The following is a 72089-nucleotide window of genomic DNA, read 5'->3' as shown; positions in this document are numbered from 1 at the left end:
CAATCTCACGTCAAACTGACAACACGATATCATCAACTCATCAACTGAGCAACTACTCTAAATTGAGCAATTTCAATCACTCAGAGCTTATCGTATTCAGAATTCACACACCCACAATCTTTGATTACCATTGATTCCACACAACCCATCCTCTCTTGTGACCGAATTTACTCTGGAACGGTCATTATCTTGATTTAGGCCGGAGTACTACAGATTGATCTCTCGAATCTAAAGAACCCCCTTTGCAGCGGTGCATCTGTGTGAGGTTTAACATTTCGCTCGGTTCGAGGAGTCTCCTCTATACGGTCGTCTCCTCAATTCCTTAAAAACCAGCAAATCGTTTTTCCCCATCTACAGATTGGCGACCACAGTGGGAGATTATTCTCTCGGTTGCAAGCTCACAATTTCACAAGATGGTTGATCTCAGGTCAGAATCCTAACACAAACCGTGCTAGCACTAGCAACAACAACAATCAGAATATCCCAGAGACAATTCCGACCTCCAATACTGATGGTGGTGACACTACTCCTCCTCACGCCGAAGGTCATCCACTGGCCGGACGACACCTCGAATAAGTCAGAGGAGATCCAACGCCTACCATTGCTGATCTTATCAAAGCGCAGGAGACTCTTGCAAAGAACCAAACTGACATGGCTTCTACACAGAAGGAGCTGTGTAATTATCTCAAAACTCTTACTGACAAGATGTCAGAGAAGACTCAAGAGAAGGGAAAGGAGAAGGAGAAATCCTCGGACGACGGTCCTGAAGTAATTCCAATCCATACAGTAGAAGACGACGAAGTCCACAAAACTGCTGCAGACAACTCATCAGCGAAGGGATCACCGAATTTCATCACTCGCGAGGATCTGGAGCACCTCTTAGAGAACCATGGAAAAGGCAAGACATCGCATGACCATCGTCATCAACCTCCTTATCCTGCCGCTACGCAGAGGATTCCACTCCCCAAAGGTTACGTTTCTCCAACTTTCACCTTGTATGATGGAACTGGCAATGCTCGGGAACATGTCTCTCTTTTCTCGAAGCCTTGGGAGAACATGAACATAATCATGTCGTCCGTCTCAAGGAATTCTCAAAATCTCTGAAAGGCAGGGCATACACCTGGTATAACAACATCACACCAGGGACCATCAACAATTGGGGAGAAATGGTTAACGCATTTTACAGGAAATACTTCTTCGTGTCAGAACAAGTCACCCTCTCCGACCTTGGAAGAATGTTTCAGAGGGTCAGTGAAAATCCCAATGATTATGTGAAAAGGTTCAGAGTCCAAGCCCTGGATTGTCATGACCCAAACGTCACGGAGCAACAACTGGTGGACTTGTGCATCAATGGCATGCTCCCGGTCTACAGGGCCTTGCTAGAAAACCTTCGATTCCAGACTTTCTCAGAGCTTCACGAAGCTGCGAAGAGGTCGGCAACCACTGCACCCGCTCTTTTGGAAAGAGCAAAGTCTACAAAGACTGAAGATTCAAAAGACACTCGAGGAAGCAGGCGTCTGATCAACAAGCAGTATAACCTGCAACCTTCAACAAATGTGTCGCGGAAGGGAGTAAGCGAAAAGAGAACCACAACACAAGCAGACTTCCTCCACCCCTTCAAAGACACAAGAAGGAGAATTCGAAAATCCCTCCTCAGCATACGGAAGATCCAGAAGCACCTGATTTTCCCTGTTCAATGGAAGAAGTTAATGAACTACTCGATGCCTGGATTCAAGACGGCGCAATCAAATTCCTTATGTCAAGAAGGAACCAACTGAAGAGGCCATGGAAAATCCTCGGTATTGTCGCTTCCATAGATACGTCAGCCATCCCACGAGTGATTGCAAAATTTTGAAGCGCATATTCAAAGAAAAGGTCGAATCAGGAGAGCTCAACCTGGGGACTGAGGGGGTGCACAAAAAACCCCTCCCAGTCAGAACTTTTACCATCTCGAACCTCCTGTCAAGGAAACGGTCCAATCTCTGATCGAACATGTCTGCGAGTTGTTGTATCTTTCGAAAGCTCAAAGGAAAGACATGTTTGCTGCACTGAACCACATCGTGTCCGGAAGACGTCCGCTGATCCAAGAGACTACCACCGGACCTTCAGCCACGACACAGAAATGTATGACTGGGGACTGCTCACCACAGTGCACATTAAAGGAAATGAGTTCAAGAGGGCGTTCATCGATGTTGGTACCGCCGTCAACATCATCCCTTTGAAAACTCTCAGAGCTGCTGGTATTACTCGACGGGAAGCCACCCACGCTCCCATAGCAATCAGGGACCACGAAGGAATCTCCAGAAACATACGGCTTCATCACTCTCAAAGTTACGGAAAGATGATCTGCACTGAGGCCAAGTTTTTCATAATCCGGGAAGACCCTGGATACGACATGGTCCTTGGGAGAACTTGGATTCATGCTGAAAGGACAACGATGCCTTCAACACATCCTGTCATCGACAAGGATTCCGAGTCGGAAGACGAAGCAGAGGACGCACCACCGTTTGAGCATCTGGAAGAAGTAAAAACTCTGATGGGACTTACACAGGAACTTGGAGATAATCCGCACACCTTTGTCAGAAGGTTTCGAGCTCAGGCAAGTCTTATTCCTCTCTTGCTCCAATATTACCAATGTTCAAATACTACTATGGTCCAGGACTTTCCCCATGAATAATTTAGCAGTCATCAAAAGCTACGAGTGGGTAACTTCACCTCAGCAATATTACACTCAATGGTTGGGTTCAGAACTTCTTCAAATCGGTCACTCCATCGAGAGGTTTATTGCTGAAGACTTGGCTAAGCATGATCAACACTATGCTGGATACTCTCTTCCGCGCGAGTGTCCATACGGGCCACAATCGAGGAATTCCATCAAACAGGGAATTCCGAATCAGCGGAAGATATTCAAGGCACGATCGACCAAGCCTAACAAGTTTCATGAAGGGGACCTGGTTCTCAAAGCAGTTCAGCGCGGTCTTCATTCTACAAGGAACTCCAATTGGGAAGGACCATTCATGGTCGCTGAATCCGTGGCCGGAGGATACTACAAATTGACCAACACAGATGGCAGAACCCTACCAGTAATTCACGAAAATTGGCTCAAGGCGTTTATCTGAAATTATTGGACATTTAAGGTATTGGGCGTTTGAAGCACTCATGGCGTTGGGATTTAACATTTAGGATTTTCTTTCATTTGTATTTCAATTCCTCCAAAACATTTGCAATACTTGCAATCAGTATTTGAATTCAGCAATTTATCAAAATTCAGTTCATATTTCGTAAAAGAAAATCTCTATCAAATCTACAAGAAAATCCTCAACCATCAGTCAATCCAAAACCATCTAAATATCAAAAACCCAAGTATAAACCTCACATCTCTCAGAAGTTCAGAAGTTCAAGAGATCAGCAAGAAAAGGCTTTCGCTCATCAGCATCCTTCAAGATTTGCAAAGCCGCCCTCTCCCTATTCAACTCCTCGGTCAGCTTGGCAATCTTGTCCTCCTTCTCCTTCACAGCATCGTTCGGAAAGGGTATGTTCTTCTCACATGAATCCATGATAACGTTTATTTGCTTACGAATCCATTTCACGTTGAGGCCAAGTCTTTCTGAATTCTCCAAGTTAAACTCCCAATCAAAGAGTATATCTGGAGTCACGGTATTCCTGGGTCTCGTATGCATATCACTCACGACACGCAAGACAACGCCTACTTGCATGGTTAAAGCATAAGCATGCCCAGGGTTCCTGTCAACGATCATATGGCCGAACTTCTTCCATATCGTCTCATACAAGCGTGCATATCCAATGGGAACGCTGAATCCACCGACCATTTCATGATACGGGAGTGAAGTGTTAAAGGGAGGATCTAAAGTGATCCCTGCAGATGGATATTCATACACTGTTATACGGTTCTCGGTCACTGGAGTGGCTCCCACGACTAAATCAACAGTTCCTTCGGTATTCTCCGCTGCTGTCTCGGTTTCTTCTATCACTGAGGCAACAACCACCTGGGTTTCCATAACAGCAATAACCACCTTCTCATGACCTTGAAATACATGGATGGTTGTCTCTTCATCAATAACTCCGGAATGGTTAGAGTTATCATCGTTGGCTTCAGTATCCTCAACTTCGGTATTTAGCACCTAATACGAAGATTACATGAGGTTAGAGTCACGAATCCAAAGAAGATTATGAAACACAGTATACCATAAAGGCAACATCATCAAGGTTCATCATACTACATTCAAGGCACGAGCAAATAACATGAAAGTCATGAAAACACATTTTACGATGAGTCCGTCTGAAGAAACTGAACTCTTCCATGTACTAGGAGACGAACTGGGAGCAATCTACAAGGAATCCGAGTATGGGTCATATGCCATTCTCTTCGTATGGATGTCTTTTATGACATGTAAACATTTCATCGCAATCCGATGAACGAGCAAGTAGATGTGGCCAAAATATTAAGTGATGCGCAACCTGAAAAAGTTCTGAAAGTCTCCTGGAAGTTTACTATTTCGCCTTTTTCAGGCTCTGAACGTGCTCAAAACTTAAAAAGCTTCTTCTGTAAAGCTTGGAAATTTTCCGGGCTTGAATTTGCACATGCAGATCATCAAAATCCGACTCCGGACGAAGATTCTACAACGTTTCTATTAAAAGGCTGGGTTCTGAATTTTCTGACGACGAAATTCGACTAAGTTTTCATATATTCACATGTTTTCTCATTCATCCATTCACAAGTCAGAACTTTTATACTTCTATGAAGAATATACAGGATATATACTTACTTGAGGAGTCTCCAAAGTGTCCAAGGGGTTGGAGTTGTCCACATCAACGACAAGAGGAACATCACTTCCATCCGGCTCTGAATCTTGGGAATTACCTCCATTCCCATTCCCAGAGGATGATTGAATTCCAGAATTCTCCATCTCCATGGCGACATCCTCCTGTACACGTCCTCTGCAATCAATATTTTCATCTATGAAGCACCACATTTGAACATGTGAAGAAATACTTACAGTTTCTTCGTCACTCAAATCAGCGATTGCTTGTTCAGTAGCAGAAAATTGAAGACCTTCAAGACTCGATGGAGTAAAATTCTGCAACAAAATTAACAACTTTGGCTTCATGATTCTAATGTTAATAGCAATGAAAGTCACGGTGAGAAATATTGGGAACTCGCCAAAGCACCAACTGGGGACTTTACGGTATTGGGTAACAACTTATAACCTTTATGCCTGCCTTCCCCGCCATGAATAACCGCCTCAGTCTCTGAGAAATCTACACCGATTCGAGGTCGTATATTACGACCTCCTGTGGTGGAATCCAGTAATGTAATCAGAATGTAGTTCTTATAATTTCGTCAAGATCAGATGAAGAAACATACATGAGAGCTGCTCTATCAATATTATACTCCTCCACTGAAATCTCTCCAAACGTGACTGATAGCAAATGACCAGGAGTGCAACTCAACATGAAAGATCTTTCGCCATCACTCAGATGCGCACCAGACGTCAAACTCGTGCCTTCTCCAGTATTGAAAGTCATCGGATGAGAAACATAATCAGGGACTGACACTCACGGGCGAAAATTGAACTCAGATTCTTCATCTAACACATCAATAAAACGTATTTTAGAACGAGGCTGCTTGGTGGACCAACGCATGATCCTAGCATTATCTTTCTCAGGGAAAGTATGGCGCGCATCAGTATTCGGTTCTTGCAGAACATTACGTGGAATAGGTGCATAATTCTTAAAATGCTCCCACATCAAAGCTTGAAGAAACATCGTGTTGGCATAACACTCAATCTTCATAGAGACGTTCGACACACTGGAGTCTATAATCAAGGAGTCCAGGTTGTAATACAAGGAGCCTAAGAATAAACTACCTATCGGAAGTTGCTCACCTTGAGCCATCTTAATAGCAAAGGGAATCACAAAAGGATTCAACAAGTTTCCACTGTCGATGGATTTATCAGAAACCTCGTCTTTGGGCCACCAGTGTGTCAATCAGGAAGCATAGAATTCTTTACTACCAGCCTTATTCGCTTTCTCCATCAGAGCCGCCACGTCTTCCAAGGTAATGGTAAATTCTCCCCATCTACATATGAAAGTGTGGGTGGGAATGCACCAGCGAGCAAACAGAGCTACAATACCACTTGCGTCATGATAAATGAACAACTCTCCAGAAGCTTGAATATCTCTCGTCACCTGCGCCTGGTCGAGCATAGTCCTCACATGAGGAAAACCCAACATATGCCTCGCCCAGCTGGAAAATTTCTCCAAAGGTCGTCGAGAAAGCTTAAACTCTATGATTGATGGGGTGAAGACCCCTCGTTCAAGACAAAATCGAATCACTGTCTTAGGAGTCATCAATTTCTTCTGAGTAACAATTCTGGGATTTATCAAAAGACGATACACTGGGGATTTCAAATGTTGCTCAGCTCCTGGGATATCTTTTTCAAAGAATGCATCATCTATGTTCGGGACATTCTTAATCCCAGGGATTTCATCTTCGTCTCCCCCAACGGGAGTTTCATCCATGCATGTCTCATCTCTGGAGATGCCATCATCAACGCACATCTCTTCCCTCGAGGCGTCGTCAGCTTGGGAATTGGACATCTTTGCTAAGTAGCTGAAAAGGTTCACACTACATTCTACTTCAGTATGCCGTCCAGATGTAAATCAAGGAAATACGAGCAAAAATGGTAACACTTAACTCTTACCTTTTATACTTCCACTAACAATAGTGATAGTAATGCTAGAGTTAACACCCCAAAATCGTTCGTCTCTTCGAAAACTGCGAAAACGAACGAAACTTTATTTAATTTCCGAAACTGATTTTTCATGAAATCACGGACACAATTTTCATAATGTGAACATTCACACAACTGAACTATTAAGTTTACAACAATAAAATATTTCATCATAAATATATTGTCTATCTTTGAAGGTTCCTCAAAACCCACGTTTCTGTTTTTTTATTCGAAAAAGCAGCAATTAATGCAACTTGCATACATAAACTCTCAAGGATTTTATTTAATGAAAACAAACTCATGAAAATAAAATATATCATCATATTTTGCACAATATATGTCACGGCTGCATATACATATATATATATATATATATAAAAAATTATTTTTCCTTCGTATCGTCGCTATTTGTCTTTAAAACGAAGGTTTATTTCAAAAAATATTGTGAAAGCTCACATCTCATACATATGATAAAGTTTTGTATTTACATGAAAGCTCATAAGCAAAATTTTCTCACTGGACACAAGTTCATCATACATATTTTCCTTCGTGTCATCGTTATTTGTCTTTAAAACGAAAGATTTTTCCAATTTCATGAAAATTCACTTCTTTTATGATGAAACCTTGGTATACATGAAAACTCATACACTAAGTTTTATTACTGGACCTAGGTTCATATTAAAAAAATCTCTCCTAAATCAGGGATTATAGTTAGTTTTCAAAACTAACGATAGAACGAACATACGTTTTCAAAAAACGAGGGTTTTTCATAAAACTCACACTAATATACACACATGTATATAACTTCATCATGAAAAACTCATGAGGATCATAAACATCAACAAACAAAAAAAAAATGCACCCGGGTGAATCGGCCGGAAGTTGGCCGGCGACGGCGGCGAAGCTCCGACAAAAAAATATTTCCTCCACTCGCTGCTGACGTGAAGGTGATGGAGAGGTGACGAAGGTGCTGGGTGTGTGAAGGAAAAAAAAAGGATTAATCCCTTTTATATCAATTTTATTTCCAAAACCTAATTTTCTAAGGATTTCCTTATTGGGCCCGACCCGCGAATCCTAACCGACCACGGACTCGTCATCCAAACCAGCGGTTCAACGCCAATTTATGCTCATCAAACGATGCTCCAATCATGAAATTGAAGCCGTCATCAAGTCGTGGTTTGCTCATGCTCTCTAAATCCGGTAACGTCTCAACTTACGACTAAGTTCAATTACTGGTATTATTGTTTATGGCCGGAAAATCACCATTTAATGCTGACTAAGGAACACAACTTTCCTTAGTAAGCAGGGGACTTAATGTAGATGGTGGATTTTCGACAAAGGATAAATTCGTAAACTCATAATTATACGAAACTCTGATTCAGCAATCGGACGTGAGTATCGAGACACGAGTCTCTCATCGAATTCTCGACGGAGAGTACTTTCTCTCAGAGTAGATGTAGATATGTAGTCTCACGACTGGACAACGACATATCTCATGAATACTGAATACTTTTAGTGATTATTTCTATATAGCATCACGATATGGACAGCTCCTAGACATCTTGCTCTACTAGTATAGAGCGATAACATCTTCCGGAAAAAACAACGAATTTACCCTGACTATATAAAGGATATGACTTACCGACAAGCTCATATCGGGATAATTAATGCTCATAGACAGCTTGCTCTGCTAGTATAGAGCCACAAAGTTAATTATTCCTAATTAAGATTGATTCTGCCTTGACATTCACTACTGAATTCTCGGAATAATCTATTATTGCTCCTATTCCATGGTCGAGTCCACAACTGGTCCCATGGAATGACCATAACAATTGTTCTGATTCTATGATCGAATCCACAGCTTGATCTCATAGAATAACAATAATTATATTATCTCATTACTCCGATTTCATGATCGAATCCACAACTGGTCTCATAAATGGTAATAGATAAACCTTAATTACTTCGATTCTATGGTCGAATCTACGATCCCATGGAATGGTAATGTTCACTTTATTATTCTGAATATGTAGTTGAATCCTCAGATGATCCTATGAATTAATAATAAACATCTTATTACTCAGTTTTGTGAATTATTCTCCACTGAATTCCATAATTAGTAATATATAATCAACAACCGGGCGTCTAAGCTACCTCTAAGTAAGCCCCGATTCGAATGGTGAAGGTGTATTCAACGATAATACACTAACAGTCACCGCACGAACGAGTATTTCAAAAATACAACGAAACGATGAACCTATGCAAAATAGAGAAGAAAATAATAAATAATTAAAAATATTGACCAGGGTGCTGGGAGCACGGACACACGACCGACCGACCATGTCGCGGTCAATCCCACGCCAGTTTTATATTTTAATGCATTTTTATTATTTTCCATGATTTGATGAAAATCCTCTCATTTTATCAAATCTCCTTCGTCTCGAGGAAACTCCTCGGTTTCATGGTACTTCCATAAATCCATAAAAAAATAATATAAAATTAAGGAAAGGAGTGTGGGGCGTGACCATTGGCCAACCGGCCATGCCTTGGTCCCAACCTGCCTCACACCCACGGTTCCTTATTATTTTATTATTATTATTATTATTATTTCTCCAATTTCATGAAAAAACTCCTTGATTTCATGGTATTTTTGCACAAATCATCAAATAATAATAAAACAATAATAAAATAATATAAATTATGAAAACTTGTGGGACCGGGCCTTGGCCGTGCCATGCCCTAGCCGGTCCCACACGCCCCTTTGTTTTATTTATTTTATTATTAGTTTTCCTTGAATTCATCAAATTCCTTGATTTCATGGTATTTCTCTCAAATTAGGAAAAATTCCCTCAAATCATCAAAATACCTAAAAAATATTAAAAAATTATGAAAACTCGTGGGACCGGGCCCAAGCCGGCCGGCCATGCCTCCACGGTCCCACACGCCCTTGTTTTTATTATTTTAATATTTTTTGCTTCCCTGAACTCATGAAAACTCCTTCAGTTCATGGAAACTCCCTAAATTCATCAAATTTCTCAAAATTCATGAATTTTTCATAAAATCATTATAAAATTAGGGAAACTCGTGGGACCGGGCCCTAGCCGGCCGGCCATGCCTTCCACGGTCCCACACTCCCTTTTTTATTATTTTAATATTTTTTGCTTCCTTGAACTCATGAAAACTCTTTCAATTCATGGAAACTCCCAAAATTCATCAAATTTCTCAAAATTCATGAATTTTTCATAAAATCATCAAAATATTATAAAATTAAGGAAAAGGCACCACGGGACCGTGGTCATGACCGGCAAACCACGCCTTGACCACGGCGGTCCCACGCCTCCTCATTCCTTATTTTATAATTATTTTTCATCATCTCATGGTGTTTTCCTCAGTTTCGTCAAAACCCTAATTTTGGCATATTTTCCCGAATGGATGCTCAATTGCACGCCAGAAAATATCAAAATTCTCAGGACTGAGACCCGGACGCCTTGGGGACACGAGCACGCTATCTTGACCGACCAAGATTGGCTCTTTGGCTCACGGAAGCGGGTCCCATCAATTTTCACAGTTTTGACCTATTTTGCACAATTGCTCGTATTAGGTCCAAAAATCTTCCGAACACTTTGGATTTTCATGAAGTGATCGTCAGGAGGTCACGTGACAACCCAGGTCCGGTTTCATGACTCCATGGTCGGTCCCTCGCCTCATCATAATTAATTAGGTTTTCTCACCTAAGGCTCAGACGAGCATTTTTGAATAAATGATTAAGCCAACATTTAATCATTCTTCCACCAACAAATCGTCAAAACTCTTCAGGAGTTCTTCGTATTTGCTCACGTGAGCATATGGACACTACATGGTTGATCCATGGTCCCATGTAGTCGCTCCCTCCTTCGTCCCATGGTTAAAATTCTGACGAACCATGAATTGATCATCAATTGATCAAATTAGGGTTTCTGAATCCTAGGATCATCATTCCAGATTCCAGCATTAATAATTTTACGACGACCTCATGGTCATTAATTTTATTAATTATGCTCGGTTCGACGACCAGTATTCTAATTAATATTTTTGGTACGCTGCCAATAATCCATCAGATGAGCAACACATACTCAGACGATCAAACATTCAAACAATTCATCACATGAGCAACACTTGCTCAGATGATAAATATTTGCTCAAACCAAGGAATATTGGTTCAACAATCAATATTCAACGATCCATCGAATGAGCAATACTTGCTCACTTCATCGTAAGAACTATACCTCTGTCTCACGACATGCTAAACTCATGAGTTTCGGAATATCATGTTCAACTCAGCAACTACATGGACTCATCATCTTATCAAACCACGAAGTCATCAATCGACTAACATACCACGAGACGTCAATCGTGTCACTTTGGGGGGATATCACTTAGGGTTTTGGTCTGGAGGTCTACGTCACGTGTGTTCAAACACACGATGGAATGTGAGCAAGTCGTGCAATCAGTTGAAGGAATTCACGAGGTAGTGGGTGGAAAATCGACCAAGTCTCCACACGTTGAGCAACTGGTTTCAAACACGATCTCCACTTCCCCACTCATTGATTCCATCAACTGTCACACTTCATGGGATCATGGTGTCTAAAATTCCAGCAGTATAAATAAGTCTCTAAATCATGATTGAAGCATCATCAATATCATCAATCTCACGTCAAACTGACAACACGAGATCATCAACTCATCAATTGAGAAACTAATCTCAATTGAGCAATTTCAATCACTCAGAGCTTATCGTATTCAGAATTTACACACCCACAATCTTTGATTACCATTGATTCCACACATTTCTCAGCTTCCCTTCTACAGATCAACCCATCCTCTCTTGTGACCGAATTTACTCTGGAACGGTCATTATCTTGATTTAGGCCAGAGTACTACATATTGATATCTCGAATCTAAAGCACCCCCTTTGCAGTGATGCATCTGTGTGAGGTTTAACATTTCGCTCGGTTCGAGGAGTCTCCTCCGTACGGTCGTCTCCTTAATTCCTTAAAAAACAGCAAATCGTTTTTCCCCATCTACAACTTCCATTTGCAAGCTTCTCATAATCATAATTAATTAAATCAAAAAATCTCCTTTGATTGATGAGAACCCAAAAAAAATTCTTTAGCGGCAGGGAAAAGCTCGTGCTTGATAACGTAGTGCAGCGGAAAATATGGGAGAAAGTAAAGAGGCAAAGAGAGGTTTCTATTGATCAGGATAATGGGTTACATGGATACAATTTCCTTTATATACATGTATAGGTAAACTCTAAGTAACTAGATGGACCACAAATCCATGGGTCATAGGCCCTGTAATAGTTTTAACATTTTATATATGTTACAAAATAAAAAGGAGAAGACGAAACTATTGCATGAACCTGCATTTATTCATCTTTCTTACTTAAGACTACATTAGAAAAATCATCCACGCTTTTGCAATCTCTGAACAATATATGAAAATAAATATGTAGATCTAAAGGTGGAATCCAGATAAGTGGATAAGATAAGATACAATAGTATTTAACAGCCTACGGTCAATTTTGGTCGTCGATATCTTGACTTTGTTAAGGTTCTTTATCTTCCTTCCTGGTTGTGTTTTTCTCTTCCCCTCTGGATGTGTTAAAATCCCCATTCCTGGGTGCTTTTTCTAACACCTGTTGTTGTGTGTTGTTTCTTGTCTCTTCCTGTTTTACCCGGTATTTTTAGTTGTCTTGTTTTTTCTGGTTTGTTCTTGCTATCATGTCTTCAGGTTCTAGTGTAAACATGAAGAATAGAGGTTGATCTATGAAGTTGTTAATAATATAGAAGAACCTCAAACCCTTGTCTATGAGGATGATGAGGAGACAGATGAAACAATTCATGGGCACAATAAAAGCTTGGTTTTCAAGTTCAACTCTGGTAGAGAATACAGTTTGGCCATATTGAATAAAGTGCTTACAAAAGCTTGGACACCCTCTGGATCTCTGTCTATTTCATATCTTGGTAGTGGTATATACAATGTTATGTTTCTTTTTCTGTGTGACATGGAAGCTGTTGTGCAAGGATCTCCATGGTCAGTGAAAAAAGACTTGATGATTCTGGAGAAATGTCAAGAAGATTTCTTAATTGAGGAGTATGAGTTTAAATATGTATATTTCTGGATCCATATCTATGGGTTACCATTGAGCATGATGAATGAAACTAAAGTTTTCAACATTGCTAAAAATATAGGTAATCCATACCCTATTAACTCTCAGCTAGCTGCAAAATGCGGTAAGTATGCTAAAGTAAGGGTTTGAATTAATATTACCATACCTCTCCCAAAGGATATGGTAATAACTTTGAAAACTAAGAAGCAGATAAAGGTACAGTTCAGGTATGAAAACTTCCGAGGTTATGTTTTTATTGTGGTTTCTTTGGTCATCTACTGAAACAATGTCCTCACCTCTCGAGTAAATTAGAAGAATATAAATAATTAAGTGCAGAGGAGGTAGCTTTGAAAATGAATGATAAAACCATGGCTAGATATGGGGATGAAATTCGTGCTTTTCACAAATCAGGGGAACCAGGCATAATCAAAACTGGCCATTACTGCAATAACATGAAAAAACAAAGAGATGAAGTTCAAGGGTCGTTGATTGTTGAGAGTAGATCACTGGATGTGAATGATTGTACGCGTCATCTTCAGATAGATTTTGTTAGAGCATAGATCGGTTGAACCCACCAAGCGTTTGTATGTCAAGTTTGGTTGTCATATTTTAGTGAACCAAAACTCATTTAAGAGTCGTTTGATTAAATGTACTAGAGTCAACTTTGTATAGGTTAGCTTGAAAGTATTAGGATATGAGACATTACAAGTATTGTGAAGACTTGAAGAAGTGAAGAAGTAAGGAGCTACAACCACAACATCATCCTTCCACTTGAGGTTAGTGATATTTGACTTGAACTGTTTCATTCCCTAACGTATCTTTCAAGTCGTGCATATTGAAAACAAAACTGCGAATCATGAACACTCTAGATAGACATAGTATTAAGGAATAAAATACGAGGTTTATTGCTTAACCATTGAACTTTGTAGATAAGACATCGACATAATCGTTTGAATGCTATTGTGATTATGTATGGGTATGAGGTAAGGATTTCATCCTAGGAAACAATGTTTTACATGTGTTTTAAGGAAGTAAGTTCATGAACTTGGTTTGTGAATCGAAAAGGAAATCGCCAGGCGTTATTGGGATTGTTATTCATTGCATATCTTATGAACATATGTGTGATTAGTACAACCGCTCATGACTTGTTTGTGTTCTTGGTAAAACTATTCACATAAGGCCTGACTTATGTATTGGTATGGCTTTTATTAGTGAAACCGATCTTAAGTAATCAGCTGATGGTATGATCGAGTTTGTGTAGTTTGTAAGACCTAACTCTGGGTAAAGGGGAACCGTTCCTAGTAAGAGGTGCAACACATCACAAAGGGGAATCGATCCTTGTATGAGGTGCAACAAGGTTTATAGCAGAAAGGTAAATGATCCTATGGACATGTGCAACACGTTTTTAGGCAAAGGGGAACCGATCCTATGGATATGTGCAACACATATAAGTTAGATACCATGTATATGTGGGGAACCTATCCTAGTACCTAGTCAACCGAATTTTGGGAAGCTAGTGTGACTATGCACAGTACTCACATGGAGGTAGAACCGAAACTTGTTTGGTAGAACCGTTAAACCCATGATTTGTGATTGAGTGTTCTTGATCAATCACATAGCTCTTTAAAGTCGGATGAACCAATTCTAAACTTGTTTGGAAGTGTAGTAAATCGGTTTCAAGTGTGTAAGTATGAAAGAGGACTTACAAAAGTAAGGATGTCGACACACTTTGAATACGTGCATTTATGCGTATCTTTTATTGTTCAAAGATATTCCTTAACAGCTAGAAGGAAGAAAATCCCAGGATCGAAATTAAATAAGTTAAGAATCTTTTAATTAAGGTTTTTAAATATATATATGGAAAAATAAGAATTAATAATGTGCATTTACTAGTTAAATATTTTCCAATGAGATTTTCGATCAATATTTTGGATAGAGCATTCTCAGGAATTATGAAAACCGAATTTGGAATTTATTACCAAATATCTTGAGAATATTTTCGGTTTTGGAAATTCCTTGGTGTCCAAACTTCCTTGTCTATAAATACTTGAAGTTTGCATTTCTAGCAAACTAATCCTTCGTGACAATAAACTTCCTCTATTGTACTGTTACTGGTGAAGCCGCCTATTCGGAGAGGAGAGTAACCTAATTAGGCTAAATGTCTTACGGCCGCTCAGTTTAAAGTCTTCTTTGGGATTGAGAAGCTCTATTAGTACCTCTGGTGGGAAACTAGATAATTGCGGTTTATCTTTTGTTTTCGATTGATTTGGGTGGTTGAACTTTGATTGCACCTAGTTTGTTTATTCTTGAGAATTTTCTCTTCTGATATAAGATTTACTCAAACTAGTTCAAAGTTTCGACAGAGATCTTTAGACTGTTGTTACTTCTAAAGACGATCTTGTGATAATCCATTGTTAACAGACTGCGTTCTGTGTGTGATTGATCACAAGAGATTCAAGTAGTTGTGTGCAGGTGTTTATTGAAGATCTAAGAAGATTTGAAGACAAAGAAGAGATAGAAGATTTCTGACTTGGTTATATAAATCTTTGGTGTGCACAATACTTGTTTCGGTAAAAAGAGGATCCAACTATAATCGGTTTATCCTTGTGGTAGATTGGATTGATTAGTTGAGTAGATCGGCATCAATACGGTTCTTTATGATTAAAAGTATTGATTGCAAAATCTTACGATTACCTTGGGTTATTGAACATAAGATAGATCTAAGGACCTGACGAAGGAGTTTATTGAGATAAACATAAGAGCCTTTGTCCGGCTCATATCACTTGGTTGAAGAGAGTTGATACCAAACAGATTTGTTATTCCTTTACTGTTTGGAATACGAACCAAAGGAATTGTTCCAAGTACGTGACTTATTCATAAGTTGGAGGAGTGGGAATACAGACGGAACTAGGTGAACTATAGGTTTACTTGCTTGGTATCAACTATACGAAGTTGGTTTATTTTGTATAGCGGCTTAATCTTGAGAGTATTCAATTCTGGACAAGGTCCCGGGGTTTTTCTGCATTTGCGGTTTTCCTCGTTAACAAAATCTTGCTGTGTCATTTACTTTTATTTTCCGCATTATAATTGTTTTATTATAATTAAAGTAAATTACACAAACGTTAATTCTTATTTACTTGATAAGCAATCCTATTGTGTTTGGTTAAGTCCGAACCTTTGTATCAAGTAAACATACTTTGTTGTTGTATTTTGTCGATCTCGTATCCATAGACGATAACTTCGAAGTAAACATACTTCGTGTGAACCGATTAGTTGTATTGTCTCGACTCAGTCCATTCCATAGACAATCACTTTTGTAGAAAGGACTATAGGAAGGAAAAGTTTTAGCTTGAGGTATATTTGGGTACCCTCGCTTTTTTAGATTTGGCAGGACTGAGGCTAGCAGACAGTAACGGGCGTAACATCAGAGTGTCAAGTGCTGAGAAGGGGACAAAGGGTCCGATGGAGACTGACAAAGCAAGTGTATCAGACAAAAGTAGTGAGCAGAATAACGATCAAACGGAGGAATCTAGGGTGGGTAAGCAAGACAGGTGTAAAGAAGTGATGCACCAAGTGGAGGTTGTTATGAAAGGGGACAAAATTCTTCTGGCAATTCATTAAATGGGGTACAAAACAAGATTGACCCAGGGCAGAGTGGTGAACAAAACGTGATAGTGCAAAACAACGAAGGTGAAAAAACCATTGCTAGTAAGTCACAGTCACCCTCGGTACCTTTGGTGTTGAAACAAAATAACCAGGCCCAGGTCCAGGGGAAGGAAATATTAGAGAATAATGATAAGCCCATGGATAGCTTTCTCAAATCAATTGGTGACAAAATCGATTATGTTTCAGTTCTAAAACCTACCTCCCAAAATGATGATACTGATACTGAAAAAGACAATTCATCATCTTTATCTAATACTGTAACAATCAAGACGAAGAAGCAGAATAAGGGGTGGAAGAAATCAGCGAGAAACGGTAATCAAACGCCCTCTACCAATAACAACAATGGAGAAGTCTACAGTGGATCGAAAAGATGTGTCAGTCCAATGGATATTGATATCCCTAATAAAAAGATCATACAATCTCAAATTGCTCAAATGGGTGTGGTGGTTGTCCAGAATCAGCCACAAAATCGATGTTAACGTTCTCATGGAACTGTCGAGGATTGAGAAACATCTCGACAGTCCGTAATCTCAAGGCGTTTCTCAGGGCCTTTAATCCCAATATTACATTTCTGTCAGATACTCTTATCAATGAGGTAACTGCTTATAATTTCTATACTTCTTTGGGTTTTGATAATTTCAAGTATACTCCTGTTGTTGTTAGAAGTGGTGGTAGTGTAGTTCTATGGAATAGTAATATTGATTTAGAGGTGATCAGTTCGGATAAAAATGTGATACATTGTCGCATTCATCAATTAGTTGTCCAAGACTGGGATTTACTGTGTGTGTATGGTCCTCCCAATCATAATCAAAGAAACAAGTTTTGGGCTAAGTTTTCTCAGTATTGTGCTCATCTAATAAATTTGTGGTGTATTATGGGTGATCTTAATGCCATTAAAGATATGAGGGAGAAGTTTGGTGGTAATATGAAGAGGAATCATGCTAATACAGAGTTCAAGAACTTTGTCCAAGATAGAGCCTTAATAGATATGGGATTTGATGGCCCTGCTTTTACTTGGACTGATGGTGCTATTAATGAGAAGTCTATTTTTGAGAGATTAGACAGAGCTATGTGCACCCAGAGTGGTTCTTCATTTTTCAGAATAATGGTGTTCTTTATCTTCCTAGGATAAGTAGTGATCATGCTCCTAGTTAATCAATACCAACTTTAATCAATACCAACAGGATGTCGTGTTCCCATGACAAGATTGGATCGAGACTTTGATGAGAACATAGTAACCTCCTTGATTCCATTGAACCAAAGCCTAATCGATTAAAATCGACTCTTTTGATTATATTTTTCATAGCCTTCTCTCTACAGACTCCATGGCTTATAAAGCCTCCCTACACAGACCTAAGATCTACGACTAGAAACCCTTCAGATGGTTACATCACAACCACCTGTTACAACTAACATTTAACTACTAATTTAACAGATTAAGCTAATTAACTGTAATTAAATACCATTAACTACCATTTAACATAAAAGGCTAATGACAAGCCAATATTGGATACGGGGCATCCTCCCCTTAGGCTGGGGATATGACAATACCTACCCCTTTTAAACATCCTTGTCCTCAAGGATAAAAAACTCTGATGTACTCTGATATAAGTCATCTTGTCTCTCGGCATGAGCAGCCGCGAAGACTATTAGTAGATCGTACAAAAATTTCAGCGAGAAGAGATCACCTTGTTCATCTATAACCAAGGGTACCTGATTGAGTTGGTAGGTGGCTGGGATGAGAGTGATAAAGTAAAATAGTTGTAGTTGTCCACATGTTAGCTATCGTCAGCGACTCTTCAGCAGAGCCCAGGTCTCTCTTCGTTCCTCAACGGCTTCCTTACACATTTCAGCTACGACTTGAGTAGTAGTCTCTCTGTCTTCCTAGTGAGAAAACCCAACAACAAGCTCTGTGGACTACCCGAAGGTAAACAAGCCCATTATATTCATAACTTGCATCTCTGTATGCACTGATAGAAGTCCCCATTGGGATACCCTGCCTTAACTGTAGATATAGTGAGATGATTCAGCATCTCTACCCTGTCTATAGCTCTTACCAGTCGATAGATGCGGGAGTACCAGTGGTACAGATAAACCAGAACAGAATCTTCATCTCCATGGGAAAGAATATTATCTTCACCCCTTTCACAAGAAATCTTGTTGTGCCCATCGTACCATTCCTTGATTCAAGCATTCTCCCTCTATCAAACAACCAGCGACAACTACTCATGTATCTAGGAGTTCCTCGTAGCTTGCTGAAAGGACACGTAGTACCACTGATTCTTCCATTACTCCATAAAATAGTTGAAAACAACTTGAATTTCCACCTCAAAAATTCAAGCCACGCCAACACATGAAGAATTTGAATCTCCACGAGTGAATACTCAGCCTCAAAGCTAATGACTTTCCCTGTGAAGTATTTAGCTACTTCAACTCTTAACCCAGAAATCGACTAACCATTTCCTTGCGTAGTATTATGCTCATACCTGGTTGTAGTTCCTCCTGTAAATGGTACCATTGAACTTAAGTTGCTTGTGCTTGTTCCCAAACAGGAAACAGGTCCATAACCTTCACAAATTCCAATTTGATATGCATTTCTAGAAACACCTTCTGAAATGGTATTGGCCATGCTGCCCTTGTAATCAAGAATAACCTTCACAATAGAGTTTTTATACCTTCTACACATCCCGTCATCTTTCTCATCAGAGATAAAGTAAGCACCTTGTATCTTCACAACGATTTTAGCAAGGATCCATATAAAATTTCTCACCAGCACACAATCAAGACGAGCATCACCATTTAGTGTCAATTTCCATTGCAAGGAGACTACCAACGACATACTTGGGATGTGGATAATATCAAGAATGAGTTGTTTTACTCTCCTCCTTCCCCTTATCCATAAGCTTGTTGAGAACAGTTTGCTCCAATAATTCCAGCTAACATTTCTCATACAACACAACTCAGATGTAAACAACTTGAATTTCTATTTTAACATTACTACCAACATTAATACATTTGGAATGTGAAGCACAATGGGTATGGGATGAGTTCCCATCATCCTTGCGAAGAACTACAACGTGAGAGAACCGCACATTGGTCGATTGAAGCCCACACATTCATGTAGAGCATAATAAAAAAGACAGAAAATCGAACATGGAAAAGTATAGAATTACCATTTTAACTTCCCCTAGAATAATAGTAACTCCAAGGAGAACCTGTGCAGGTATTGGATAGTGCAAACCTAACCCCCTTCTTAAAAGTCTGAAATCACTTCTTGTTAACGAGAGAAGCATTGAATGGCAGTGGAACAATACCAAATTACCAGTTGAAGTCGAGACCTCAATACGTTGGTAAGCCAACTGTTTTGCAGGCGTATAAGCTGTAAGAAGTTGATCAAAACCAACACCCCATCGACCTGTAGAGCACAATTCGTATATCCATGTCGAAAATGCCACCAACATCAGTATATTGGTAAGTTGAATCTTAACGAACCGAATTCCCATCCCCCTTACAAGGCCATAACCAATACATCTATAATTCTCATCATTTTGAGATGCAAAATCCCACATGTAGTTGTAACAAAAACGAGAACACTGACATTCATATCCACTCATCAGTTTGGAATACCACTCTGCCTTTAGGATTTTCTCCTGAACTGAGAAGCTCTCGCAGGCATCAGATGTGAGGAAATAAAAGTGCAAGAAGAAGCAACTTGCTGAGAGATAAGTTCTAGAAATTCTGGGAACGGAAGTTATATGCACTAGAAGAATTTTAATCCCATTTAAAAGAATTTGAAGCTCGTTACCTTCTTGTATATCAACCTTAGCCATTAATAACTCTGCATAGAAAACACTTGCAACAGTAGGAAAGAGTATACTTCCTTCACCGTCATTCGAACTCCAAGCGGCACCCTCAGCCATTTTAACAAGCAAAACATTCTTCAGCTTCAAAATAGAAAATGCTTCTCCCCACATCTTCTGCTTTCGATCAAACAACTTGCTATAGTCACAGTGCTCACCCTTATTGGCAAGTAAAGTCCCAATCCAATTCGCAAGCAACAATACTAACTGATACTCATCTTTAAGAACAAAATCACGATAGGTAATTGTACAACATAAAATTCACAAGCACCATCAAAACATAAAGACCTTCCCATAAGTTCAATATCTCTCCTGCGATCAAATACTCCACCAGTAAAGTTGAAACAGGGACAAAGAAATTTCTCACTAGCCATTTGGTGACTGCCAACACCTTTGTTCTTGAAACACATAATATCCCATTGAAGCATTTTAACAAACAGCTTGCCTCCACCAGCAGTATCACCATTCTTAACCAATACATTTGCAATTGAATCCATAAAAGACCAATTGAATCGATACCCATCCCTTAAACCTAACTCATAAACAAACTTCCTTTTGGTATCATCAATCAAAACTGACCTAGCAAACAACTTCCCACGATCAAATATGGAACGAGTAAATTCAAGGTGGAGATAAAGATAGATCTTACAATTCAGTTTGAGGTGAGTAATCAAATCCTTCGAGCTTTCCGTTTTACCGTCATTCATCTTATCAGGTCTGACTGGATTTAACTTGGAGAACTCCATTATCTCTGGGTTTTCAACTTCTTCAAATAGTAAGCTCAAACCCGTAAGTGAATCAGCATCTTCGGTTTCAGCAAAGAAGAATTGAGGAATCAACTCCAAGTCAAGAGAATCAATATCTTCTTCTTCCAATGGTGTTGACGAGTTTCGGCTCAAATCGGTGAACTCTGAGTCAACCGAGTCTTCTTCCACCAATTCTTCGATGTCCATTTCATCCTCCACTTTCATTGTTTCTATAACCTCAACAACTTCGACAGAAATTTCCTCCGATGTTGGTACATGAGTTGGTGCAGTAGTTTGGAGAAGTGACTCCAGCTTCCTTTCTGCATCACTGATGAGACCCAACAAATTCAGGAAATTCTGGTTCCGATTTGGGGAACTAACCAATTCTTCAATATAGTACTTCAGTCGAAGATTACTTAATACCACCCTTGCAAAAGAAACTTCCAACGCCGACGAATTCCCCATGGATCGTGGCTGCTCTGATCCAATATCGTGCTCCTACGACAAGATTGGATAGAGACTTTGATGAGACCATAGTAACCTCCTTGATTCCACTGAACCAAAGCCTAATCGATTAAAATCGACTCTTTTGATTATATTTTTCATAGCCCTCTCTCTACAGACTCCATGGCTTATAAAGCCTCACTACACAGACCTAAGATCTACGACTAGAAACCCTCTAGATGGTTACATCACAACCACCTGTTACAACTAACATTTAACTACTAATTTAACAGATTAAGCTAATTAACTGTAATTAATTACCATTAACTACAATTTAACATAAAAGGCTAATGACAAGCCAATATTGGATACGGGGCATCCTCCCCTTAGGCTAGGGATATGACACTGGACCAGTAAGAGGAGGCAGAAACACTCTAATAAATTTGAATCCTTCTGGGTTGATCATCCGGCTTTTCATGATGTTGTTCACAATTCTTGGAATTCTAGTCAAAACAACACCATATGCAAAATCAGTTGTTTGGGGGAAGACTTAAATTAATGGAGTAGAGAGGTTTTTGGTAACATCTTTAGAGTTGTTGAGGATATTAAGGAGAAGTTGTCGCAGGTTCAAAAAGAAGCTCACATCAGAGATACTATAACCGAAGAGAATGAATTATGTACGAAGATTGAGAACCTGAACTCTATGCAACAAAAATATTATGAGCAGAGAAGTAAAGTAAAGTGGATTCCGAACATTGACAAGAATATTAGAGCCTTCTATTTATTTGTAATCCACTGAAAGAAGAAGAATCAAATATCTGCCATTAAATTGGCTGATGGAAATTGGACCACTGAACCAAATGAGATAGTTAACTCTTTAGTGAAACATTTATCTGACATGTTCAAAAGAGATCCTGATGAAGAGAAGTATACTATTATGGTTGAAGCTCCTTCACAGATTGATAAGGAAAGTAATGATAAAATATACATGGTTCCTACTTCGGAGGAAATTTGGTTGATAATCAAGAGAATGGAGAGTCTTAAATCTCCAGGCCCAGATGGAATGTCACCCTTATTCTTTAAAAAATGTTGGAAGCTCATTGGTGAGGATGTCTCGAAAACTATCAAAGACTGCTTTATTTCTGCTGCCATTCCTCCAGAGCTCAATCACACCAACATTGTGCTGATACCTAAGGTAAAAAGTCCTTCTACTCCAGCTGAATATCGTCCCATTTCCTTAACAAATGTCATGTATAAAGTAGTGACTAAGATTCTTGCTCAGTGACTGAAAAGCCATCTTAATGAACTAGTCGACAGAGCTCAATCTACATTCATTCCCGGCAGATCAATAACAGATAATATTGTGGTAGCAAAAGAGCTTTTACACTCTATGACAAACTCTAAATCTATTATATGTGCTTTTGCTCTTAAGTTAGACATTAGATGTAGGATCAGAATCTCGCAACAATTATGTCTCAGCGAAATTATCAATGGTACGGCACAATAGTGTCGCAGAACAAATTCAGAAATGACGTCACCAAGGATCATGAGAAAGATGTGATAGTCCTGCGAAAATTAGAGAGCTTGCGAAATTAACATTTGTAAGGTTGCGAGAATGTCGCAAACCATATCCGAAAATAAAGGACAGATTAGCTGTCATCCACTATGTATTTCCTTATAAATAGTCATTCGAGTTGTAAATGAGAGAGAGATCTTTTTGAATAAGAAACAAGCAAATAGGAGAGAGAAAGTCCAGAGCAGAGACCATTCTTGATTTCTTTATCTTTCTTGTAAGAAAATTTAAATATTTATCAATAAAATTAAGAGTGTAAACCTAAAAATAAGTTGATCAACAATGAAATCATATGAGGGGTGTAGTGTAGGATTTCCTGCAACTACATAATGGGGCTAGAAAAAGGGAACTTGAAGATCGAAAGTTGAAGATTGTTGATTGAGAATATTCAAATCAAGAAAGTGATTAAATAAATCAGTGAATCAGTTAGAAGAAAGATAAGTAGAATTAATGAAAATGGCAAAAGATTGGAGTGTAATATGATAACAAAAAGCTTGATAAATGAATTCCATGAAAACATCAAAGGAAGAATACATAAACGAAATTTTGAAGGAAAGAAAGTTATGGCGGTAGAAAAAACATCACCCTTGAAAGATTGGGAAAAGCAAAAAATTGCATTCATGACGGAAGAAATACCAAAAGAAAATTTGAACCATACATCTCCGTTGGTCATCACAGTGCATATTACACGAAAAGAGAAGGATACAATAATAAAATCCACTGGATAATGGATGTTGAACAGAACTTTAATCGATACAAGAAGTTCATTTGATATAATATTTTATCATGCATTCCGGGGAATGGGATTTAAAGATGAAGAAATGTCCAGTTCAGCATATTTTGTTCACGGCTTTGGAAAATCCACAACAAAACCTAAAGGAGAAATAGTGGTACGAATTCCACTTGGAGAAATCGAAACATACGTAACATTGTGCGTGGTGGATATGGAATCGCCATATAATATGTTATTAGGAAGATCATGGATACATGCGATAAAAGCTGTGGTATCAACGTTGCATCAGTGTATTAAATTCCCCACTCCAAATGGAATAGGTGAAATTAGAGGAGATGTTGACAATGCAAAATTATGTCATCAAATTGAAGTAAAACATTATGAAGAACAGTCAAAAAAGAAACAATTTCGCAGAAAATTGGCAAAGGAAGCAAAGAAGGAAGAAGAATTTAGAGTATATATGATAAGGGCAAAAGAAGGCAAAGGAATACCCAACGAAATTTCGGAAGAAGGGGAAAGACCCATAAAAGCAATAAAAGAACCAACACCAATGGGAGAACCTAAACCCAGTTACACTGTTGCAGAACCAACAAAAGAAATAAATATTGGGACTGTAGAGAAGCCTCTAATGTTAAGAATTGGAACCAAAATGGATATAGAAGAAGAAGAAGAACTGTAACTTGTTGCGAGAATATAAAGATATTTTCGCAGGAAACATGGATGAGATACCAGGAATAGATCCATCAATTGCTTGCCACAAATTGGAGATTAACAAAAATGTGAGACCATTTAAACAGAGAATAAGAAAAATTGCAACAACTTACCATTCCCAAATAGAAGAAGAATTACAGAAAATGCTTGAGGCAGGAATTATAAGAGAAGCTAAATACCCAGAATGGATAGCGAATATGGTCATTGTCCCAAAGAAAAACAAGGGAATCAGGATTTGCATAGATTTCACTGATTTGAACAAAGCTTGCCCCAAAGATAGTTTTCCGTTACCGATATTCCTCAAATGGTGGAATCGCAGCGGGAAATGATAGGGTATCATCTTTAGATGGGTACAAAGGGTATAACCAAATTCCTCTCGCTGAAGAAGATCAAGAACATACTGCTTTCTTTGCCCCTAGAGGTTTATATTGTTACACGAAAATGCCATTTGGTTTGCGAAATGCGGGAGGAGCGACATATCAAAGAATGGTAGAGAAGGTGTTCGCAAAATGGATACATAAAACATTAGAAGTATACGTGGACGACATGTTAGTAAAGAGTAAAGAAGCTAAAGACCATGTACAAGACTTGAGGGAGATTTTTGAACAAATGCGGCAGTATAACATTAAATTGAATCCTGAGAAGTGTACTATTGGAGTTGCATCGGGAAAATTTTAGGCTACATTGTATCAAAGGAAGGAATACAGGTTGATCCAGAAAAAGTGCAAGCAGTTCGTGACATGCCAACACCAGCAACAATAAAAGATGTACAGAAGTTGAATGGGCTTCTAGCTTCGCTGGGGAGATTCATTTCGCGATCATCAGACAAATGCAAATATTTTTTCGATATACTCAAGAAGGGTGCAAAATTTAAATGGAGTGATGAATGTGAAAAGGCTTTTCAAGGAATCAAAGAACATCTTATGAATACAACTATTTTACAAAAGGCAGAACCAGGAGAAGAATTATTGATTTACCTTGCGACAACGTCGCATGCATTAAGTGTTGTGTTATTGCGAGTAGACGCAGGAGTGGAGAAACCCATTTATTACATTAGCAAAACTTTTAATACCGCTGAGAAGAATTACTCAAAGATTGAAAAGTTAATCTTAGCATTAGTTTATGCATCATTTAAGCTCCGCATATACTTTCAAGCACACAAGATAAAGGTATTAACAAAAGTACCAATTGAATCAGTGATGAAGAATTCTAAAAGATCAGGAAGGGGAGAGATGGAATGCACAAGTAGGCCACTTTGATATTAAATATGAAATTTTGTCTTCACCAAAATCACAAGTTGTTGCGGATTTCTTGGCAGAATTTCCTTTAGAAGAAGATGAAGCAGTAGAAGAAATGATGGATGTAGAAGAAGAACATGGAGATCCAAAAGATTTATTAACAGAACCAAATAGATGGGAAATATTGGTAGATGGATCATCAAATGGAGAAGGAAATGGAGTTGGAATTGTTTTAATTTCGCCAGAAGGAATAAAGATGGCTTTTTCATTCAGATTGGAATTTGCATCCACATAATGAAACAGAATATGAAGCTGTGATACATGCTTTAAAATTCGCAATAGAAATGAAACTAGAAAATGCCAGGATCACTAGTGATTCGCAGCTAGTTATTCGCCAAATAAAAGGAGAGTATACTACAAATGAACCATCCTTGAAGAAATACAAGAAGCTGGTTGAAGAATTATCAGCGAAAATCCCAAAGATAAAATGGAGGCACATTTCAAGAAAGGATAATAGACTCGCAGACGCTTTTGCTTTCATCTCAAGCATGATGACAGATCCAACTGCGAGATGCATAAAAATACAAACACTTCTGTCACCATCATCAATAAAGAAGAGGAGAGATGTGGATGTGATGATGATAGATAATGAAAGAAGAACAAATAAACAATGTCGCAGACTGGAGAATGGAACTTCATGCATATTTGGCGAAAGGAGAAACACCAAGAAATAGATTGGAAACACACAAGTTAAAAAGCCGAGCAACGAATTATGAATTAAGAGATGGGTTGCTATACCGAAAATCCTTTAGTGGACCATCACTCAGATGTTTGACACGAGAGGAAGGAGAAAAGGTGCTGAAAATGTTACATAGTGGAGATGCTGGCAATCATAGTGGAGGAAGATCTTTGGCACATAGAGCAAAAATGCAAGGTTATTATTGGCCATACATGCATGAAGATGCAAAACAAATATCAAGACGTTGCGAAGATTGTCAGCGACATGGAAAGAAAATACATGCACCAGGAGCACCATTGTCATCTTCAACCAGTGTATGGCCCTTTGGAAAATGGGGCTTAGACATTGTGGGGCCATTTTTACCAGGAACTGGACAAAGAAGATACTTAATAGTCGCAACAGATTATTTCACAAAATGGACAGAAGTGAAGGCAGTACAACATATTCGCGACAAAGATATCTTTACATTCATATTCGAAAATATCATTTGCAGATTTGGAATTCCTGCACAGTTGGTATCTGATAATGGGAAACAGTTTGAGGGGCAGAATATAGAAATGTTACTTAATGCATTCAAGATAAAATGTGGAAAGTCCACTCCTTTGTATCCACAAGCTAATGGGCAAGTAGTAGAAGCAACAAATAAAACAATTGCAGATATATTAAAGAAGAAATTGGAAGGACATCACAGATCATGGTGCGAACAAGTACATATGATGAACAAGTACATATGCAGTATGGGCTTATAATACAACTAGAAGAGAAGCTACTGGAAATGGAATGTCACCTTTTTGTTTAACATACGGAGTTGAAGCGGTGTTACCAACAGAAGTTGTTATTCCGACAACAAAAAGAGAAGCTTGGGAGAAAAATCTTAGTGCGGGTTTAATTTTAAACAAACTTGATGAATTAGAAGAAAGAGAGAAAAGCTTTACAACATATGGAGAATTATCAGCGAAGATTAGCTCGAGAATATAATAAACGTGTCAAAATACGTGAATTTCAACCAGGAGATTTAGTTCTGCGAGAAACACCAATATATCAGCGAGAAAATGGTGGAAAATTAGCGAAAAAATGGGATGGACCTTACATCATTAAGGAGATAGTTGGAACAGGAGCTTATAGATTAATGGATCCAGAAGGAAGAGATGTTGGTCATAGATTAGACAGACCATGGAACAGGTTGTTTGAAAAGATATTATCAGTAAGAAGCTTTGAGAAGTTATGAATTCTGAAAGAATAATTGCAGAATTACTCATATCAAAAGAAGATCATGATGTGCGAAATTGTCGCAGAGATAACCACAGAACAATGACATAAAAGAAAGGGGCGAACCTTTATGGCGTACACCCTAGTTCGCGAATAAAATTTCGCAAGAGGCAAATGTAAGACCTAAAGTACGTCATATTAGGGGGTACCTGTTACATGGCTCAGGGAAAGGCTACACCGCCACCGGAACCTGAGTCATGGAGATTTGGGGTCAATAAAGCCCATCCGGGAGAGGCACCTTGGATTCTCAACTTAAGCATATGACTTAGGTTGGGCGACTAAGGTAATAAGGACTCTCCCAAGGAGTGCAGATCTGATCAAGGCCGAGGTACACGGTTGAGTCAAGGTGCCGGGGCGTTTGAAGCGTCCTTGCCATTCTTGACAAGTCTTGGCTTATACTGCACTCGGCCTGAAGAAAACCCCACTTAGGGTGCAGTCTCGTAACCATAAGCCCTATAGGAAAAGGGATAAGAGGCTGCAAAACAACTGGTTGTTGTTAAGACTGGATGGGAGGAGCTAACCTTGTATGGTAGAAGTACGCCTCCTTGAAGGGGCAACCAGGGGGAGATAAGGGCGGCACCCTCCATTAGGGAGCTGATAAGTGTCTTAAGACGCAAATGTCATGAGGCTTTTTATTCGCAAGGATATTAAGGCTTGTCATATTTGTGCAACAATCCTGAAGAGGCAATAATACAAAGAAAAAGATAAGACGAGATCAATGGGTTTTCGCATGAAAGTGCGAAGACGTCCTGCGATTTCATCGCAAGACGGCAATGTCATGGGGATTTATTTTCGCAAGAATATTTAGGCCTGTCATATTGTCGCAACATTCCTGAAGAGGCCATAATACAAAAGAAAAAGTTAAGACAAGATCAATGGGTTTTTGTATGAAAGTGCAAGGACGTCCTGCGATTTTGTCGCAATGACAAGAGATGGCATAATAAGACCTTTAATTAGGAAGGCAAAATAAGACCATATGATAAAACAAATTAATGATAAGCATTCATAACAGATTATTTTTTGCAAGAAAGATAATGAGAGGCAAGTATGGGAATCGATACACAAGAAGCATTATCTTTCTTATCAACAAAATATTAAAAGGAAAAGTTAATTCCAAAGTTATTGAAAAATGTAACTTTCAAAAGTGATAAAAATAAGACAGTTCAAGAAAACAAAGCTAGATAAGAAGCTCAAGCTTCAATATTAATGTCAGTAGCAGGAGATGACAGAAATTCTTCGCCAACATTCTCGCAAGCTTCTCCTTCATTTCGGCTTTGATCTTCGCCATGAAATGCATCTTGATTATCGCCAGCAATTACTTCTTCAGGAGAAATTTCTTTCTCATTTTGATTAACACCAGCAGATACTTCTTTAGAAGGAACCTCTTCTTCATCTTCCAGGAAATTATCTTCTGCACCGCTTTCGTAATCATAATCACTATCAGCAGGACGGGGAACTTCATCATCATCTACTTCTAGAGGATCAATTGATGTAGGAGGATGAGAGTTGGACAGTAAGATGTCATTTACAAGGACTTCATCCCGGAGATGAACTTGGCGAAGAAGTGCTCTTTGATGATTCCTATCTTGAATATCCTTAAGATAAGCAAGATAATCAAGTCTTCTTTCTGCTCGGTCGCGAGAACCAGTAAGGGTAGAGACGAGCAATGCATTTTCTTTGCGAGTTTTAGCATATTTAGCCTCCAAATCATAAATAGAAGAATGAAGATTCTTCTCAGACTCTGCGAAAGATAGAATACAAAAGTTTATTAAGATAAGGAATTCAGAGAGATATGACAAAGAAAAGATAATTAAGGCAGTCAAACTATTATGACTACCTTCCTTTCGCGAAATAAGGTGTTGAATCAAGGGTAGACAACTATTCTCCCAATGGTCCATTGCGTCATCAAATTTATCTCCAACTAAACCTTTAAGTCGAGACTGAAGATTTTTCTCTTTAGAAACAAGAAAGGCATTTTTCTTCGCAAGAGAAGAATAACATTCTTCTAATTTGGATTATTGTTCTTTAAGATGATTTTCCTTCACACTTAAAGCTATTCTACCTTGAATGAGTGTATCTCTTTCAGCGATAGATGATTTTGTTACTTCTTTAAGTTCATTTCTCAAAGAGCGAAGAGATTGCTCTTGGTCATCACATACTTTTTGGAGAATATTAAGTTGTTGCGAAGATATCGCCATCTTGTTTAAATAAGTACGCTTCTCTTGAGATAAGGTTTTATTCTCATCTGATAAAGTTTCCATCCCTAAATTAGATTTAGTTAAAGAATAAGAAAGACTAGATACTTCAGTACTTAATAGATCTTGTCTTTGAACTAATTGGGTATTTTCATTGGTAAGATTATTTATCTGATCAAGAGAATATGAATAGAGGTTATCTAATTGGTTATATTGATCCATCAAGATTTCTTTATCAACACGGGCTTCTTCAACAGCAGATTCAAATTGATATCTCTCCATTATTCGTTTCCGATTTAATGCTTAACATGCGAAAGAGGGATTTAAAGGATAATTAAACATGGGAAGGATAAAACCATCGAAAAGGCAAACTAAAGACATAGATAAGGAAATCATACCTCTTAATTCATCATTCTTCTTGCGAAGATTGTCACGATCCAACAAAACATTCTGAAGCTTCTGATTTTCAAGATGAAGAGCATTACATTCTTTTTCTAAAGCTGTCTGCGAAGCAGCTCTGCCAGAACCCAAATGCTTGCTCAGAATTTTGCAAACATTAGACTTAATGGGATCAGTAGAAGACTTCTTGCCGTCATCCAGAATTTCAGATAAAACTTTGAAAGCAATATCTATCCCTTCCACGGTCTCTTTTGACAGAGGAAGAGACTTGGGTAGAGAACTGGTAGAGACAGAAGGTTGGGAAACATTCTCAATGGGAAGAGAAGAGGTTTCATTCGCAGAAGGATCCACAAGGGGAATTTCAATCATAGAAAGATCAACTGGAGAAATGAAATCAGAGGCAGCATTTTCGCGAGTTGGAGATAAAGATTTATCTTGCGAAGATGTTGCAGGAAATTCGGAAGAAATGAAATCAAAGGCAACATTTTCGCGAATTGGAGATAAAGGTTTATCTTGCGAAGATGTCTTAGGAGATTTGGAAGAAATGAGCAGGTGGAAGGGAACAGAAGTTGGAACAGTTTTAAGATGGCGAGATTTCTTGTGAGGTTTATGAAGATCTTTATCACCCTGCGAATTACAATCCAGATAAGAAACAGAGGCAACAATATTGTTATTAGAAAAAGATAGTTTTTCTTACTACCTTCTCATTCGCAGACTTTCTTTTATGTGCGACAACCTTATGCTGTGATTTGGGATTGCTAGGGTTCTGAACTGTAAATTTAGTGTTGGAGCCGCTTTTGCTGAAATAATAAGAGTATGGGAATCACATAGACAACATCAAATAAGGCAATAAACAAGATCAATTTCAAACATATCAATTCAGCAAAACTCATAAAGAAGAAAAGAGAAGACTAACCTTAATGAATCCATGAAAAATAATAGCAGGGAGATTGTCTCGAAGAAAATTACTAACTATGGAGATCTAGTATGAAGATGAAGAAGAACTTAAAAAGGTTGAAGAAGAAAAAAGAAAAGTTGCAGTAAAGGAATTTGCAGGAGAACGATGAAGTTGCAGAGAGAATAAAAGGAAAAAGAAGAGAGTGAAAAGGAATATATATAGAGAGGGAATTTTTCCTCGAGAAAATAAACACGGTTAATACGGAAAGATATAAGCGGTTAAAAAGTAACGGTTACAAAAGACGTGTCGAGAAATAAATGGAAGAATGAATACGTGTGATAAATGCAGAATATGAAAAGATAAGCAGTTGCGACATTTCTCACATCATTCTCTACTTTGCAGAGAAGATATGAGAAGAGGCAAGATGTAGGATCAGAATCTCGCAACAATTATGTCTCAGCGAAATTATCAATGGTACAACACAATAGCGTCGCAGAACAAATTCAGAAACGACGTCAGCAAGGATCATGAGAAAGATGTGATAGTCCTGCGAAAATTAGAGAGCTTGCGAAATTAACATTTGTAAGGTTGCGAGAATGTCGCAAACCATATCCGAAAATAAAGGACAGATTAGTTGTCATCCACTATGTATTTCCTTATAAATAGTCATTCGAGTTGTAAATGAGAGAGAGATCTTTTTTGAATAAGAAACAAGCAAATAGGAGAGAGAAAGTCCAGAGCAGAGACCATTCTTGATTTCTTTATCTTTCTTGTAAGAACATTTAAAGATTTATCAATAAAATTAAGAGTGTAAACCTAAAAATGAGTTGATCAACAATGAAATCATATGAGGGTGTAGTGTAGGATTTCCTATCTTAAGTCACTGTCTTAAAATTTTTGGTATAGTAGGGAAAACACATGATCTGATTATGAACTGTATATCTACGACATCGTTTTCAGTTATAGTTAATGGTCAACCTGAAGGGTATTTTCTTAATGGTAGAGGATTACGTCAAGGGTGTCCACTATCCCCATATCTATTTATTCTTTGCTCGCAAGGTTTATCTTGGATCATGAGAACCATGGAGACCAATGCTTTATACAATGGATATAGGATTTGCAAGTATGCCCCGACAGTTTCCCACCTTATGTTCGTTGATGATCTTTTTCTGTTTGGTACCTTGGATAACCAAACTGTGAGTACCCTAATGGACGTTCTTAACATCTACGCTGCTTGGTATGGTCAATGCGCAAACATGAATAAGTCAGCGGTGTTATTTAGTAAATGTGTTGATGATAATAGAAAATTTGAAGTGGCTGATTTTCTGGGAGTTCAACAGATGGATAACTGTGATAAGTATTTGGGGCATTATCTTTTGAAACCTGCTCACCAGAGTGTTTCCTTTGATTTCCTTACCGATAAGTTTGATGGGAGTTTGGCGGGTTGGAAAGGTATATTTCTATCTCATGCTGGGAGAATTGTGTTAATCATGACAGTCCTGGGGCTCATCCCGCCGTTCTTCATGGCCACTTCCATTATTCCGAAGAAGATTCTAAAAACTCTCACTAGAACTATGAGGAATTTTTGGTGGGGTCATAACAGGCAGGAAAGGGAAATGCATTTTATCAAATAGGAGCAAATGGAATTGACTAAGGATCAAGGGGGTCTAGGCATAAGATCTCTTCGGAGCTTAAACAAATCTATGATAGCAAAATTAATTTGGAAATTATTTGAAGATGATGACTGTCTTTGGGTGCAGTTAATGGAGGCCAAATACTTAAAAGGAAACAGTTTCTGGGAACTTAAAAAATCTTCAATCTGTTCATCTACTTGGAATGCAATGCTTAGTTGCAGAGAAGCTATGAAAGATGGTTGCTGCTGGAATATTGTCGATGGTGAAAGAATTAATATATGTCATGACCCTTGGATACCTAAATTACAGAGTAAAGTCCCTGAATGTATAACTGAAGACCATGGTGAGATATCAAGAAGGTAAAAGACTTAATGATTGTAGGTGGACGAAGTAAAGCTGCAGCATCTCTTCAATCAATCTGATGCTCAGAAGATAATGGATATCTATTTACCAAATGATACGGAGGACAGAAGCTCTGACAAAATGCTTTGGATTCACCACCCAACAGAGTCTTTTCAACCAAATCTTTCCTCAAGACCATTGCAGATATTCATCCCAATACTTCGCAGAATGCTGAATTCCCATGGAAGAAATTCTGGAGGGTGAGAAACTTTCAACCCAAAATCCACTTATTTCTCTGGAGATTAATCAACAATGGTCTGGCAGTAACATTGGGAAACATATTAGGGGGGTAAATATGGACTGCAGGTTTTGTAATGTTGAAGTTGAAACGATAAATCATCTTTTTTTGAACTGTCAAGCCACTCATGCAATTCTCTTTGCTTCCCCCATGAACCTCATAATCAACACTGCTGAGGGGAAGACTATTAGAGATTTCATCATCAGCTGGTTTAATGAAGGGGACAACCACTCCAAGCTGAAGATGGGTGCTTGTATGTTCTGGGCTATTTGGAAGTCAAGAAATAACATCACCTTCAACAAGGGAACTTTCAACATCCAGAATATAATTACGGATGCCTTATATTGGTTTAATCTGGAGGGCAGTACTTATGAGATGAATGATTGTCCTACAAAAATTAATTTCCTGGAAGCTCAGAATGATCATTGGCTACCTCCGCATGCTAATGTTATTAAAGTTAACTTTGATAGAGTTGCGAGGCCTAATGGTTATGCTTGTAGTGCAGTTGCTAGAGATTATACGGTGATTTTCCAGGGCTGTCATAATAAGATGTTAGACTATTTATCTGCAGTGGAGGCGGAAGCCCATGGTGCATTACTTGTAGTGGATCTTGCCTTGAGTAGGGGATTCAAAGACATCATTCTAGAGGGAAACTCACAAATCATATCAATTCCCTCGGGTTTGAGCATTACCAGTACCCTTGTATAATAAGAAACTGCATCAGTAGATTGAAGGGTATGTTAAATCTTTTCAACTCTGTGTCATTCAGTTATGTCAAAAAGGAAGCCAACTCTACGGCTCGCCTTTTAGCAGCTCATGCTGCGTCAAACCACTCGTCTGAGATGTGGTTATCTTCCCCTCCTTGTATTGCTCAGCATTTCGATTGTGTGAGCTTTTCTTCTACTTATTCATATAACTCTGAAGTATTCATACGCGTCCTAACCCAACTGCGAACCTAATAAAGCGTGTAATATGAGAATCATGGGGATTGAACATGAGGTCTCGTGCCCCCAAGGGGATGTCAAACCATCGTTGTAGGCGTCCGTTTATGAATATAACATCATTATATCATATTTTGTTCACACTAAAACATTCTCTTCACCTTTAAACCCCTATACTTATACAAAAATTAGTCTTTTATGAATATAAATATTTATTAATATGTTATCAGTGTTGCCGAATTCTGTGTATCGAACCGATAACTCAAAAACGAATTATACACGTACGTATGCCATTCCAAATTACTTCCGAACCACGAATCGTTAACCGCACTTTTGATATTTGATTTTTACAAATCCGAATTATACATATATGTATGCCCGTTCGTGCGTATGACGAATCCCGTATTGCTAACTAGGGTCAACCATAAACACCTAAACTTACAATTTCATAGCCTAATTTACATCAGGGATCTAAAAGCACGGTTTTAATTGACAATAAGACGAACAAATAGAAGTTTCTTAAAGACAAAAGGCCCAGAAAGCTGGTTTTCGAGATTTTCCTGAGCATGCTTTTCTTGGATTCTATCTTTCGCCACAGTTGTTTTTACTTCCATTTGAAAGTATTGGAAAAAGAGGGACCTTATTCAATAGAAGTTATGTAGTTCAGTTTCTTAATTGTTGACATAAAATAGTTTATTTTTTCAAATATTTGACCGAAGCAAAAAACTGTTCATATAATAGAGAAATATGAAAACAGTATGTGGTGTTAAAAAACAAAAATAAAGATGGTTTAAACGCTTAACTTTGAATCGTTGGTTCAAACCAAAGGATCCGATTGAGACAAATGGATCCTATTTTTATACAATCAGGTCCTTACTCTTAAGTCTTAACAGGCATTCATTAACCTTCCCAAGGAAAAACAGAAAGGTACCAGAGACAAATATTTTTTTTCAAAAACGAGATCTGACTCTGATTAAAAGTCAAACAGTGACCAGTGACTTGAGGCAGAGGTTATCCAGTTATTAGAAGAAAATAAAACTAACAAAAGCCACATATATTTATTTGACAAGTAGCAAAGCCATCGAGTGAACTGCTTACTGCGGGGCATTTCTTTGATGCAGAAGTTTTCTTATGAAAAAACATGTAAAGCAAAATAATTACACTGGACAAAGAGATGACGGGATCAAAGCTATTCTAACTTTATCTAAATCATGTGACATAAATTTTCTATGAGCAAAATCATGTATGACTAACAATTGAGTATCAAAAGATGGTTCGTACTCATAGATGAGGCTACTCGCACGGGTATTGCATATGTAAATTGACAGAAAGAGCAGTTGATATATTAATGCTCATTTAAAACAAATTATATTCATATCTTTTTCCTAATCATAAGTTGCTTCATAGAACTGAAGTACCATAAGAAAGTGACTATTGGCCGCATAAACTCCTCTAAGGTCAGTTCACTTTCTAAAGAATATAGATGTTCAACTTGCTATACTATGGCCATCTGATAAAACAACAAATCATGACGAAGAATCTGTCTTCTTTCTATATTTTTGTTTTTGGTTTTCGATTGTTTTGTTATGTCAGCATATTATGGAGAGTCGAAAATGTGAATTACTGAAGTAATCAAAACAAGAAAAATCATACCTGATAATAAGATATTGGTCTCCATTAATGGTGACAACAACTTTTGAGAGCCTCCCACAGTTGGATCTGAAATGAACTATATAATAATAGAAATTAAATAAGATAAATACTCATCTAAATGCCTCGATGATTGAGACCCATATCTAATATCTAGATTTTCTTCTCCATAAAAAATAATAACAGAAAAAATATAAACCGATAAACTGCCAAGTCCATAAACGTCACTAATCAAAAAGTCAGAACAATCACCAAAATATCAAACAGTATTACTGCAAAAATAGATAATTCATGTTTACGCTATAAATTAGAAAGTCAGCATGTTCTGGTTCTTGACAGAGCTTGAAATGCATAAAATTAAAATGTTTGGTAGCTCAAAAACCGGTCTCTTGGTACTTCAAAGAGGCGAATGTAATCAGCAGCCCACTATCAACAGACCTCCATGTCCCGGTGCGTTATATAAAAAATGCATTAATCACTCGAACACTTATGGAGCTAGCAGTGATCAAACCTGGCTCAAAACTAAACATTCGTGATATATTTCTTCTCATTGTACTAAAAAATTATGGTGGTGGAGCCCATTTGCCGTCTTTGAACTTTTCGTAGAAGCTGGAGCATTTGGACACAACATAGAAAACTGCAGGCCGAAACAAAAAGGAAAGAGAATTAAATAGAAGTGGGGAAAATGAAGAATTACACTGAAGTTATAGATGACAATTGGCAGATCAATTTTTAGGAAAGGAAGCCCACCTGGGATTCCAGGAATTACAAAGTTCGGCTGCCCCAGAACATCATGAAGCATTTTCTTTTCATTTACCTTGACCCAGCTAACAGAAACTTTGCCTAGGAAATAACAACAATGAAGTTAGCTTTCTGTAAGTAACCTTGCTGTAGCTGCAAGTGCGAGTATATATTTTGCAAGAGCTTGCAATATGACGTAACAAGAACCCAGCCGATTGGAAACAATAACAAGTGCATAGATACTTCTGGCATCATGTTTGATGATAAACTTACTTTTAAGGTAAGAGGGCATAAGTAAGCTCATGGTCATCCTGATGGACCATAATGGGCCAACAATGACTATCACCCAAACTCTAGTACTGTAAAGTTCATATTTACAACCCAGAGTCCCTAGACATCAAATTTGAAAAAATTTCCTACCTTATTCAACTAATTAAAGATAATGTTATAATTATGTGAAATACTTGAGAGGAATATTGGCTATCGGGAATACATAGCTCAGTGAAACTCTCGACATAGAGGTGAAGCCGTCTAAGAATTCAACTTTATTTTCTTCCATTCCTAATACTGTACCTTCTTTTTTTTGCTGATTGTTGGATCAACAAAATATTTAATGAAAAGTACTGTGAATATGTCTTCCCACAATAGCAAACAAAGGACAATTCCGGATGTATATTACCTGCTGAGGTGCTTTCAGTTAAACTCGCACTTGCATCTTTCTCTTCTTCAACAATGCTTTCTGCAAGAGAACCAGCACTGTCTTCTAAGAGATGCCGAAGATATTCCGTCTTTGACAAGGGAGATCCAGATCCAGCCTGATGCTTCAATTGGTTAACAAACATTTGGAATACGGAATGCCAATTTGAATTAAATTTTAAATCCAACACATTCATGAAATAATAGTTAATCTTAAATTTACACACTATACACCAAAGCAAAGACATCCAAAGTTGGCCATACCTCATAATACAACTCGATAGTTTCACGGGTGTAAACATGTTCTGTATCCCATGGTAATGGTGGAGAAGTTTCTGAAAACATGTTTGAAGCTAAGGACATCAAAAATTACTTAGATGCTACTATGACATTCAATTGCTTGAAAGGAAAGAAAAATGCACACAGCTTATAAAAGGATATCATATCAAGGTGATTCGAGAACATGTCAACCTCACAAAAATCCTCAATAAAGTCACTAGACATTACTTCTGCGTAAAGAAGAAGAACAGGCCAGTGAAGAATATTTTGTTTATCCAATGTTGGCTTCACCATTCCAGTAAGTTCTTGATATGCAGCCTTCCCAATCTTCAAATTTCTCTTTTCAACTGCAGAAACAATATTCTGCAGAGTCGGGGAAGATATCACATTAGACATAATGTTCCAAGATACGGTTATTTCTGAAACCACAAATGACACAATAGGTTGAATACAGAAGTTAGTTCAACTATTTTGGTAACTCAATCTAGCTCTAGCAATTTTCTATAGATTAATAAAGCACAAAAGATTGCTTAATACGATCAACGTACATGTGCCAAATTCACAGCAGGGGTATTTTTGAAGGTTCCTGAAATGAGGGGCATTTATCTAGTTACCTCTTTAACATTATGTCTGATTCTACCAACTACCCAGAGTTGCACAACACATAAATTGTAAAGGTTAGAGATAGGAAAAGATGCTGACCTTAGCTGCAGCAATTGCCTTTGAAACTTGAGCATCATGGTTTTCTCTTTCTAATATTTTTGGGTTAATTTGCTTCTCCAACTTCTTTAGTTCATCGTTACTAGGAGAGTGTTCAAGCCCTCTCCGACAGAACTCTAATGCTTCAGTAAATAACTCTAATGAAAAGGCTGCTTTAGCAGCTCTATAGTGTGCCTATCAAAAGTTACATTCCTAAAAATGTTTAATACAGATACCTCTTTTAAGGAACAAAGTAACTCAGAAACTGGCAGATTCAGAAAAAATTAATTATAACCTTAACGTTTGAGGGAGACAGCTTAATTCCCTCTTCAGCATCATTCAAGGCACGCCTATAATTCCCAAGTAGTAGATTCACGTGAGAGCGATTTGAGAAGACAATTGAGGTATCAGAGTCAGTTAACGCCTTTTGGTTAATCGCTCGAGTGTAGCAATCAATTGCATCCGAGTAGTGCTTTTTGCCCATCTTAACATACTCATTGCCTTTATCCTACATCAACAAAAAAAAATTATAATCTTAATGACGTAACATGAGTTAGAATACGGGCATCCAACTCAAAACCAATTGGCAATCAGTGGAAAGGCCCGAAGGATTATAAACCGCAGGATCTTAGATTGCTCAAACAATGTGAGACTAATAATCTCAACACGCCCCCTCACGTGTAGCCTCGTTGGGTCTAACACGTGGACAATTAAATCGGGTGACGCGGAGTAAAGGCGCGGTCAAATGACTCGTCGCAAATAGCATGCTCTGATACCAAGTTAGAATAGTGGAGACGCCCAAAAGATTATAAACCGCGGAATCTTAGATTGTCCAAACTTATGTGGGACTAATAATCACAACACCATGTACTTTATCCAAACAACCTAGAAGCAATCCCTTGAATTACGTCAGCCAGACTGAAACATTATGCTCCAAATAATCTATCTATCAACAAACATATACATAGAGTTCATATTAAACCTAACTTAGAAACTGTCCTAGAATCCGCGGAGCAGAGATTATATCCAGAGTCGAGAAAAATGTAAATTAAGCCGAGAATTCAGAAATAAAACAGATTTTAAACCTTGTATGGCAAATACTGGGGTAGTACTATAATACTGGATACTCTTAAAAGAGTTGCACCATGGAAATTTCTCTTTACTGAATCTGTAAGTACACAAAAATTGTGTAGTAGATACAACTTGAAAGAAAAAGAAAGAGAGGACTAACCTTGAGTTCGAAGGCAGATGATTTTTTGATAGCAGCAATGGCATCTAGGTCTGCTTTCTCGTTTTCCGTTAAGGGTTCTGCGCCAGGCTCCATTAACAAAGCCATGATTAACAACAAACACTCTCCAACTCTTCCACTCTCTCTAAAAAGGGGCAAATACAGCGTTGGAATTTTGAAGGGTCCGCACGCTCGAAAAGGAATACCTAGCCTAATTTAATTAGGGCCCCGAAAAACAATTAGTAGCCTCCCACTAGAGGACAAAAAAGGTCATTCAAACCTAATTTGAGTCACCCCTTAACCAAAATATTTTTAAATGGCTAAACTGCCCCTGAATGGTTAGTATTAAAATGTAATTAAGTTAAGTTAATTAGTGTGGTTAGATTATGTTAGATTAAAATCAAATTTTAGAATCAAAATTTGATTTTTTTTTTTTAGTTGAGTTGAGAGGAAGAAGAGGAGGTTTTAAAGGAAAAATTAGGGTTTTTAGAAATGAGTAATTCAAGTAGGGGAAATGATGTTGGGAAAGGTTCAAGCAACAAAGATGATTGTGTTGATGGTAAAATTATCTTAAATTCTCCCATGGATTGGATATATGTCACAACACAGAGAAAGAGTCGTCAATGTCGAGGGATGTATACCCCAACGACTCTGTAAAGTCGTCAATGTATTGACATCAAAAATGACGACTCAAACCTGCAACTTTTCCAGGTTATGAAAAATCGTCAGGGTAATATGATATACCCTAACGACTCTTAGCTTGGGTCAGAAAGAGTCGTTATTTTGTGTGTTTATACCAAGACGATTCTGAATTTTTTTGGGACAGAGAGGCCGTTTGTTTTCACCTGGGGTCGTTGACGTTTAAAAAAGGGTCGTTCATAGAGGATCGTCGTAGGTTTCTATATTGTGTTAACGACTCTAATCTTGGGTAAAAAATATGAAAACCAGAAATATGGTCGTTATCTTGATCATCATATACCCTAACGATTTTTTATGGTCTCTACATGCATATGAAAAATCGTTAGGGTTTAGGCTTGTCGAATTGACGACCCTTTTACCGTAACTGAAATTTTTCGGGTGAAGATTTTTTTTTTCTTTTTCTTGGAGTCGTTAATGGAGGAGAAGAGAAGAGTCGAGAGGGTGAGAGGGGAGGGAGTGATTTTTTTGTTTAAAACTAGAAATGAATTGGGGCTTAGGATTAAGGGTTGATAGGTTTTTAAAAATTATTTTTAGTGAAGGATAAAATAGTATTTTCACAAAATTTTAATACACCCCTGAAAAATTTGGGGCGCAAACAAAATGGGTGAGGCCCCTAATTGAATTCTGGGACCCCAATTAAACGAGGATACCTAGACACCTTTCCGAGGAATGATTTTGTAGGGACCATGGTTTTTTTGAGGGGACCATGATTTTATTAGGCCACATTCCCTATAGTGATAAGGGGTGTCCTAAAACGTTGAAATGACTAACCTATCCTTAACCTAATTTAATTTAAAAACAACCTAATAACCACCTATATATATATATAACCACCACCTCCTCCCACCACCACCGCCCAACACCGCCGATCACCACCACCACCTTCGATTATCACCACCACCAACCACCGATTACCACCACCACCGCCCACCACCGCCGATTATCACCACCACCAACCACCGATTACCACCACCACCTCCTCCCACCACCACCACCACCACCACCGCCTATTTAAGAAATGTAACAACATCAATGCAATTACAATTAAGTTTTGTTACATGATAATTTTATTGAGTATAAAAGACGTCAGCCGCAGCCTGATTCTGCCATGGGACCACTCCGGAGGTATTTTCCAACAAACCCTTCACTTTAATTTGATTTTGATTGCTTCAATCGAATAGAAATCATCAAAATAGGGTTTTAGTAGGAGTTACAGAGCCATGTTCGGTTAGGCCGATTTTCCAAAAAACCCTAGTTTACTAACCGAACTTCTTGAAAATGAAGAACACGAAGAACAGTTCGATTCTATTGGATTTAAAACTAAGTCACCGAACTCTCTGTTCGGTTGTTTCGCAAAAAAATTTAAAACTACAAAGTAACCGAACTCCACCCTTAGAACTGAAAAAAAAACAAATCCAGTCTAACCGAACTGTGTTTTTGTGGCCACTATCTTGAGTTCCAAAATAACCGAACTTAGCCAATAGAGTTCGGTTTTTTCGCAAAATTTTTTAAAACTACAAAGTAACCGAACTTAGCCAATAGAGTTCGGTTGATTCGCAAAAAATACTTTTAACCGAACTCCTTGTATTAGAACAACAGAAGTCCATAAGTTCGGTTGCTTCGCTAAATAAGGATATCACCGAACTTTAGTTTACGAAAATAATGAGAAGTCCACAAGTTCGGTTCGTTCGCAAAAATGTTAAGTTTTCTTTGTAACCGAACTCTACCTTTCAAACTTCGTAACCGAACTCTACCTAATTCGCCAAGAAATAAATTTCGTAGTAACCGAACGTTTGCCTAATTGCATTTATGCATATATAAGCCCAGTTCGGTTGATTCGCAAAATATGTTGAAGTTTGCGAACCAACCGAACTTCTAACACTAGGTTACTTTTAACCTGCAGTTCGGTTGGGAACTTGGTTGCGTTGAAGTTTGCGAACTAACCGAACACACAGGATGTACCCAAATAAATTGTTAAGTTCAAAGTTCGGTTACCTACCATTTTATCCTAGGTAACCGAACATTACACTGTACGACCAAAACCTCCATTAACGAGCGAGTTCGGTAACCTGTGTGTTTGGAAAACGTAACCGAACTACACTTTCAGGTGTGTTCGGTTACATGTTCTTGACATATGGTAACCGAACTGACCCAAATCTACATAAAAATTTTCATTTTTTTTGAAAGTTTGGAGCAATTCAACCAACATTATCTAAGTGTGAAGCACACCTGGGTACCCATATACCCTTCTTCCGGTTGTGGTTGGTAAAATCCATCGTTTTTCATGTTTTCCTTCTTCATCTTCTCTAACTTTACTCTCTCAATAATTCTACTTCTTTAAAAAAAAACTATGTGATCTTTTAATCTCACTAATTATCTTTAACTTAATCATCTCACTAATCATAACATTAACTAATCATACCCAAAATTAATCAGGAGGATAATTTAGGTATTAATATAAATATCCAGATAAGGAGTGACCTATATCGTTCTTTCCTTCCGAGAGTCTCGCCAGAAAATAATTCTAGATTGCTGGTTCTACATGGGCCTGGTGGCCCATCCCAGACTCGGTATCGGTACTAAAGGTCGCTAGGAGCGAACAGATGTTACTCGGTTCAATATCGATACAGATGGAGATACTACTGGTTCGAAGAACAAACGAAGCGATTAAAGGAATACTGTATAATTTGTCGGATGGACTATAGCAAACCCGCCATAGTAGAGGCGGAACGATCTAATACCGACCATCATATGAGCCAGCTAAAAAACACTGGAGTTAACAAAGAGAAAAAACACACACAGGCCAGGATTACGTTTAGAAAATTGTAATTCTCAAGGATTACAAATATGATGGCAGTATGGTTGTTTGATACGTCTCTAACTCTTACGTTTAGAAAGATACAGTTCCACTCCAAATTTGAGCCAAAGCTGGTAAGCACCATGGACAGCGCTACCATCATTACAGATTATGAGAACCAAAAAAATGAAACAAAAGTAAGGCCAAAATTGGATTTTCATTCCCCTTGGGCTAAACTTGGAGTACAATAAACACATTATAACTCTTCCATTACTCATCGCACTTCTTCCAAGTTATGAGATCCTGAAAAGCTCTTCTACTCTCCACTCTTCTGTCTTTTCTTGTCTTTTCTCTTTTGGTCATGGGCACCTGGGAGATGAAAGTACAATTACAATATTACTCGTTTATAAATTGCAGACGCATGATATTCATACAGATAAATAATATGCTTACGGTTTTTAGCTTCTCTTTTCTTTCTTTTTGCATTCTCTATGATTTTCCTTCCACTTCCCGACGTCTCTTTCACATTCATGGAGACCTTAAAATAGTAGATGAGATTAACATGATATCTGAAACTAATTTTTACAAATTAAGAAGAGCAACACAATGATGAAGTTTCTATCTCACAAGTTTTTGTAATATCGATTAGATCTATTTTACAAAAGGACCAATTTTGAGTAACGCAGTAGGAATGTCCCAACAAACTACTAAACATGTCTCATTTATGTTATACCTCATGCCCGCCACTACGAAGTGCCTGAAGTGGCTCAATACAATCCTGCCCAATAACAAGTAGTTTGCTTTTTCTGTTTTCTCCAACATTGTTGCTATTATCACCCAACTTTTTCACAGATAATTCTTGGAATTGGTGTTGAAGTAGAGGCGAAACGCCAGACTGAGAAATACAAAATAATGATATAAAAACAAGAACATACAACAAGGAAAACGAATGAAGCAGCTGTCAATATTAAAGCAACAGACTAGTAAAAGTTTGATAATAGAAATTACCCCAGCCAAAAAGCGATGCGAGAATGATTTTGGCTGTAAAGGTCTGGAAAGCAGGCTCTTCAACTCCTGAAATTGTGCAATAAAAATTCATCAGTTATCCAGATCGATTCTTCCCGTCAGATAGGTGTACCATGTACTAAGATTCAACAGCAAGATCAACTACTTATATAGAAATAAGGTAAAGAGTCAAGTTAGGAGATACCGTCTGCAGCTTGATTAATCTAGACGAGATGGCTTTTCTTTGTTTATGACTATTCACCCTTTCTTCCTCACTGTCGTCCTCGTCTAGAACCAATTCTACCGATTTGGCATTACGTTCAAGCCAGGTTTTATTTACCTTTTCCTGGAAAACAGTGAAACAAATGAAGAAGCACATGAAACAAACAAGTCGTACACAGATTATATCTTGGGTGAGAATACTGCATGGTATATTGTTTGGTTTACTTTCAAATTACCATTTGGACACAAATTTTACGCTGAGTTTGCACACCATGTTTAATTATTAATTGAATTTTTAGCTTCTCATACTTCTAGTGTAGGTACGCAGTGGTGATGGTAACCCTAATCTCACTTCACCACCTAAATTATTTCGCAATTTAGTTGTAGAACTGTAATGTTCTATAATAGTGGTTACCTTGAAATCGTTATGTGTGATCTTATCTATCTGGCGCGCAATAGATAATCTTTTCATAACCTCTGGCATGTATGAGTTATCTAAAGGAAACCGTCGAAGACTTTCCTGAGAACAGATAAGACTAGTTGTCATCACATATAGTAAGATGCTAAATGCAAAATACTCGATTACAACATATTCCTGCAAATAACTACTTCATTTCCAAGGGAATTCACCTTTTGGAAAGATTTGCACAAGGATGAAAACTTTGGTTTATCATTTGGATTGATTAATGCAATGCTGCAACCGTCTGCAGATGCTCTAGCAGTTCTTCCACTTCTATGAACATAAGCCTACAGCAAATAACTTCAAGTTAGGAGGTCAAAAAAGCCAGTGCGGACATTACCAACACTTCCTTGAATCTACTTACGCCAGCTGAATGTGGAAGTTGATAGTGGATAACGGTTCGAACACCAGCAATATCAAGACCTCTTGCTGCAATATCAGTAGCAATAAGTATACCATTGTCGCTTTCACGAAAACGATCCATTGCCTGAAAAGCAAAGAGATCAACGAAAAGATCATTAGTGCTAGTTTACACACAAAGAAGTGAATTTTTTTTTTAAGAATATACGCTGGTGTACATGGATTACATGTTGCGGAGATTTATAGAGAAATATATATTGGCATCCTCAAGATATATATTATAATGCAAAGAGGTGAAGCTGATCCAAACTAGGCTCCAAACAGGCACATCAAGTTGATTTATTTCCATTGCTCAAACCGACATACAGTGATTAATTATACAGAAACGTAGTTTTCAGCCTTCGAGATTATTTTCCCTGGCAGCAAAATATTTCGTTATTTCGTTCTAAATGCCAAACCCCTCATGTAAACTTTACCATAAACCGTTGAAGAAAACCAAACAAACAAAAAATCATTGGAGAGACTTGGTTTAGCTGAACAACACTAAGTTTCACTAAATTCAAACTCTCATAAAAGAAAAATAACAAGTAATTCATACTGCATCTTCCTTCACTAATACTGTTTCCACTATTATTTACATCTCTGGTAGTTTTGAGTTAGTGAAATGTCACGAATCACGCTCTGCCTGATTTTTTAGTACTGTTTCCACCAGTTTTAAGTTCATAATCATTTCCACAAGAATCGACTTTTCCAAATTCCGGTTGAAATATAATCATGCAGGCCATAATAAAATAGACAACATTCATGAATCATGTACTGATAGCATTCTGCAAACTAAGTTCAAGTAACCATTTTGCGGGTTGCTCAATTAGTCATTTGCAACATCTATTTGTTGTTAGTCTCTTGATTGCATCTATCAGCCAAATTAGTATTACACTTCACTATGTAGCATCATCAGAAGAATTAATGAGATAACATCCAAGGATGAATAGGCCACAGAAAAAATCATATATCTTAACACTGCAATGAAGAAAGTACCTTCAGGCGTGCTCGCTGTTGCATTTGAGAGTGAAGAGGGCACAGATTAATGCCAAGGAGGCGCAAAAGGGAAGAAATGTGACGTAAAGCTGCTATTGACGTGCAGAAAACAATAGTCCGGCCTTGCCCATGAACACTCAAAAGATAATATAGATAGGCATCTTTATCTTCTTCCCTGCATCTGCACAAACACAAACGAACTAGCCCAATTAATTAACGATAAATGATGTTACAAGGTAGAGAAAGCCAAAATGCATCAAGGTCATATGAAAGATGCTCCAAAATATTGCTAAAGAGGACATACTCAATAAAAGACTCTTCTAATTTATCCGCCATAACTGCAGCATTTGTCAAATCAAAGATTGCGGCATCTGCCCTCATCCCTGCTCGTTCTGAAAGCTTTTCTATAGAGCTCAACTCGCCATTCAAAGATTGTTTGGACTTACGAGATCCACCCTTTAGCTTTTTACGAAAATCAGAAGACAATGCTATAGTGGCAGAAAAGACGAATGTTTGTCTTTTCTGCCTTTGGATGTTTGAAACCGTGACACAACTCTGTGAATTTTCAAGCTGCCCTTCACCAGGTGCAGCAGTCATAGGTAACATGTCAATGATAGACTGCAACTCTTGAAAATGACCACTCTCTATCATACGGTCAGCCTCATCTAAAACAAAGAACGACAGCGAATGTAACTGCAAAAGGAGGTCGACTGATTAAGATGTAGACAAGTTATAATTGATAGAACAATTGCTGAATAAAGTGTCTCGTCAATATTATTAGGGCTTAAGAGTCACTGTGTCTCATATCAATGCAACATACCAAACAAGTTGTTCTAATGCCATTTATCACATATCACTTAACACAGTATCCTAATGGGTCCCAAAGCCCTACAAGGCTGTAAAATAGAACTGCATCACATCGCTAGGAAATGTAGGCAGCAAAGTAATCTACCTTCTCACTGCTGATTGGCCGTAGCAAAGTAGTAATTTTACAATTAATTTACAAATGATAAATTCAAGAGTACCTCAACAAGGTGTGGATCTCCTCCTTGCATAAGCTCCCATAACCTCCCTGGAGTCCCCACAATAATCTCAGGCCTTGCTTTTAGAAGTCTTTCCTGCTTTTCTGACGAAATCCCACCAACAATTGGGACAACCCTGATGTTTGTCAAGCTACTAGCCACCTTAAGATGATCAGTAACCTTTATAAAGAGGAGCATATTAAACAAACAGAAATAAACCAAATTGAGGCACCAATATCTGTAACCAAAACAAAACCATAGTACTCAAATCTCAGATTCTCAATAATTAAAGTTAAGAGTAGTTTAGTTTGGGCCACTTAACTTGCACCTTAGTTTGAAGTTGTGAACTAGTAATTGTACGCTGCCGAAGCCATATGGGTAAATGTTATATATATTTGGGGAGCATTTCTATGATCACTAAATTACTAAACTCAGAAAGAAAAAAAACAGGTGTTGAAACTACACGGTACCTGGAGTGCCAGCTCCCTTGTAGGAGTTATGATGAGCGCCCGAAGTGTATTTCCAAGAGCTCCTTTTTCCACATCACTTCCTCTCTTTGTAAGTGATACGCCTGCTTTTTCTCGCTCTTGAAGTAGACGTTGCAAAATTGGAGCCCAAAAGCAAGTGTTTTCCCAGATCCTGTTTCCGCAGCACCAATCACATCCTACAGTCAAACACAAGATTAATACCACAAAAAGATGTCAATACAACATACCTACGATAACATCATAAATCTTTTAGCTAGTAACCAACCTTTCCTTGATGCGCAGCAGCAGGAATACAGACTTTCTGGATAGGTGTGGGTTCTTTAAACCCAAGCTTGTAAATCGATTTCAACAACAATGGATGTAGCCTCAATGCCTTCCACTCATAAAATTCAGCTTCATCAACTACTGTCTCTCCTATCTCAACTTTATTGTCACTATCGTCTTTCACTACACCCAAACTCGTAGAGTCCCCTTCTGTAGATCACAAAAAATCAAACAAAAATTACAACCAAAATCTAGACTAGAAAAGTCTTATTCCACACAAACCCTAAATTGTAAACTCCTATAACCCAAAACTGTAGCAATAATCTGATTTTCTAAAACCCTAAGTTGCATCAATAATCTTCTAAGTTTCTAAAAACCCTTAATAAAATCTTTTGATATTCTACACTTCACTCGCATGTTTTTCATAGTAAGCCGTCAAAAAATCCTAACGTAAACTTTATTTATGAAATCTCCAAATTTGTTCCAGAATTCAATAAATGAAAATTGCCATTGACCAGAAACTTGGACGCTTTTCTTTTTCTTCTTCTTCTTAGCCTTTAGTTTCTTTACTTTCTTATCAACTTTCTCTTCATCATCACCAGAGTCCTCAGTACGAGTCCGTTTCTTGGATTCAAAAGGATTATTTATCAAAACACCATAATCAACTTCATCAATCTCGTCAAGAGAAATAAAACCTGCATATAAAACAAACAACATTATAAATCTAAAATTTAGAAATATCAAAACCTAATGAGAGAGAGAGGGAGAGCGAGAGACCGCCATCGAAATCATTAGCTCCTTGAGGAAGAGCAAAAGGATCTTCATCTTTAGAAACAGAAGATTTCCATGGTAATGAATCTACATCTTCTGCTGCTTTTTTGATACTTCTTATCAGTTTCCTTTTTGATGATGAAAGGGAAGATTTAGCTTTGGCCGCCATAGCCGTGTTTTTCCTGCAAATTTTTATGAGACTGAGAAAGGAGGAGCAAAGCGAGAGAGTACCCGGCGCTATCTGATAGTAAATAAAAACAAACTGGCCGAACCTTGGTTTTTTTATGACCCGGTTGATATTAAACGGACCAAAACTTCACTATCGTTCGCGTTTTTAACTAAACACTAGCATGTAACCCGTGCTGGGTCTGCTGGGAATTGTTGACTGGTGTGGCGGGGTTTAGTCCCACGCCCTCTGCCCAGATGCATTTAAATCATTGTCATAAAAAGGTATGAGGTTTGTCTCCATGACAGCTAAGGCTATAAGACGGTTTGTCGGGGACTCCGATCCGGCGGTGGGAAGCTACGGATTGATTTTTCAACTGGACGGCTACGAAACTTCAGCTAACATTAGTGAACGAAATATTGGGCGGGTTCACGCTCTTGGCCTTTTCTCTCTATTACCCCCTCCAGCCGAGTTGTAGAGCTGAGAGGTTTCTTTTCCTACGTACCGAATTCTTCTTTGGTTCTCCGGTACTGCCACCACCACCATTACCACCAGAATCTATAACTTTATCTTCTTATCCTTCTCGAGCAGCAACAGTGATTCAAAGTGAACCACACATCATCTTCTCATACTTGAGGCTTGAGCAAGTCCTTGCAACATCTTCATCATCTTTTTGTTGATTTCAGTTGGTCATAGAGGGATTTGGTAGGTAAGAAGAGATTTTGGTAATAACAATTGAATTAGGTTAAGATTTCATAAATTAAAATCTAGGGTTTCATATATCTGGGGGTAAATTTTGAATATACTGTTTAAGTTTGATGGTTGTTATATTTACTTGCTAAGAAATACCAATTAATCAATTTCTTATATGATGTTTAGGGTTTTTTAATTCGTTTTTGTTTCGAATTATTGAGTTACTCTTTTATATGGTTTTGATTTTTTAATTTAGTTAGTTTGTTTCTGCAAATTTGTTAAAGAGTTTGTGCAAATTCTCTGATAATTCAATTCTGTTTTTGTAGATTGGTTAACAACCTGTGGGCAATTGCATCAATATGCAGAAAAAAAGTCAGCTTACTACAGTGCCTTCATTAGCTCCTTACACATGCTACTAGAGGCCTGTTGTTTGCATACAACTGAGTTTGGGTTCGAAAATTAGGTCAAAACAATGGATTCTTGGTATTAGCCTTTTCGCTGACTTGCAGACTGAATTTCTTAGGGCTTATGCAGGTTGCTTGAATCATCACTGTTATAAAAAGACATGTACTTTGACTTTGAGATCAAAAAGTCATAGAACGGACAGGATTTATTAGGGAGTGTCATCTTGCGGTCGGAATCATCCGGATCGAGTTTTATCAAGCGAGGGACACGAAATTTTGGTTTCAATCTCCAATAGTTCCCTTATTGTTGTGTTACAAGCCAGCATCCATCTGAGTTATGCATTGATTGAATTTCACTTGCTCTGAACAGTTTTCAGATGTATGGATAGTTTCAGTGCTACACTAATTTTTGGAATTAAACCATACACTATTTGCTTAATTGGTTTGTTGTTTGTTTAAGATTTGAAAGAAGAACGTAGGTGTTGATGTCAACAATTTCAGGGCTAATAACAATTTGAGAGATGTTACTCCTACTCTTCCGCCTTCTGCACCTGCAGCTGTTGTTGGAGATGATGTTACAAGTGCTGGGCATCTACAAGTCCTTATCTCATTCCGAGGTATTCACCCTCTATCTATGGAACTTATATACTGCTGTTTATAATAATACGATTCACAGATTCGTATTACCTTTGTTTTTAGCTTACTAAGGTTTGCATTGCCTTTATTAGTTCCTTACACATACTACTGTAGGATTATTGTTTGAAGTTTCACAAGTGGGTGCTGTTGTAACCACTGAAAGTTTGTTAACCCGAATAGAATAATGATGCCTCCTATCAACATGTACTACACTATAATTAAGTTTCACAAGTGGGTGCTGTTGTAACCACTGAAAGTTTGTTAACCCGAATAGAAAAATGACGACTCCTATCGTTTGTTTAAGAGCTTAAGAAACAACAATGACTTCTTTAGGTCTGCTAAAGGCAGTAGTATCTCTCATTCCAACATCCGGTTTAAAGTCCTATATCTGGACTATATGCTTCTTAGTTTAAAATGTTTGTCAAAGAAAGAACGATGAAAAGTATCCCAGGAGGATGGAGTACCACATGTACATCTTATATGTGATAATTTTGCAGGAGGATCTGATTCAAGCCTCCATTCATAATAATATCAACGTGGAGGAACATAGATCCAGGGGGGGGTAAGCCCATAAACATAGAGGTAATTTATACCTTTAAACGCTCTAAATCGAACATAATCAGATATACGGAAACCAATTTCTTTTATTATGTCGGCATGCAAGTACTTACATGGTTGAAGATAGGCCTCTGCGATAAGGTTAAACATACATACCGTGTCATCCTCATTGAGACGGGACGGAGATTTGGGGCCGGATTCTGAAAATTACAAGGTGATTGGAATTTTTTTTAAAAGTTTAAGGAACATGGCATATAAACAAAAATGTTGAGCCAGGTGGTACTACGAATGATAAGAGGAAGTACGTTCTGCCTCTGAAAGCATCGTGGATAAGGTATTTAGTTCCGTGGCTACATTTTTGTTCTCATTTTTCTTAAGCTTCATTTGAATTTAACTTGGGTATCAGTAAAACGCAGAAGTAACTCATTTTTCTTATGGTATTGACAAGATCATATGATTGATGATTCTCATCAAGTAATTCAATCATGCGAGGCATATACTTTAGATGAATACAATATTTTTGTAGTTCTATCCTTGATATCCATAGTTTTTTATTAATTGAATTTATGACATTGTTACAACAGTCATGCAGGCAATGCATCAACCGAGGAGGGAACTTCTAACTATATATCAATTGAACAGTTAAATTAATTGATGTTTCTCTTCCTGATGTCCATGGGCAGATTACTTTTTTAGCGTTGTTGCTTGGGAATCAAAAGTGATGGGGGGATGAAAATATAATGGCAGTATTCTTGCTACAGAAGTGGTGGCAGACTTAATAGGTGAAAACACGATCACCGAGCATTTTACCCTCCGTTTGTTGAACTATATAAGAATAACTTTGGGATTAAGTCTATTCATTAGTCTGTATTGTGCAAAGAAGAAACATAATCAATTTTTAGCATGTAATCAGTTAATTTGAACTTAAAAATTGGCTTTAAATCATTCTCTATTTATTGTAACTAATGTTTTCAATGGTTGAGCAGGTAAACTAACCCAATTTCAAGCTGGCGTTACAATGGAGATATCTTGACTGGACTGTATAATGGTTTTCAATCAAGGACAGATCTGTGGAATGCCTGGCAACCTATGTTTTGCATTGCCTTCGTCAACACGACGCCGACTTACCAAAAATTTACTCTTTTGTATGCAGGTATATTTACATCTTCGAGAGAAGCAAAATTATCTCACAATAGCCAAGGTATGCCAAATTGCTTTTACGACTATGGGTGATGGGCATATAGATCCATCAACAAATGATTTTCCTTCGCATCTCTTAGATATGGGAAACCTGTTTTCACTTAAAGATTTACTTTTTGTATCAAATATGTTCAACTTCCTAGACCATCCAGAAATCCATGTCATTTTCACGGTTATAGTAGATCGTAATTTCATGTGATGGTATGGATTGTGGTGTCCTTTAACATGATTTCGTTGCATATTTGGAACTCAGAACTAATTTTTCTAAGTGGGATTAGCAAGTGGATCCTTTAGTTAATAGATAAGCTTATTGTGATGATGCAAAGACCGATTTTATCATGTTGATTCTGTGAAAATTCGACAATATAATAACCCAAGATATATGAATATTAATCTGATCGCGCTACCAGACCTCATTCAGTCTCCATGTATTGCCACTTGCCATCTTAGCTCAGCTGGAAGAGCGCATGGGTTTGAACCATGTGGTTGTGGGTTCGATTCTCACAGATGGCCGAGGGTCCCTATGGTTACGCACGTTGTGCTGCAGCTAATCTAACTTGGTTTCTCTGCAGTTCCAAATTCTATTAGGTAACACACTTCTGCTGAAGTTGACTTCAATAGAAATTAATAGGTTTACAGATCAACAAACAACCATAGGGCATATCAACAACTTTGTTCTTGACATTTAGCAAGTGTCAGTTCATGGAATCTTGGTTGACAGATCTCCGGTTTCATCTGATGGGAGAGAGTTTGATTGGAGAGGTATAGCTAAACTTTGGAAATCAATTTAGTGAATCAGGATCAAGCTAGGTTTCAAAGATCGGAAACTTAGGTTTTTTTTCATTTTAATGTCCTTAATTAAAGGTTTATCCTATCTTCTTCTGAATTTATTTATTTATTTCATTTTAATGTCCTTAATTAAAGGTTTATGCTATCTTCTTCTGAATTTATTTATTTATCTTTGTTTTTTTTTGTTTTTTTTGGGTTTTCAAATTTTGGTGCAATTTCAGTAATTTCAACGGGAGATAATTCGTACAGCCTGCAATTTTGTAGAAAGTATCTCTTGCATCTTATATTTTTCATAAGTTTCATTTGCTTTGTTACTTAAATGCTAATTTTCAAGGTAGCTTATGCATATTTTTCGGGTATTTACTCTCACACAATGACATCCATCTGGCAGAAGTGGAACTTGAATCCCGACCAGTTCTTCTCAAATCAGCCCAGTAACAGTACGAAATATTACTGCAAATATAGATTATGGTTTAATTCATTGCTCGATTACGACACTGAACAGGTATATGTATCTTACTTTTTAACGTTACAGTTAGGATTCTATTATATTGTGTTCTTCATCGGGTCCAAACATCTGAGGCTATTTTGGAGATAGTCCATCTATATTTCATAGGTGTCAGTACATGGGTCTACCATATGTTATTTTATATTGTTTCAACAAATACTTTCACAGCATATGGAACTGTGGTAGTAGTTAATGGTTGTGCAGATTAAAGGAAATAATTTAGACATCCAACGTTAAGGAATTTTCATGGCCTTATGGATCATGGTATTCACTTGAAATTGGACATAGGGTTTGATGTCTGACACAGCTCCATCTGTTTTGTTTTGTACCTGTTGACCTTGGTTTGCTCTGAACTCCATATGTGGTTTGAGATACATATTAATTCCATTGCGCACCCTATTTCTAACAGGTGTTATTAGATTCTGACCCGCTTGCGATGCAGTTCTTTGTTGTTGGAACATCAGATTATCTTGCTACGTACCAACAAAAGCTGGATTCGATTTGATCGAACAACAAAAGCTGCATTCTATTCGATCAAGATGTGTTAGCTTCTTCAGTGTTTCTTTAGTGGCAAGGTATGTATAATAAGGCTTGGTATATAGAAATATTGCCCCGGGAAAGAAATTATAATTCCTCCCTGTATTTAGATTAGGGTTCAATGCTTCAGTACTATTGTGTTTTGACTACTCTGTTAGACGTTTGTGTTTGCTAGAGAAGATGTTGAATATGAGCCTGACAAGGTCCTGAGTAAATTTTTCTTTCCTTTTTTTATCTTTGAAAATCCGTCTGTAACAATCCTGTGTTTTGTAAAAGGAATACTTAGCTTGGAATCTATCACATTAATTAGTGATTACTGACAGATTACAGATGTGTGACGAATATAAAATATAGGGTAGAAAAGGAACTTTTTTAATGAACATGCAGTCTAATAGATATCCTATGTCAATTACCTTGCCTTTTAGCTTCAATAATTTGGTTAGGAAGTAACTAATTTGCCGAACGTACAGTCGTTTGTTTCGCAATAGCTGATTTGAAGCAGTTTTGCAGGTTGAGCAGGCTTGGTACCAGTGGTCTTACTGCCCTCATTATTGGCAATGAACATTTCGTTCTCTTTTTTCTGTATGTGTATTAGTAAGAATTTGATTATTTTGTAGTTTCAATTTTGATCATGTGGTTAGGCAATTTCTTTTTCTGAAATCTGTAGGACCAGATGTTCAATGGTACGATTATTAGGCCTCTTGCTTTTCCGTTCTAACCTCTTTTTGTAGGCACGTGCTCAGTGTACTATCAGTATGCGAAATTTCTCAGCTCAGTTATGGTTAACGCATCTGTTACTATCTTATGCTAGACAACATGTATCCTATTTATTTCAAATATTTCTCTTCTATTTGTAGTGGTCTTATTTTCACTTCTAGATGGTAGCCTTTACTTGCAGTCATGTACTATGCAGGCCCTCAAATGTTCGAGTCAGAATTCTGTATTTGCCGGGTTTTTCTAAAGCTTATTTCAGCAAAGCCATTCTTTGTTGGATGCTTCCACTTAAGCACTGATTAAAAATTAGGTACTCACTTGAACTCTTCAAACTGGACAGGTGGATATGAAGCTTCATCTAAGATGTCTGAAATCCCAGATATTTATAAGAAACTTCATAAAGTCCCCATGATGTTCCCAGTCAGCCCTTCAATGATCCGAATAATACTCATAATTCCTTAGTTCAGAGCGTGCCTTTGCAATCTTCATTTATCTTGCATCTTTACATCTTCAAAATATGGTTAGATAGAGTTATGGTTAGGAGGAGTTGCACGTCCTAATGGAATAAATGGTTGTCTGCTTTCTTCTAGAGAAAAGAAGTTTCATCTGAGTGTCCCAATTAAGAAGGTAAGACTTACAAAGTAAAAAGAAGGCAGGACTTGAGCATCTGCAGGTACCATTGCACTAGCCTCATGGCCTTCTTAGCATGCCTTGCCAGTTTCTTGATCAGATGCAACCACTGTTGTTAACCCAACACCGGATGAAAAATTCGTGAATAATATAACATGAAAAAATCTGAATGGTGGCACAGATTCGCAAATTTATGCGTGCTAAAATTTTGCTCAAACTGACCCAGTTCTTTCCCAAACGTTAATAAATGTATCGTTAAGGGTCCATGTAGTTATAGGAACTGCATCTCCATGTATAGGAAAATAAAATTGCACCAACAGTTAACCAAAGGTGGTTGTAAATTTTCGGATGAACCTGGATATCCGGTTTAATCGTCTGCATACTATTACTGTCACATGTTAATGCCTATTACGATCCAGTTATACTTACGACATGTCAAGCCTTAAGCAAGAGTTGAACGATGTTTGAAAGAAAAATAGGATGACGGGATCTTGATCTTTGTGATATGTCGAGTGCCAAGAGTTGTCAAGAAAACAAATTATCAAGAACCAAGTGTCAAGAATTAGATCATCTAACGAGTAATTGTAATGTGAACCCAACACCGTTCTCACTTCTCAGTTAGTTAGAATATATTTCGATGAATACTAATTTGGGATTTGGGCATTGCAAGGTTGCACTTTTCATAGGTCCCTTGCATGTTTTAATTTGTTAGATAAAAATCGCCCGACATGATCCAGTAAGTCGCATTGTATTTTGACTCTCACCTAATGGGTTGGTGATGTTCTTATTTGATCAATGGTCACCACTCAATTATCCTGGAATCGATGAATAAAAAAGCACAAAGAGTTATCTTTTACCGCAAAAAAAAAAGATAATAAAATAAATTAGAAAAAATAAATAAATAAAATAAAATAAGGAGAAGTGCCTAAGCATATCCAGAGGAAAGGAAAAAGGCAACACCTAATACAAGAAAAAAAATATCCAAAGAATTGGCAAGAATCAACTCGAAACCCAGAACAACAAATACTCCAAGGCACGAAGGGTTACCATTAGCTTATGATACATGAGTAACAAAAACTGGACGACATCAATAGGGTTATATCTACCTGGATAATAAAAACATTAAGGACATTTTAAAGTGTTTTCACGTAACATACTAAGTTAAAAACGAATGTAACGATTACATTAACACCAGTTATACCTGGAAAATAAGCAGAATTGGTTGATGGTGGTATTTTGTATAAAGCTTCAAATGGAGTCATCTTAATCGCAGAGTGCTAAGTAGTGTTATATCATCATTCAACCCATAGCAACCAACTGCACCAGCCACCCATAACCGTACCCCAACAAAAATAAAAAGACCATACAAGAAGCAACTGAGATGATATAATATAGTGATAATATGGAAAGTGTGTATTTGGTTGATTTTATTTAGCGGCTATAATAAAACATATCTAAATATACGATGCTTCGAGTAAATGGAAATACAAAATATTCACCCGAGAGGCGGAGGTACTGGGCTTGGCTGACAACAGAGAGTGACACTAGATGGCATGCAGCGGAAGTAGTGAAAAGGTTAAGTACGACGAAGACGAGGAACATTGGTGTATCGAATGCAAAAACAAATTTGAAGAGGACATACCATGAGAGAATGAACGAAGTTTTAAAATAAATGGATGGACAATTCATCGAGACTTACTAACACCTTAGAATATACACAAATATAAATGAATATGGTTGTAAAAGACAACAAAAATACTGCATTATTCACGGTATGAGAAAGACAACAGAAAAGCTGATGAAATGTACTGCCAAAGGAACATGTAAACTACCTGAAACAATGCAATCATGCAACGACATATTAGTATGGGCAATTAATTTGATTACAGGTAGATGTACTGTGAACCCATGCTCAACATATTATTTATTTCCAATTGCAGATTAACAGGGAGAAAAGGCAAAACGGGTGGTTCAACCGAATCAAAGACCACACATTAGTTTTCAAATTGGTAATCCATAAGTACAACATAACCAACCAATCTAAGAATTTCACAGTCCAAAAACTCTTCAAGCAAGAAGGCGAAATAGAAGATTTTGATGCCAATACAGAGTACTATGTGCTAAAATGCATTTTTGCATGAAGTACATGTAGTAATGTATATACATTTAAGACTATAACGAGAGGTTGAGCAGGGGTCGTAAGACCCCGGTGATACCTAGTATCTTTAGAAAAATCTTGATTAGTCAGATTATTTCTAATAGATATAAAAATTTGAAACCTCAAACTACTAGATTTTGTGCCCGTGCTAGATATTTTGTATAGAAAAGTATGTTTCACAACAATAATGATCATATGTTTCAGTGCTGGTGAATTTTAGGGCAACAGGAAGAAAAATAGGCAATAAAAATCCTCGCGTTTTTAGGGGTCACTCAAAAGGATTTAGGGGCCAACAATAAAACAAAAAAAGGTCACCCAAAGGGAAAATGTAGCCAGCCCTTATCTCGCGTAATTCGTAATGGAAAAATTATCCTTATATATTCAGAGGATATAATAACATTTTTATCCTCCGATTTCAATCAGAAGCAAAAATATTACCCAGACTTCCGATTGTAGTCGGTGCAGTATTAGAATGATTTCTGTTTCATTTTTTCCATTTCTTTTTCATTTTTGAGTTGTTAGAGTTATAGAGAAGAAGGTGAAGGAAAAAAGGGAAAACCCATTTTATCACTACAAAAATGGATGGATATGAAGAAGAAGGTGAGAATCATGGCGAAGACGATTTGGGGTATATGTTGAATGATCCAAACTTTTGTGGAGAGGAAAACCTAGACGACCCTTTCATGGAAGAAAATGGAGAATCGCCTGATATTGAAGCTAACGATGCATGTAAAACACAGGTATTGTGTTAAGAAACTCAAATACTCGATTTGCATGCGTTTGTGTGCTTTTGTAAACAAGAAAAACCGATTATTGCATGCATTAAATGCCATGAACTACCCGGATTCGGTAGATAATTTCTCGCATAAACTTACGAATATAACACACAGAGTACCAAATATGTATATTCGGTAGTTCCAAGATAGTAGTTTACTGCCGAATATGAGAAAAAACCCCAAACTGGTTTTCCAAAAAAATCTACATTCGGTAGTTATGTAGAGTTATTTACCCCCGAATGGCCCCAAAAACGAATTCCTCAAAAAATTTGAAAACTCAGTATTCTTATCCTTTACAATCGGTAATAGTTTAACATTATTTGACTGCCGAATATAACAGTGGCCTCAAAATAAAATTTTCGAAAACTTGAAAATCAGATGTTTATCGATTAAAGTTATCTCCCGGTTATTTATATTCGGCTGTTTTACTATATATTTTAGCTTCCGATTATATCATTTTTTGCACTCAGTAAACTGTGTACATTCATTTGCATAAATCGGGTGTTTTGGGTAACCGATAGGATTCCGAATATAGTATATTCGGAAGTTTGACTTATTTAATAACCTCCGATTATTGTATAATAATTTGTTTCTTTCATATGCAGGCCGTTGAAGAGTTTGTTGATGATTTCTATTTGAGGCCCGACACTTCCCTATACTATGCAAACGATTTGGTATATTCATTACTACTTTTTTTTTTCTTCAAAATTTATATGTTAAATGGTTATGCTTATTAGATTTGTTTTGTTTTATGCACGTTTAGACATTTGGAAGTAAGAAAGAGTCAAAGGAATGGCTTATGAACAAGGCAAAAGATAACATGTGCGTGGTAGTTCAAAATAATCATGTTAGTGACACTCGATTTGAAATGATTTGTGAGCGAGGTGGGACGCGAAAGAGTCACGAGGGAAAGAACAGTAAGTACGTATGGAAGAAGAATAGGAAATACCGAAGCAATACCAAGAAGATAGGATGCCCATTTAAGATTGTCTTCTATAAGCCCGATGGTATTAAAGGTAAAGAGTATAAAATGTATAAAGTTGATAACGGTTGTCACAACCATGATGATCCGTTGGATTTAATTGGACATGTAATGGTTGCCAAGTTAAAAAAACATCAAATGCAGACGGTGAGGTCTATGCGGATCCAAAAGCGAGTGCGATCTTAAGTAAAATAAAGGCGAACGACCCCGAAAACTTGTCTTCTTTGTCTACAATTAAGTCGGCCCTAGCTACGATCAAAAGGACTGAATGGGATGGTAGAACGGTCATGCAACAATCGGAGTGGTTAGCGGAGTTACACGGCTACACCTTGAGAAGGGAAGAAAAAGATGGTATAGTGGTTCGTATTTTCTTGGCACATCCCGAAATGATCCAATTGACTCAATGCTTTCATCAAATTTTGTTGATAGATGCTACTTATAAGACAAACAAGTATAACATGCCGTTGTTGAACATTGCTTGCCATACTTCGGACAAAAACACGTTTACGATTGCATGGGGTTTAATGGATCATGAGAATAATGTGAGTTTCATTTGGATGTTGGAGACGTTGAGGTCCATTTATAATGGTGATAATTTTCGAAGGGTTATTGTAACGGATAACGATCAAGCCTTAATGCATGCAATAGCGGTAGTGTTTCCGGAAGCCCAAAACTAGCAATGTACGTGGCACATTCAATGCAATCTCAAAACAAAATTGCATGGTTTGTTTTGAACTTGTAATATTCGGGGGATAATTTTTTTTTGTAAAGTCCCGAATGTACGATGGCCCAAAACTCAGAATTTGGGAAAAACTGATACTTTTCAAATTTTGAACTTGCAATAATCGGAAGTCAACTCAGTTACTCAAACTTCAGAATATGGGTTGTCTAACCTTCTATATTGGCCCTTGGAACCACCTAGAGCCATGGCATGGTTTTTTTTGAACTTGTAATATTCGGGGGATAATTTTTTTTTTTTTAAAGTCCCGAATGTACGATGGCCCAAAAATCAGAATTTGGGAAAAACTGATACTTTTCAAATTTTGAACTTGCAATAATCGGAAGTCAACTCAGTTACCCAAACTTCCGAATATGGGTTGTCTAACCTTCTATATTGGCCCTTGTAAAGTCCAGAATGTACAACACAAATCATTGTCATTTATCTGCTCTTCTTTACTTTACGACCGTGACTACCTCCCAGTCCTGCACGACCACGGGTTTGAGCACCTTCAGTTGGAGCAGCTTCAGTTGGAGCACCTTCAGCATGAAGCTCGAGTTCTTTTACCCGTCTTTGATACTTCCACCTTGGGCGGATGCCTCTTCATGACTTTCTCCCCAAACTGGGAAGCATAATCTTCGTTATCCATATTATCAATTAGGTCTCTAGCCTCTTTGATCTTCTCAGCTGGCATGGGATCTCCTCTCTTCAGGCATGCAGTTAACATTTTGGAAACACGCTTGAACCTATTCACCTGTTTTTTATACGTAATGACATAACATCAAACGGTAATTACTTAAGATTTATAGGAATAATATAAAATGAACAAAAATATAAGAACACGCACCAGTCTATCATAACCAGCTGGTTTGTCTTTGATGATACAATTATAACTTGAACCCGCCGCAGTAGTGTTGGATTTGATTTCACGGATAACCAAAGGATGTGATACGTTTTTATACCAACTCATATAGTCTGGAGAATTTTCATCACCTCGGGTGGTTCGTCTACCAGTGTCGATAATGAAGTCATTCCTCTTATCCCAGTTATCAAGAACAGTAGGTGGGCCTGTGTGAACAATCGTGAGATTGTCACCACTAGAAGAGCACAACTCCAACTCCAATTTGTAGTAATCCCCCATTTCCTCCACAGGTTGATGTTGTATATACCCATGTTGTCGCATCACCCTAGAGGGGTTATACATCACATATCCTGTGGGGTGCCATAATGGTCCAAAATAAAGGGACAAGTCCGACCGAACATTTATATGCTCACTGGCTCGATCTTCCTTGTATGGATCAAAGCATACGTCCGAGGCCTTCAATTGGTCCAAAATCTCCCTCATGCGAATCAACTGCTGCTCTTTTGTCCTAGAACGGTTGTCTTCAAATATATACTTTGTTCCTCTATGACTACCTTTGCACCACCCCGGGTTCTCTCCGGCCAACTTCAGGATAGGGAAGTGGTCATAGATCCATGCCTATATACATAAGAAACCAAGTTTTAGTAAATAGATTGTGTATATTCGGTAGTAATTTCCAAACATTATTTTCGATTATATATAATCGGAAATAAAACTAAGTACCTATCCACCGAATAACCAACATTCGGAAATAGATATGGATCATTTCCTAACGAATATGCGTCATTTGGAGTTCAGTAACCTATAGTTTTTCTGGCCTGTATATTCGGTTCCAATATCAAAAGTATATTTCCGATTATATATAATCGGAAAACAAAATAAGTACCTAGCCACCGAATAACCAACATTCGGAACAAGAGATGGATCATTTCGTACCGAATATGCGTCATTTGGAGTTCAGTAACCTATAATACTTTGGCCTATATATTCGGCAGTAACTCCCCGAGACTAAACTCCGATTCTAAACAATCCAAGTAAAACTAAGTAACATGTTCCCGAATATGCATAGTTTGGAGTTATGAATATGCATCATATGTATTGTCTACCGAATAACTATAGAGTGAGTTATAGAGTTAAAGAAAAAACCTGCAATAGAGCCACGTTCCCGGCAACTTGGCAGGTTCCTAGCCTCGAAGTCTTTCTCAACTCTTCCATCAAGAATGCTAGGCATGTCGTGCCCCAAGAATAGTCACCGACTTCATGGAGAGGATCCAAAAGTTGTATAAGGTTGGCGTCGATCCGGTTGCCAGAAGTATTGGGGAATATGACACATCCCAATACACAAAGGAGATATGCGGTGGCAGCGTGGTTCACTTGCTCATCAGTTAACGTTCCATTCTTTTCCTTCTCCAAGGTGCCTCAGAACATATTCATCAAAGCTGTAATGTTGATCTGTCTTGTTCTGTAACTTGCATGCCTCCTAAACTCTGTTGTTGTTGTCTCTTCATCCCAACCTAAGCACTTTTTAGTGAGAGCATAAAGTTGTGCCCAACTTAACTGCTTTTTGTAGTTAAACTTCACAGCTGTGCCTTGGTCGGGAAGGTTAAGAATCTGCACAACATCATCCGGGGTAATCGTCATCTCCCCAAACGGCATATGGAAAGTATCGGTCTCAGGATACATTCTCTCCACGAACGCCGATATGGCCACACGATCATGTTCCAACAATGAATTCTGGGCGGCATTAGCTAACCCCGAGTTGGCAACAATTGACTTGAACCTTTCACATTCACCGGATAAAGGCCACGCAAGCATTTTTTTGGTGCGGCGGTAGGTTTGAGTAGACGGACCGCATCTTGATGATCCTATTAAAGTACATAAAAAAATCCTTAATACAAATATTACGATATAACACATAGACAATACATTAATAAAAAATAGTAATTTTATTACCTCGGTTTCGTATATTTCTCTGGCCCATGAGTCTTTGTATCCAAATAGCAATTTTCCTCCATCCGCCGGTAGCCCAAGGATTGTGCCTGCTGGAATACCCTTCTTCTTCAAGTGCTGAGGGACAAGATGTGATGCTTTCTTAGCAATATCCTTCTTTACACCATCTTTTCCTTTTTTGGCTTTTTGGGTACCACTTGGTTGTCCTTCTTCTTCTTCTACTCTTGGCACTGGATCAACTGGTTCAATTTCATGGTGGGGTGTAACTTGTGGAGCAGTTGATTCTGCACTTTGTTGAGCGGCTTGTTCAACACTTGGTTGCACCCCTTGTTCACTGCCTTGTTGTTCCACACTTTGTTCAGCACTTGGTTGCACTCCTTGTTGACTGCTTTGTTCTTGTAAGCTTTGTTGAGCACTTGAATTATCTTTGGCACTCCTTTCCCTCCTAGCACTAGCTGTCACTTTCTTCCTCCTTTCTCGACTTTGTCTAAACAACAAAGAAAGGAACAATATTTACAAACTATACAATCGGAAGACAAAGTATAGAAATATAACCCGAATGTACACATTCGGACGTAAGAAGACACATACTGTTCCCGAATACAAAACATTCGAAATCTAACTAAACATATTTACAACCGAATATGCATCAATTGGAGTTCAGAAGCTCTAAATTTTTCATCCTACACAATCGGAAGACAAAGTACACAACTATAACCCGAATGAACAAATTCGGAAGTAAGAAGACACATATTTTTCCCGAATGAAAAACAATCGGAATATATTTAAACATGTTTACAACCGAATACTCATCAACTGGAGTTCAGAAACTCTAAAATTTTATCCTACACAATCGGAGGTATAAAACATTATATTGTCTTCTGAATAAATACTGGCCCCAAAATGCGATTTTTCCTATATCAGAAATTTTGAGATTTTTTCAATATATATATATATTCGGTAGTGAGTGTACTTCCGAATACTGTGTGTCTACTTAAATATATTCGGGATCCAAAAAATTCATTAAACTACCGATTATTACCAGTTTGTATCCAGGAAGATATGGCCAACAATATTCGGCCTATAACCATCAAATATTTCTCCCGAATACTGTCGATGTTCTTGAGAAATGAAGAACACGACTACATTCGGAAGTAAATAAGCATGAATATCTCCCGAATCTGGATAAATAACCGAAAATCCTAGAAATTTTTTTTCTCGATTCGTCGAATTAAAGCGAAATAAACCCCAAAAATGATAGATTCTTACCTAATTGGGGCCATTTGAAGTTGACGAAGTGTTTGAGTATCGGAATCGCCACCACCGACTACATCGACGGGTACTTCTTCTTCGCGTTCTTCTTCATTTGCAGCAACAATTTCTTTATTTCTTGCTAAAATCCCAATCTTTGGATCGATACCCCGAGCAACGTTTTTGGTTCTAGGTCTGTGGGTTTCATTTCCCTTATCCATTGTTTTATAAACGAGTCGACGATGTTTTGATTTTACGATTCGCGGCGATGTTTCGGTTGAACACAAGATCGAGGGAAAGTTTTTTTTTCTTCCACAATCGGAAGATAATATGAAACTGGAAGAAGAAGAGTTGAAATGAGTAGATTTTTTTTTGATTTGGTTTTTATACAGTTTTATCAGAAGGGCATTTATGTAACTTCAATATCATATAGGGTACTCCTTAACTAGAGTCTTTGACTGGGTATAAATTGATGGCCCCTAAATCCTTTCAGGTGGCCTCTAAAAACGCAGGCATAAAAATATTCACAACTAAAATGATCATATTAAAAGTAGTCAATTGATAGAATTAAAAATAGGGAATGAAAAACAATAAAATTTAACATGAACGGAATTTATTTATTTTTTGACTCAAAAAGGACAAAATAGATTAAAAATCAGACCATCACCAAGGAAGGGCGTTCATAACCACCTGAAAGCATCGTAAACGTCATCTTCAAATAGAACAAAATGCACCTATAATCAAACAGAAAGAGTTAGATGCACAATCCTTTTCAACACTGAAACTGCTCGTGAAGAATCATTTGAATATAAACCCGTTCTCCATCTATCTGCGGACGAATCGCGAGTAGTCCTTTTCTGAGGCGTCCGGCCTGATGGCCAGACGAGACCGAGTCAGTCTTAAAATCTATTTTGAGAATATATTCTTTTTAATAATTAGCCAATCCTTTACATACGATATATATATATATATATATATATATATATATATATACATACCTAAAACAGAATATCCACAAGATATGTTTCCTAGTCTAAAACGAACTGTGACTGAAATATAGGAAAGTTACAACAAAAACACAAGACTCGGAAGGTCGTTGTGAAGACTCGGCTGCTGTGAAGACTTGTTCCGGGGTTGTGGTGCCACTGCCATGGCACACAATATGTATACGTCCAATACCCCCCCTCAAGTTGGAGCGGGAGGATCGTGAGGTCGGACGCCCAACTTGCTGACAAGACGTCTAAAATGATCCACACCAAGTGGTTTAGTAAAGAGATCATCTAATTGAGCTGCAGAAGGAATGTGAGTTGGTTTGATAAGACCAGAAACTATTTTTTCGCGAACAAAATAACAATCGATTTCAATATGTTTAGTCCGTTCATGAAATTCCGGATTTTCAGAGATGTGAATAGCAGCCTGATTGTCACAATAGACTGGAATTGGCTTCGGAATATTAATACGAAGATCAGTGAATAAATAATATAACCATTGTAACTCAGAAGTTACCCTGGCTAGATCTCTATATTCTGCCTCAGCAGAAGAAAGGGAAATAGTGGGTTGTTTCTTGGACTTCCAAGAAAGAGGGATAGTACCTAACATGGTGAAATAACCTGCCGTAGAACGACGAGTAGTCGGACAACCCGCCCAATCCGAGTCAGTATAACCAACAAGGGAAAGTGAGCTAGTGGCAGACAGAAAAATGCCGTGAGCAACCGTACCCTTTAGATAACGAACAACTCGATAAGCAGCATCCAGATGACCAGAACAAGGATGTTGCAAGAATTGACTTAAATAATTCACAGAAAAAGTGATATCAGGACGAGTGACTTGAAGATATAGTAGACGACCAATTAAGCGTCGATAAATACTTGGATCAGAGATAGGATCACCTGAGTTTGGTAATAATTTAAGGTGTTGCTCCATAGGAGACAGAGCAGGTTTAGCACCTAATAGACCAGAATCCTGAACAATATCTAGAATATACTTACGTTGTCCCAGAAAAATACCATGTGGAGAACGAGAAACTTCAATGCGCAGAAAATATTGCAAACGACCTAGATTTTTGAGTGAAAATTTGGCTTCAAGTTTATGGATGAGTTGTTGGATAACAAGATTGTTATTTCCTGTAATAATGATATCATCGACATAAACCAAAAGATAAATAGAGATGGCGTCAGAATGAAAAATAAAAAGTGAATAATCAGCACGAGACTGGATAAAACCTTCCTCCAGTAAAGCAGTAGAAAATTTAGCAAACCATTGACGAGACGCTTTCTTAAGACCATATAGAGATTTATTGAGTTTATAAACACGAGTGCCACCCTTTGTTTGAAAACCAGGAGGAAGTTTCATATATATTTCTTCATGAAGATCCCCTTGTAAAAAGGCATTATTGACATCGAGTTGATGAAGAGGCCAATTAAAAATTGCAGCTACAAATAATAAAACACGGACAGTAACTAATTTAGCAACAGGGGCAAAAGTGTCATGATAGTCAATACCTTCCTGTTGTGTGTATCCTTTGGCAACAAGACGCGCCTTACGACGATCAATATCACCATTCGGCTTGTATTTAATCTTGAATACCCATTTACAACCAATAGCAGATTTTCCAGGTGGAAGAGTGGTCATAGTAAAAGTATCGTTATCAAGTAAAGCAGTATGCTCTTTTACGATGGCATCACGCCATTCTGGATGTTTAATAGCTTCCGTAAAAGAGCGTGGTTCATCATTATAAATAACCGAAGAGAGAAAAGCACGATGCTGCGAAGTAAATTTATCAAAAGAAATGTAATTGGTAAGAGGATACAGAGAATTAGACATACCTTTAGAAACAGAGCAAACATAATCCTTCAGATGAGATGGACGAGTATGTGTTCTATGTGACCTGCGTAAAATAGTATCACTAAGAGGAGTTATTTCACTAAAGGAGATGTCCAGAGAGGGAGACACAAGAGGAGGGTCAATTGCATGTGAATTATGATCATTCAGAGTAGGCGGAGAAGAAGTCGAGTCAGCAACTGGCAAAGAAGATAAATTAGGAGAGTGAGTATCAATGACAGAATGGGAAGGAGGAGCAGATATTGAGTCTTCATAGAAAAAATCAGTATCTGTAGAAGGGGAAAGTACAGTATCAGAAGTGAATTTAGCATCTTTGAAGGGAAACAAATGCTCATGAAAGACAACATCTCTAGATACATAAGTTGTTTTTGTGGAGATATCCAAAATGATGTAACCCTTGTGGTTATGAGGATACCCCAAGAAAACACCAGGCTTAGCCCGTGAGTCAAATTTAGAATGAATCTTTGTGTTTCGAGCATAACATAGACAACCAAAAACACGTAGATGACGATAATTAGGGACAACACCGAGAAGAACTTCATGAGGAGTTTTATGCTTCAAAATGGGGGTTGGCATTTTATTAATAAGATAACACGCCGTGAGTAAACATTCTCCCCAATAAGTGAGTGGTAAATGCGATTGAAAACGAAGAGCACGAGCTATGCTGAGAAGATGACGATGTTTGCGTTCCACAACACCATTTTGTTGAGGGGTGGAAACACAACTGTGTTGATGATGAATGCCATGGGATTTAAACCAGGATTGCATGTCTTGAGATAAGAACTCAGAGCCATTATCGGATTGTACTCTTTGCAATATGGAAAGAAATGGAATGGAATTACCAGTGGATATTGTATCTATTTTGTGAGAATATTGAGTAATAACAAAATTAAAAAAATATGTGAGAAATTTAAAAGTTTCACTCTTGAGGTGCATGAGATAAACCCACGTACAGCGGGAAAAGTCATCAACTATGGTTAAAAAATACTTTGCACCAGTGAGGGAAGGTGTCATAAAAAGACCCCAGATATCACAATGAATAAGTTCAAAACATCGTTTTGAAGACACTGAATTTTTATTAAAAGACAAACGGCTTTGTTTAGCCAATGGACAGACATCACAAAAGTGATTAGAACTAGATTTAATATAGGGAAAAGTACGACAAAGCAATTTAAAACGATCAAGACTAGGATGACCTAGTCTGCAGTTCCAAACATCGGCAGTAGTTTTATTACATAAGATTCTATTGAAAGACTGTTGCGGATGGGCTTGGAGATGATATAAGCCAGAGATAAAATCACCCTGACCAATCACTGCTCTCGTGACACGGTCCTGAAAGAAACAAACATTTTCAAAGAAATAAGAAATGCAATTAGTTTGGCGAGTTAATTGACTCACAGAGATGAGATTGAACTTGAAATTAGGAATGTGATGTACATTCAACAATTTTAGAGTAGGCGAAAAAACAACTTCTCCAATATGTTTAACCACAGAGAATGAGCCATCCGGGAGTTGCATGAGAATAGATGATTGAACAGGCATATAAGAGGTGAAGTAATGCAGTGAGTTGCAGATATGGTGCGTGGCCCCACTGTCCACAAACCATGGATCAATAAAAGAGGTGGAGACAAGCTTACCAGCAAAGTTGGCACGAGCATCTTGCTGCGGAGGTTCAGGCGCAGGGTTGATCAAGGCCAAGAGACGGGCATATTGGTCAGCAGACAAGGAAGGAAGAGCATGTGGTGCAGCAGATGGGTCAGCGGACAGAGTTGTGGCAGCAGCAGTCATGTGCAGAGGCGCATTTGCCGAAAGCTGCTGTGAAGAACTGGTGGCAGGGGGAAAACCATGAAGCCTGAAGCACTTATCGCGAACATGTCCCAGCCTGTTGCAATAGTCGCAGAAGGGGCGCTGACGCTTGTTTTGGTTAGATGGCAGACGAGAACTGGAGTTGAACTGTCGAGATGAAGCAAGAGCAGCAGCGTCAACAGTTGGCAGAGGAGTATGAGTAATATGCTGTTGTTCCTCCTCCTGCTGGACTAGATTGAAGATGCGAAGAGCACTGGGAAAAGGGTCCATGGTGAGTATCTGACTACGAAGGTTGGAGAACCTGTCGTGCAATCCCTGCAGAAATTCCATGGCACATTCTCGTTCGAGTCGCTCAATCATGTGCTTGCCAGCACCACATATACATGCCTCCGTAGAAGCAACCAGGGAGTCATATTGATCCCAAAGAGTTTTGATCTTTGTATAGTAAAGAGATACAGGCATTGACTCCTGTTTGATTGAAGCAATTGAAGATTTTAAACGAAACAAAATAGGAGCATTGGAGACACAAAACCTGATTTGCAGATCTTTCCAGATAGCATGAGAGTTGGCAGCATACAAGCAGCTATCCCTGATATCTGGTTGGCAAGAGTTCATGAGCCAACTGCCCACGAGATCATCGCATCTCTTCCAGCATTGGAACTGTAACGGATCTGTGTGGAGGAGGAAGCGAGCCATCAACAAAGCCAAGCTTCCCTTTGGCATTCAGAGATTTGGTAATGCCCCTAACCCAGGAACCGTAATTGTCCCCTTGTAAAGGAGGAGAAGAAAGAATGGTTGCAGGGTTATCACTAGGATGGATGATATAAGGATCTAAAGTTCTAGGATGAGTGGAAGAATTGAGCAAAGTTTCATTGTTATGTGATGGAATATTATCATGCACAGGAGAGTTGGGAGAAGATTGGTTAGAGCCAGACATGATGAAAAGAAATAAAACTAGAGAGACGGCAGTAGAGATGAAGCGGAAGAATGTGTTTCCTAGGATCTACAAGGATACCATCTTAAAATCTATTTTGAGAATATATTCTTTTTATTAATTAGCCAATCCTTTACATACGATATATATAGATACATACCTAAAACAGAATATCTACAAGATATGTTTCCTAGTCTAAAACGAACTGTGACTGAAATATAGGAAAGTTACAACAAAAACACAAGACTCGGAAGGTCGCTGTGAAGACTCGGCTGCTGTGAAGACTTGTTCCGGGGTTGTGGTGCCACTGCCATGGCACACAATATGTATACGTCCAATAGTCAGGTAAGTATTTTTGATTGGGTATGTTTGGAATTGCTACAAGTGATGGATTTAGGCTTTTTCTGGTTTTTCCCGGCCAGTCTTAGGAATTTGATTCCTTCTGTGCATATTTGCTTAAGCTACTTAGTATAATCCCCTCTTTTATTTTATAGACTTTGATTTTTGATTATTTTATGCCAAATGTATTGTTCCTTTAATAGTTGTTCTTTTAAGATTTACCTTAAAATGTAGGGTTCTAGGTTGTAGCTGAACTGCCCTCTGTTTTTCCACTCAATTTTAATGGTGACTGTTAGGAATTGGTGTTTTTTTGGTGGTTGTTCTGTCATTGAGATTTTTTCTTAGTGAAGGAAAATCTGTAGAGAAAGAAATAGGTTTAATGGTTAGTACTCTTCATTTTAGATGAAGATTTAATTTAGGCAGTCGTCCCTGTTTCTCCTTTCTTTGGAGATGATGAAGTGTTTCGACTCGGTCGCGTTTGTGTTAGTGGACTTGGCTGCGAATTGGTGTGTAGGAAATCTCGGTTTTTCTTGGTGTCGAAGTTTTATCTCGAAAATCTCCCCTGTAGGTTTACTAGCTGTGCTAGGGTGTAGGGAGGTTTGCTACTAGCTGTGCTAGGGTGTAGGGAGGTTTAGCAAACACGTAAAGACGTGTTGTTAGGGTGTAGGGAGGTTTTGCAAACACGTAAACACGTGTTGTTGCTGTAGGTGAAAATTTAGTCAATCTTGTGAAATCAGTTCTTTAGTCAATCTTTTACTTTTGATTGGAGGTTAAAATTTTTTGTTTAGTATCTTATGTAATCTTCTTTATTTTTGAGTGGATCTCCTAGGGGGCTTTCTTTTGAGCTCCGTCCTATCTTAGCAGGTTATGTTGGTTTTGTTAATTTTTTTATCTGTATTATTTTGCCATAAAATATATATATATATGGCCATAAGGAAATAGAAAAAAAGATTATATATATATATATTGGCCTTCTGTTTGGGCATTTTTTGTCGAGGTTAGCCCTCCTCTAGATCGTGTCCTTCAACCGTTTTTGTGTGTGGAATTTATACTCAAGTTTCATTCAAAGAGTCTTTTTATCCTTGGAAAAATTATTTTAATTTAATTTCATTTTGTCGGGGTTTTTTCTTAGTGCCTTTTCCATCACTTGCAATTTCTAGATACTTTAATTGATTAACACCTATCTCTAGTCTCACTCTTGGTCCAGGTACGATACTTCTACATTCCTAATTAATTTTATCAGTAGTTTAAATATATTTTTCAATCAAGCACTAGCGCAGTAATTCCTTATACCTTCATTTCTCCTATAGCTAGTTTATAGAATTTCTTTACAATTGACCATTGATTGGTCACTAACACTAACAGCGTCCACAGTGGTGAACAGACGTAGTGGAACGTACTATCAATCAAATTTTGATCAACGACTAAAACCCAGAGTATATTTGGTCTGGGACCAAGACTAAACCCAAATATAGTCGAGCGTTGGTATACTTCACGCCCCACCACCAGGCGGACATATAGTGCACGTCCCACATCAGGCGGACGTATATTCCACGCCCCACATCAGGCGTTGGTATAGTCTACGCTCCACATGGGGCGTACGTAAAGTCTACGCCCCATTTTTTT

General features: G+C 37.9%; 1 protein-coding gene, 1 long non-coding RNA gene, 1 other non-coding gene and 1 pseudogene across 20 annotated transcripts; 2 read left to right on the top strand and 2 right to left on the bottom strand.

Annotated features, from left to right (window-relative positions):
* Positions 1 to 36434: 36434 nt before the first annotated feature.
* LOC113358521 (tetratricopeptide repeat protein 4 homolog) lies at positions 36435 to 40067 on the bottom strand. 2 transcript variants are annotated; one of them, XM_026602117.1, is made up of 8 exons: positions 39889 to 40067; positions 38953 to 39165; positions 38661 to 38852; positions 38121 to 38321; positions 37944 to 38024; positions 37663 to 37804; positions 36993 to 37085; positions 36435 to 36879 (listed from the first exon to the last, which is right to left on the bottom strand). In XM_026602117.1, the coding sequence occupies exons 1-8, from the start codon at positions 39991 to 39993 to the stop codon at positions 36806 to 36808; spliced, it is 1101 nt and encodes a 366-aa protein (XP_026457902.1). In that variant the 5' UTR covers positions 39994 to 40067; the 3' UTR covers positions 36435 to 36805. The 2 variants fall into 2 exon arrangements, with proteins under 2 accessions (XP_026457902.1, XP_026457903.1); XM_026602118.1 differs by having other exon boundaries at positions 37663 to 37798.
* A 3293-nt stretch (positions 40068 to 43360) lies between these two features.
* On the bottom strand, positions 43361 to 49264 carry LOC113358520 (annotated as a pseudogene).
* Positions 49265 to 49575: 311 nt separating this feature from the next.
* Positions 49576 to 56904, top strand: LOC113358518. Of its 17 annotated transcripts, none has more exons than XR_003364626.1 (8): positions 49576 to 49886; positions 50197 to 50891; positions 51408 to 51802; positions 52152 to 52250; positions 52622 to 52669; positions 53679 to 53724; positions 53849 to 54540; positions 55013 to 55405. It is a non-coding gene; the product is annotated as an uncharacterized LOC113358518 (long non-coding RNA). The 17 variants fall into 17 exon arrangements; XR_003364630.1 differs by lacking the exon at positions 53679 to 53724 and having other exon boundaries at positions 52455 to 52669; positions 53849 to 53962; positions 54375 to 54540; XR_003364625.1 differs by having other exon boundaries at positions 52455 to 52669.
* Positions 53109 to 53181, top strand: TRNAQ-UUG. Its single transcript has one exon. It is a non-coding gene; the product is annotated as a tRNA-Gln (tRNA).
* Positions 56905 to 72089: the final 15185 nt, after the last annotated feature.

Source organism: Papaver somniferum, chromosome 3 (genome assembly GCF_003573695.1).
Source record: "Papaver somniferum cultivar HN1 chromosome 3, ASM357369v1, whole genome shotgun sequence".
Taxonomy (NCBI): Eukaryota; Viridiplantae; Streptophyta; class Magnoliopsida; order Ranunculales; family Papaveraceae; genus Papaver; species Papaver somniferum.
The sequence above is the reverse complement of the archived record's forward strand: the minus strand, read 5'-3'. Positions and strand labels throughout refer to the sequence as shown.

Bases quoted from the DNA above. Each gene is read 5' to 3' on its own strand.
- LOC113358521 (XM_026602117.1), bottom strand. From the start codon at position 39,993: ATGGCTTTGTTAATGGAGCCTGGCGCAGAACCCTTAACGGAAAACGAG. The intron at 38,322-38,660 runs GTCAGCATCTTT...CCGACTCTGCAG, and splicing joins AGGCAATTGCTGCAGCTAAG to AATATTGTTTCTGCAGTTGA. The intron at 37,805-37,943 runs GTATGGCCAACT...AACCAATTGAAG, and splicing joins CTATCGAGTTGTATTATGAG to CATCAGGCTGGATCTGGATC.